General features: G+C 31.8%; 8 protein-coding genes, 1 long non-coding RNA gene and 2 pseudogenes across 15 annotated transcripts in view; 7 read left to right on the forward strand and 4 right to left on the reverse strand.

Moving 5' to 3' along the window:
- Positions 1–2187: 2187 nt before the first annotated feature.
- Positions 2188–2941, forward strand: LOC128286739 (uncharacterized). Its single transcript, XR_008277401.1, has 2 exons — positions 2188–2317; positions 2642–2941. It is a non-coding gene; the product is annotated as an uncharacterized LOC128286739 (long non-coding RNA).
- A 1762-nt stretch (positions 2942–4703) lies between these two features.
- On the forward strand, positions 4704–18240 carry LOC108462415 (probable inactive purple acid phosphatase 27; annotated as a pseudogene).
- Positions 18241–20785: 2545 nt separating this feature from the next.
- Positions 20786–27133, reverse strand: LOC108461810 (crossover junction endonuclease MUS81). 6 transcript variants are annotated; one of them, XM_053024350.1, is made up of 16 exons: positions 26657–27133; positions 26373–26461; positions 26192–26270; positions 25642–25728; positions 25427–25552; positions 25062–25293; positions 24689–24821; positions 24483–24583; positions 23901–24034; positions 23745–23802; positions 23341–23499; positions 22634–22713; positions 22383–22454; positions 22217–22274; positions 21466–21552; positions 20786–21044 (listed from the first exon to the last, which is right to left on the reverse strand). In XM_053024350.1, exons 1-16 carry the CDS (start codon positions 26848–26850, stop codon positions 20943–20945), a joined length of 1791 nt encoding a protein of 596 aa, XP_052880310.1. In that variant the 5' UTR covers positions 26851–27133; the 3' UTR covers positions 20786–20942. The 6 variants fall into 6 exon arrangements, with proteins under 6 accessions (XP_052880310.1, XP_052880311.1, XP_017617242.1 ...); XM_053024351.1 differs by lacking the exon at positions 22217–22274 and adding an exon at positions 22171–22216 and having other exon boundaries at positions 26367–26461; XM_017761753.2 differs by having other exon boundaries at positions 26367–26461.
- Positions 27134–27797: 664 nt separating this feature from the next.
- On the reverse strand, positions 27798–30389 carry LOC108461096 (xanthoxin dehydrogenase). Of its 2 annotated transcripts, none has more exons than XM_017760791.2 (2): positions 29964–30389; positions 27798–28747 (listed from the first exon to the last, which is right to left on the reverse strand). In XM_017760791.2, the coding sequence occupies exons 1-2, from the start codon at positions 30011–30013 to the stop codon at positions 27940–27942; spliced, it is 858 nt and encodes a 285-aa protein (XP_017616280.1). In that variant the 5' UTR covers positions 30014–30389; the 3' UTR covers positions 27798–27939. The 2 variants fall into 2 exon arrangements, with proteins under 2 accessions (XP_017616280.1, XP_017616281.1); XM_017760792.2 differs by having other exon boundaries at positions 27798–28738; positions 29964–30388.
- An 8385-nt stretch (positions 30390–38774) lies between these two features.
- Positions 38775–39552, forward strand: LOC108461625 (protein EARLY RESPONSIVE TO DEHYDRATION 15-like). The gene is made up of 2 exons (XM_017761523.2): positions 38775–39150; positions 39232–39552. The coding sequence occupies exons 1-2, from the start codon at positions 38877–38879 to the stop codon at positions 39378–39380; spliced, it is 423 nt and encodes a 140-aa protein (XP_017617012.1). The 5' UTR covers positions 38775–38876; the 3' UTR covers positions 39381–39552.
- Positions 39415–40161, reverse strand: LOC108461626 (copper transport protein CCH). The gene is made up of 3 exons (XM_017761524.2): positions 40021–40161; positions 39864–39939; positions 39415–39756 (listed from the first exon to the last, which is right to left on the reverse strand). The coding sequence occupies exons 1-3, from the start codon at positions 40027–40029 to the stop codon at positions 39629–39631; spliced, it is 213 nt and encodes a 70-aa protein (XP_017617013.1). The 5' UTR covers positions 40030–40161; the 3' UTR covers positions 39415–39628.
- Positions 40162–42692: 2531 nt separating this feature from the next.
- LOC108463046 (wound-induced protein 1-like) lies at positions 42693–43634 on the reverse strand. Its single transcript, XM_017762985.2, has one exon. It carries the CDS (start codon positions 43275–43277, stop codon positions 42882–42884), a length of 396 nt encoding a protein of 131 aa, XP_017618474.1. The 5' UTR covers positions 43278–43634; the 3' UTR covers positions 42693–42881.
- Positions 43635–48823: 5189 nt separating this feature from the next.
- On the forward strand, positions 48824–49111 carry LOC128286684 (protein AGENET DOMAIN (AGD)-CONTAINING P1-like). Its single transcript, XM_053024065.1, has one exon. The coding sequence runs from the start codon at positions 48824–48826 to the stop codon at positions 49109–49111; it is 288 nt and encodes a 95-aa protein (XP_052880025.1).
- A 3365-nt stretch (positions 49112–52476) lies between these two features.
- On the forward strand, positions 52477–58143 carry LOC128286685 (protein AGENET DOMAIN (AGD)-CONTAINING P1-like). The gene is made up of 2 exons (XM_053024066.1): positions 52477–52665; positions 58030–58143. The coding sequence occupies exons 1-2, from the start codon at positions 52477–52479 to the stop codon at positions 58141–58143; spliced, it is 303 nt and encodes a 100-aa protein (XP_052880026.1).
- An 8129-nt stretch (positions 58144–66272) lies between these two features.
- On the forward strand, positions 66273–66998 carry LOC108463510 (protein AGENET DOMAIN (AGD)-CONTAINING P1-like; annotated as a pseudogene).
- A 4326-nt stretch (positions 66999–71324) lies between these two features.
- LOC108463822 (protein ALP1-like) overlaps positions 71325–72089 on the forward strand; it is a 1651-nt gene continuing 886 nt past the window's right edge. The window contains exon 1 of the mRNA XM_017763753.2: positions 71325–72089. This exon is cut by the window's right edge and continues 886 nt beyond it. Within this exon, the coding sequence (XP_017619242.2) occupies positions 71325–72089 (765 nt within the window).

A 72089-nucleotide genomic window follows, 5' to 3' on the forward strand; every position in this document is an offset into this window, starting at 1 on the left:
TTGAAGCTCTAATTCCATGCCAAATCATCATATACTTCCAGCACATATTCATAGAAACTTTCGATTTCTTTCATAGAATCAAAAACTAATGAATTCAACAAGTGGACCTAGTTGTAAAAGTCATAAAAACACAAAAATTTCAAGAAATAATCAAGAATTGAACTTACTTGAAGTAAAAATATGAAAAACCAGCTTAAGGGAACTCTTCCATGGCATTTTTGCTGATGAGAATGCAGAAAAATAAAGATAAATCTAGATAATTCCACTTTAGTCCTAGCTTTATTAAGTAAATTTTGTAATTTTCCAATTTTGCCCTTAATTCTCCTTATTTTCTTGCTGATTTCATGCTCTTGCCGTCCAGCCCAAATAGACCTTGGGTCTATTTTCCTTTTAAACCCTCTTTCTTTTATCATTTAAGCTATTTAATCATTTCCCACAATTTTGCATTTGATACAATTTAGTCCTTTTTGTTCAATTAACTATCAGAACTTTAAAATTTCTTGACGAAACTTTAATACTAACTTATTAACACTCCATAAATATTTATAAAAATATTTATGGCTCGATTTAAAATTCCCGAGGTCTCGATACCTCGTTTTCGATTCTAATTATTTTAGTATTTATTTTTAGTACACTATTCACTATTTCAAAAATTTTCCTAACTTCACATTTAACTTATACTCACTAAATTAATAATATTTCCTACTCATTTGTCGGATTTAGTGATCTCGAATCACTGTTCCGACACCACTGAAAATTAGGCTGTTACATTTAAGGCGGTGAACAACGAGATGATACAAAAAATGGGAGGTAACAAAACATGACAGAGTTAGAAATACGTTGAAACAAATAATAACTACGATAATAATATTAAAACAATAACAACGTATGCGATATTAAACATGATGACAATATTATTAAACACGAAATAAGAATGAACATATATATAAACATATAAGAATAATAAGTAAGGTGATGTAAACTTAATATTAAAAAATACTAATAATGTTAGATATATATATGTTAAAATATATGTAATAATAGAAATGGAAAGTGTATACATAATAATAATATTAAAGCATATACATAATAGATGTATATAATATTTATAAAATGAACATATACAATACATTAGAAATAATAAAAAACATAAGAAAGAAAATATATATATTAATAATAAATATGTACATAAGATGATCATAATACGTACATGGAATAGTATAAGAAATATATACATGAAAACATTAAAATATGTACATAATATATATATAAAATATATACAATATATACCTATATTAGAAATGATAATAGTATATAAAAAACTATTCACATACTACATAAGTACGTATATATATATATAAATAATAATGGCGTTAGGAATATACGTACAATAGTATAAAAGATATATAACTAACAATATTAAAGTATATACATAACAATATATAAAAATATGATATTAAAACATATATACATAGTAATATAAAATATATATATAATATAGTATTAGAATATTTGCATAATATATACATAATATAAATACTAATAATGTTTAAAAAACTTATTAATAATATTATATAAATTTATTATAATATTAAAACTATTTACGTAATATATATATTAGAAATAATAATAGTAGCTATAGTAATAATATATTGATAATATAAAGGAATAAAAATAACAGTAATAATAAGAGTGATAATCATGAGAATAATATAAATAATATTTAAAATAAATAAAATAACAAAGATAATATGAAAATAAACTTAATTCTAAAAAAGGACTAAATTTGAAACAAAAACGAAATTTTGGGGCGATTTTTAAAAAAGAAATAAAGAAAAAGGATCAAAATGCAACACGCGCGTAACCTAAGAGGACCCAAACAACAATTACTCCTTCCCATCAAAACGCAGCGTATCAGTGGGGGCTAAATTGAAAACTGCGAAAAATTATGGGGCCAAATTGAAAATCCATAAAAACTTAATTGCGAAGTATCAGAAAAGCAGAAGGGCTAAAAGCGCAATTAGCCCTTCCGTTAAAAAACACACGGATCCTAAGCGGGTATGGGTCGGGTCGGTCCGACCCAGGGCAAAATGACGTCGTTTTATGCCCTGGGTCTTTAATGCAAAACAACGTCGTTTTATATTGTTATAAAAGCAAAAAAATTGTAAAAAAATTCATTTTTCTTTCGTTCTCTTCAAAAAAAGCTCTCTCTCTCTCTCTCCCAGCCCTCTCTCTGCCTGGGGATTTTCGGTGAGATTCCGGCGCCGTACCTCTGCCGTGTGCCACCGTCGTCGGCCACCGTACATTTTCGAAAAAGGTAAAATTTTTAGTTTTTTTTTGTTAATAATATATATATTTATGTAATAGATTCGAAAGAAAAAAAAAAGAAAAGGGAAGAAAAGAACATAATCGAAAAATAGAAAAAATAAGATAAAACCACCTCTTTTAATACTCCGATTTGGTCCTTTTGTATGGAATCCCTACGTTTTTTATGTTTGAATCCCTATTTTGAATATTTCGTGTTTGTATTTATCAAAAAATTCCCCCCCCCCTTTCACATTGATTTTTAATTTGGCTTTTATAGCCATGTACATGGTTTTTTGTTTATTATTTGTTGTCACTTCCTTTCTTTTTCTTGCAGGTGCAACTTGCTGATGGGACAAGGGTGGTGCTGCAAGCGGTGGAGCAGTTGGCCAACCTTGGCAAAGGCAGATGGTTCGGCGCCGAATGCTAGGGGGGCTAGGGTTAATCTTTTTTGATTTTGTTATCTCTTTTGTTGGTTTGGGCTAGGGTTAATCAATTGGGTTTTGGGTTGGGTTTTGGGTTTAATTTTGAGTGGGCTAGGGGTTTTGGGTATGTGGGCCAAAATTGGCCTGTAACAATTTTTATCATTTAATTGTAAAATCAATTTTATTTAATTTCAGAATCACTTTAAAATAAATTAGTTAAAAACACTTTTTTTGGTTGCACAATGAAAATTATAAATTTCTAAAACCGAGTGACTATATTATTTATAATAATAAACCCTAACCAAATTTGAACATATGTTTTGAGTTAGGCGGTCTAATTTGTTTCCTAACTTTTGACCAACACTATTTACTCTGCTATTCTCAAACTCCGATTTGCTTAGAGTGTAAACTCTAACTTCACAAACTAGTTGCACATAAAGAAAAGTTTATTAATTTTATAGTGGCAAAAATTAATTACCTTTTATAGGGACAAAAATCAATAATCTGATCTCTCAAGAAAATATAATTTGTCATAGAGTAAATTACTACCATTTTTCGGAAGAGTGGTGATGCTCAATATTCTATGTTTATGGCTTGAACTATGTCCCTTTATATAAAGAAAAATAAAAGAATTCTAGTTGAATAAGGGTTAAATAAATAATATTATTTTAATAGAAATATACATTTATTCCCTATTGGGAATACTTATGGGCGACGACACCCTCCATGGGAACTAGGGTTACTGTCCCTTGTATGGTAGATGGGCTTATTGGATCTATCTCTTGTATTGGGTACAAATATATGTATTATTTTGATTTTGAGACGAATATATTGACATTTTCACTAAAATCTTCCATCATGCCTTTAAAATACCAAATGCCCTCTCAATATAACTTCTTAAAGATGAATGGATTTGATTGAAAATTTCTCGCGACAATGTTGACTTCTGTAGATTCACAGTGGAGTTTTTTTTTTTTTTTTTGAGATTTACTTTAGACTTTATCAGTGAAAGTAAAAATGGGAAAATGGAGGCTATTGATATCTTAGCACCCTTATTAGGTTTGAGAGCATGTGGCAAATGGAGTAATTTTTGAGCAAATATGGTTAGATATGTCATTCCACATATCTCGTTCCCAATCAGCTGTTGAAAAAAGTTGTTCATCCCAACGTTTTTTGTTTTGGAGATTTTAGCTCGACAAGCTCTTACAAATCTCCATTCACCAAACATTACAATTAGAGGGTTTGACTACTCAATCCTCCAATTTTGCTCAAATCAACTAAAAAATACCCAAAAATCTGTTTACCAAACACTCCCAATATATTTTATAAGTATTAATATAATAACTATTATATTATTGATTATAATAAAATATATAACATCAATAGTTATGTGTAATTTAGTATATTAAAATACATATTTGTAATTATAACTAACAATATATAAAATATTATTAAAATTTTAATATCTTAATAAAATATATATTTTTAAATTAGATTTTGAATTGGGCTTTAACTTTTAGAAATTGTATTTGGTTATTGAGTCTAATTTCTTTTTTATTTTAGACATGAGATTTGGACTATAATTAGTTTATTTCGAGTTTGGGTAATAATGAGTATATTTTTTGGTTTTGAGCTTAGTATAATAAATTTGAGTTTTGGAATAAATATTTTAGAATATGAATATTAGGTTTATAAATTTAATAAGAAAGATAAAATTTATTCAATTGTCAACAAAATATACAATAAAAGATATTTTCGTTAATTTATATAATATCATAGAATAATAAATTTTACATACTTTAATTATTTTATATTAAATATCTTGATCAAATATATATAAAAAAAATTTATAAGACAAATTTGAATTGTAATGTCAACCTATAAAAATTTAATAAATTATAACATTTAAAATTAAAATATTTATAACTTAAAATATTCAAATTTATCTGAATTCGTCACAACACATCCAACTCGATCCGAGCTTGAATACAAAATAAGCACAATCCAATCCCACCCGTTTGAAAGCTCTCGTTAATTTTCACGATCTTTCATCTTTAAAAGAAACCCCTATAATTCGCCTATGCACCTGGTCAACCCTTTACTAGTCCTTTCATTTTAACCTTAAAATTCAATTCTCAGACTCATGCATTTTATACCCTCAAAAATCCATTGTTTCACTTCAATGGAAAAACCCTTTTCTCCTCTCATCATTTTCTTCATCATCTTCATCTCGGATTTCCCTCATTTATATTCTTTGTACCGATTACATCCATCGATCACCGCCTCAACCTTGGTACATCGAAACTACACCGCGGTGTCCGATTTTCATGTCATCAATAGGACATTGTTTCAATGCCCAGATCCAAACCCTTTTCTCCAAATCAATGTTGGTAAAAGTTCTACCCTTCTCTAAAATGAAGAGTTTGTGACAGTGATTGTTAGTGGAGTGTTGGTTCCTACGGCAACTGATTGGATTGCCATGATTTCACCTTCACATTCTAAGTAAGATATATACCCTTTTTAATTTCTAATGTTCATAATCTGAGAATAATATCAAACAATTAAATGTGATGCAGCATTGGAAGTTGTTTGGGAAGTAAATCATTTTATGTACAAACTGGTGATCTTAGTGATCTTCCTCTTCTTTGTCATTATCCGGTTAAGGTACGCAAATTATGGTATTATTGGCCAATTTTGGTTAATTTCTTTCATGGTATTAAGTTACCAACTATATATAGATATTGGTAATTTTTGTTTCAAAATGCAAGTTTGATTCTCCACATAAAATATATAACTATGATGATATTTTTGTCTTTTTATATTTTATATGAAATTATATAAAATCATTTTAAACTCAACATTACCCGAAAGAAAAATGAATTATATATGAATTGAACTCAAACTGATATCAATTAAAATTTAATATCAAATCAACTATTTCTCTACTTATAAAAGTCAAAAGGAGGGCAAAGTCCTAATAGCAATGCGATTAGTGCGACTTAAACCCAGATCATATTTAAGACAATGAACACCTTTACCATCAAGCTAACACACGAGATTAAATTATTTTTCTATTTTATGGGTGATTTAATTTGAATGTATTCCCAATTAATTTGTGAAAATTGAAGTGTTCCACTTAGTACTAGGCTTTATTTGGGGATAATTTTATGTGTGCTCTCACATCTATAATGTGACTTATCTGTAACCTTAAATGCTCATTATTAATTTGGTACCACTTCTTTGCTCATTGATACTAAATTTCATAACCATTTCCCATTAATATATTAGCACACTTTTTGCACTATAAACAAAATGACTTGATTGATATTGGTACAAATAAATAAAATTAATAATATTTTAAATGAAATTATATGTAAATATTGAGATAAATAGAAATAGGTCATCTTATGATTCATATGATAAAACTGCATTTTTAACTTTTTATAAATTTATTAATCCTAAGTAAGGTTTCCTAACGTAAAATTATGCTCTTTAACATCCAAAATTTATAATTTTATTTCAGCCCGAAACCCAAAATTCCTTTTTACAATTCAGGTGGTATCAATTCAGTTCGATCGGGTTTTTAAAATTTTTTAAACTGTCCATCGTAATTTGATTTGGTTCTCAATTTTTATATTAATTTGTATTTTAGATTTTTAAATTTATTTTGACAAAATGAACTTTTATGACGTTGAATATTATTTAACAATATTTTAAAACTTTTATATCAATTCATTGTTTTGTTATTTTCCATCATCATTACTTCATTAATTTACTTATCCCCTTTTATATTTTAAAAAAATAGATTATACGTGTTACCCTTGTATATGATGTTTCACTATTATTATTATTATTCTCACTATTATCCTTCGTTACGAAACTACTATGTATATTATTGTTATTTCTATTATTATCATAAGTTTTATATTTACCTATACTATTTTTTTTATTTTTCGTTTTAAACACTTAAATTTAACTTCACGTATATGTATTTCACCTATTTTCATATCACCATTTTCTTTCATCTTTATCATTATTATTACTATTTATCTTTATATATGCATTATTTTTTTTTGTGTTTATTATTATTATTACCTACGTAACATTATTATTAATGTGCTATTATTATTATCTCCTATTTTATCATTATGATTTGTTTGTTTTATTCAATATTTTCGCCATTTTCTTACTTAGTTTCTTTATTATTATCATTTCGAGTCTCCTTAGCTTTATTACATAATTTTGTTTATTCACTTATGGTTTTCATTAACCCTTTATTTATTTTATTAATTAGTATGCACTCATTATCGTCATTTATGTTATTGCATTTATTACGTTTTTTTGGTATGCATTCTAATATTACAATTTCATTTCGCACAACATAATCAAATCGTACCACAACTTTTACGATACATTAAAAAGGAAGATCTTTTTTTACATAAAGGCAATGTTCTGTTTTTTGGGATTCGAAAGATAGTGCCCTACTTGCTGGGTTTCGATTTTTCTCGTTTGACCCAAATAATCGAATAACCTTTTAAAGTTCTAAATAAAGGCAATATTCCGCTTTTTGGGATTCGAAAGATTCTGCCCTACGTGCTGGGTTGCGATTTGTTTCGTTTGACCCAAATAACCGAATAGCCTTTTAAAATTTCAATGTATAAGTTTTGAAAATCACGAGACGATTTTGGTATCGAAGGTTTGAAATGTCGTGTCCTACGTGTTGGATATGATATTTTATTTCTTCGAAACAAGAGAATCTTAATGTCCATTTCAAGTTATCCAAACATTCATAAAAAAGGATCGTATTTTAAAATTTATTTTAAAATCTTTTTAACTTTCGACATTAAGACGTTAATTAATCGATTAGGTACCAATTTTGGGCGTCACGAGGGTGCTAATTCTTCCTCGTGCATAACCGACTCCCGAAACCATTTTCTCAAATTTCGTAGACTAAAAACGTTGTTTTAGTAAATTGAAATGTTTTATTAAAATGACCAAATTTCTAGATGATCCGATCACATCTAAACAAAAAAGATTGGTGGCGACTCTCGATTTTCGTTTTCTTTTCAAAATAAAGTCGATCCCCATTTTTTAAAAAATGATTTCAACAATGTGACTTATCTGTAACCTTAAATGTTCATTATTGATTTGGTACCACGTCTTTGTACTAAATTTCATAACCATTTCCCATTAATATATTAGCACACTTTTTGCACTATAAACAAAATGACTTGATAGATATTGATACAAATAAATAAAATTAATAATATTTTAAATGAAAATATATGTAAATATTGAGATAGATAGAAATAGGTCATCTTATGATTCATATGATACTGCATTTTTATCTTTTTATAAATTTATTAATCCTAAGTAAGGTTTCCTAAGGTAAAATTATGCTCTTTAACATCCAAAATTTATAATTTTATTTCAGCTTGAAACCCAAAATTCTTTTTTACAATTCGGGTGATATCAATTCAGTTCGATCGGGTTTTTTAAATTTTTTAAACTGTCCATCATAATTTGATTTGGTTCTCAATTTTTATATTAATTTGTATTTTAGATTTTTAAATTTATTTTGACAAAATGAAATTTTATGACGTTGAATATTATTTAACAATATTTTAAAATTTTTCATAAATATTTCTAAAAATAATAATTTTTCAAGAACTTTTAAATTATTTTCACTATTTTAAATATACAATCTTTATTTTTATATCATAAAATTAAATTTAATTATAAATTAAATAAAAATAGAACCCAGTTTGATTTCAGGTAACTGCGATTTTAAATATGCATTCCATAAACCATCCAAACACCTCGGTTTTGGTTGATTTTCGATTATTCTTGCTCAACCCTACATTCACCCTGCATAAAAGTCTGCATTAATTTTTTTAAAAATTTGTGATAAAAAATGTACTTTAATGTATACAATGGAATTTTGATAACTTTTACCTATTTAGTATCTAAACTTTTTGTTATCTAATTGGTAGCTAAATTTTTGTTTGGACGTAATTAGTAGCTAATCTTAAAAACTCACTTTCTTTTAGGTACTTGAGTAGTCCTCTTACATTTTTCATCTCAACTAATTAAATTATGCGGCAGTATTAAAGAACCAATTATATTGCATCACTAATATATATCTCCATCAAGATTTTCAAAATGGTCAGTAAGATCACCACCAATCCAGTTAGTCTAGACAATTAAATTAAATAAATCATTAACAATTTATAATATATATATATATATATCAAAAACAACCAGTTCAACCAATTTTTTTAACTCGGTTCAATTAGTTTATATCAGCTCGCAACTCAACTTTTCTCCAAACTGATATCCCAATTCGATTCAGATAACTATGATCTAAATTGATTTTTTTTTTTTTTACTAAAAACTGACTCTCTTTTTTAACCTTTTGCGAACTAATGTACATCTCCATTGAATGAGGGATATTGCAGGCAAAATATGTTAGCAGTGATCCAACGTACCTAAGTTGTGAGAAGAAAGATTAAAGAAAATATAATAAGAATGGGAAATGCGAAATCAGAACATGCAGTGCCTCCGTAATATTCCATGTCATTAACATCAGAACTGACATCGAGTTTGTGTTCTCCGCCGGTGGCTTCCACACCCCTTGCGTTTTGAAGACCACCCTTCCCTTCAAATTTTCAAATCCCAATGCCCCCTTGTACGGTCATCTCTCCAGCATCGATTCATCTGCAACTTCGGTAATCTAATCACGTCGAATTAGCATTTAACGTCTAAGCCGACGGCTAAACAAACTGAATATAAACATATATTTAACACTTAGCTCGTGTCCAAGGTAACAAAGTAGGGCACAGCTGAGCATTTTGTTTTAGCGGTGCAGATGAGATTAACATGGATAAGTGGGGATAAGAAGCCTCAACAAGTGATTTATGGGAATGGGAAATCACAGATTTCACAAGTTACTACTTTTTCGCAGGATGATATGTGTGGTTAGTACTTTCAACATCATCATATACTTAATTAATCTTAAATTAATTTCTTAAATAATATTTTCTTCTTTATTTGATTGTAAAAATGGATAGGTTCTACTTTTATTCCAAGTCCTGCCAAGGATTTCGGGTGGCATGACCCTGGTTACGTACACACGGCTATCATCACCGGACTTCAACCTTCGACCATCTTCAACTACAAATATGGAAGGTATAATGTAAATATATAATCTCGAGATAGGGAAAAGGGGGTGCAGATACTGGGATTCGAATCTGGATGTCTCCTCTTAAAGGTGACTACACTAAGTTCTAGTTAAGGAACATACGTATACAGAGGAGGGAGGGGTAGGCAGTGGCATTGATCTCTTAAAAATAATAAGTTATTCATATAATTTAAAAAAATTTATTCATTTTTACTCTAAAATAATTTTCTAACTTCGTCCTGTGTGTATAAGGTAAATGTGAAGTAAACTGTACTAATGTTCTATGATTCAGTGATGCAGTTGGATGGAGTGATGAAATTGAATTCCGGACACCGCCGGCCGGAGGATCAGATGAACTCAAATTTCTTGTATTCGGTGATATGGGAAAAGCTCCACTTGATGCTACTATTGAACACTACATTCAGGTAGTGATCATTGCCACAATCGAATTTCACATAATATTCCGATTGTAGATGTAAAGATTCGAATCCCAAACATATTATTATGCACTAACGAGCTTATAAGATTTTGACACGTAGCCAGGATCTCTATCAGTGGTAAAAGCAATGGTAGAAGAAATGAGAAATGGAAGCGTAGACTCCATTTTTCACATTGGGGACATAACCTATGCAACAGGCTTCTTAGTTGAATGGGAGTATTTCCTTCACCTTATAACCCCTTTGGCTTCTAAGGTTTCTTACATGACAGCGATCGGAAATCACGAGAGGTATGTGACTGATTAATGGTTAAATTTTGTTATTAGTCCCTGTACTCTTTAAATTAGTCAATTTCAGGCCCCCAAAAAGTAGAAGTTAAATTTGTTCGGTTAAATTTTATTACTAGTCTCGTATGATGTGTATAGTTGTAAACTTAGCTCATATTCTACAATCAGATTATTCTAAGTCTATATACTTTTGAGAATTCAATATTGAAGCAAATTATAGTCATTAATCTATTAATTGAATTTTTAGTGAATAATATATGAAAATAATAAATGACATGATATTATATATGATAAATGAATTTAATTGTTATTGCTTGGTGGGTTATGAAACTTTAAAATTTGAAATTCCAAATTAATTTAATTGTGATATATTATTGTAGTAGCATCATATCGATGAAGTTAAACGTCGCGTATTTCAGGGATTATGCCGTTTCGGGGTCTCGTTATGTGACTCTGGACTCCGGCGGAGAATGTGGAGTTCCTTACGAGACTTATTTCCCGATGCCAACCGCAGCGAAGGATAAGCCATGGTATGCCATAGAACAAGGCAGTGTTCACTTCACTGTCATTTCAACAGAACATGATTGGACCCAAAATTCTGAACAGGTTGGTAATGATATTGCAATCATTTATATGTATATATATACATGTAATTGACATGGTTTCAAAATTTTTCATAGTACAAATGGATGAGGAAGGACATGGAATCAGTTGATCGATCGAAAACACCTTGGTTAATCTTTACAGGGTGAGTTACAGTCCGATCAAAAACACCTTCATCGATCAAATTCAATGATTTGCTAACGATATTTTCAAAATGCAGGCACAGGCCAATGTATAGCAGCTATAATAGTCTAATCACTGTCGATGCTACTTTCCGTAATGTCGTAGAACCGGTCCTGCTGGCTAACAAGGTAAGTTCTTGTGAATTTGGTTTATTATTAGGTTAGGCAGTGAATGATGAGGAAGAATGAACTAGGCGGATCTGGTTCTTTTCGGACATGTTCATAACTATGAGAGGACATGTTCGATTTTCAAGTCTGAATGTTGGGCAATGCCGAGGAAAGACGAAAATGGGACAGACACATATGATAATGTATTGGGACCCACCATTGTTTGAAAAGTCAAATGGGGTGGGCACCGAAAGTAGAAAGTAATATTGGTTGGCAAGTTGGGTTAAAAGTTGGCATGGGATAATTGCAATTTTGGTCCCTAATTGTATAGGGACATTGCAAGTTGATCCTTGAACCTCAACTATAAATAGGCCTAACCATTTCTTACTTTCTTCATCCCATAATTGCCATTCTCTACTTAAGGCATTATTCTCTCTCTATTTGTAAATTTCACTTGTAATTTTGGAGTGAAATATATTTGGTAGTGCTTGAGGGACGTAGGCAAAATTTCTTGAACCTCGTTAAAATTCGGTGTTCTTTATTATTTATTTTGCGTATTTTGTTAATGTGATTGTAGTGATTTATTGTGCTATTAAATTACGATAGAGGATATTCGCTAGGAAAGACTTGGTATTTAAGTGATCTTCGTGATCTACCTCTCTTCCGGAATTGAACTTAGTGTGATTTTTCAAGACAATAATTTTACTCTTTTACACGCTTGTGCAACAATTGGTACCAGAGCGATTCGTACTTGGGAATCGACCGTTTACGGTACTATTCACGATATCTGTACTATTTACGATACGGTACTATTCACGATATCGGCACTATTCACGATATCTGATCTGTTCACGATATCGATGAGTTGGGATTGAGGAGAAAATGGCGCAAAGATCGCCATCGCAAGGACTCATCGTGACAAATGCAAAATTTGAAGTAGAGAAATTTGACGGTACCAATAATTTTGGTATGTGGCAATGTGAGATCCTAGATGTCTTATGTCGCAAGAGCTAGATATAGCCCTTGAAGAAAAACCCGACAAGATGGATGACAAGGAGTGGGCCAAGATCAATAGACAAAGTGTGGTACAATCCGCCTATGTTTGGCCAAAGAATGTAAGTACTACTGTCATGAGGAGACATCGTGAAGAAGTTATGGGATACACTGGAAGAAAAGTTTCTAACGAAAAGTCTTGAAAATAGGCTTTATATGAAAAAGAAACTTTATCGATTCACGATGCACCGGTATGTCGATGAATGACCATGTAAACTCATTCAATAAAATTTTAGCAGACTTGCTAAATTTGGATGAGAAATTTGAAGATGAAGACAAGGCATTATTGTTGTTGAATTCCTTCCGATGAATATGATCATCTTACCACCACATTGCTTCATGGGAAGGACACGATCACATTTGATGCGATCAGAAAGTGCGTTGTATAGATCTGAGACTCGAAAGAAAGATAAAAGAGATCACAGAGATACAACTGCAGAAGTCTTAAAAGAAGAGGTCGTTCACATAGCAAAAATCGGTAGAAGGGAAAGTCCAAAGGAGACACGCTAAAGATGAATGTGCCTTTTGCCGTGAAAAGGGCATTGGAAAAGAATTGTCCTAAACTACAAAAGGGCAAGGCTACTTCTAATGCATGTGTAGCGAGCATGATGAGGAGTCGACTTTAGCTTGGTTGGCATGGCAATGGCATGTCAAACGGATGAGTGGATTTTGGATTCGGGATGTACTTACCATATGTGTCCTAATAAGGACTGGTTTTCTAGTCTTAAAGAGCTAGAAGGTGGAATTGTTCTTATGGGCAATGATAGTGCTTGTAAGACAATGGGAGTGGATGCAGTCCAATTGAAGAATCACGACGGCTCAATCCAAGTCTTGACAGATGTTCGCTACGCACCTAGCTCGAAGAAAATCTCATCTCATTAGGGGCCCTAGAATCTAAAGGGCTCACAATCACTTTGAGAGATGGATTACTAAAAGTAGTAGTGGGCAACCGACGGTGATGAAAGGCACAAGAAGAAATAACTTGTACTTTTTAAATGGAAGTACAGTTATTGGATCAACATTAACAGCTTTCTACAAAGATGTAGATTCGAGGCTACCGATTATGGCATATGCGATTGGGACATCTTGGTGAAAAAGCTTTGCAGACATTGGCGAAGCAAGGCTTGTTGAAAGGTGCAAATTCTTGCAAAATGGAATTGTGAACATTGTGTTCGGGCAAGCGAATAGGGTAAAATTTGGTCCAAACAATTCACAATCTGAAAGGAATTCGGACTACGTTCACAAGTGATGTGTGGGGACCTACCAAAGTAGCTTCTTTGGGAGGTATGCACTATTTTGTTACTTTTGTTGATGATTATTCAAGAAAAGTATGGGTGTATCTAATGAAAAGAAAAGTGAAGTTTTGGATGCATTTCGAAATGGAAGAAGATGGTGGAGACTCGGACCGGTCGAAAGGTCAAACGACTTCGATCGATAATGGTCTTGAGTACAAAATGATCCATTTCTACAAGTATGCCAAGATGAGGGCATTGTGCGACACTTCACTGTTCGGGATACACCATGCAGAATGGGGTGGCAGAACGCATGAATCGAACTATACCGAGAAAGTTCGATGTATGTTGTCCAATCTTTGGATTGGGCAAAGAATTTTGGTGAGGCGATTACATATGCGTGCCATCTAATTAACTGCTTGCCATCACCGCAATAAATGGAAAACTCCTATGGAGATGTGGACGGTAAATCATATCGATTATGATTCTTTACATGTATTTGGTTCCCTTGCATATTATCATGTAAAGAATCTAAGTTAGACCCAAGAGCAAAGAAAGCATTATTCTTGGGTATAACGATGGAGTAAAAGGATACCGTCTCGGTGTCCTGATACAAGGAAAATTGTTTTCGAGAGAGATGTGACTTTTGATGAATCAACCATGTTGAAGTACAAGGATTCACAAAGGATGACAAAACCAAGAGTACTTTGCAGCAGTGGAGCTTGAAAAGGTTAACGATGATCCGCTAATATTGAAGGGACAAATGATGAAGAGGTTCCTACCCAAGAACCTCTACAACAACAAGATTCAATTGCATATAGGAGGCCAAGAGAGAGATTCGTAAGCTGCTCGCTTTGATGATATAGTGGCCTATGCACTTCCAATTGCAGATGATGATATTCCTTCCACTTACACGAAGCAATAAGTAACCACGATGGTGTAAAGTGGAAGCAAGCAATGAATGAAGAAATGCAGTCTCTTCATAAAAATAGGACACTGGAGTTGGTGACACCGCCAAGGAAAGAAGGCAATTGGATGCAAATGGGTATATGCAAAGAAGGAAGGATTTCTGGTAAAAATGAAATACGATACAAGGCTAGATTGGTAGCAAAGGGTTACGCTTTCGAAAGAAGGAATAGACTACAATGAAGTGTTTTCTCCGGTTGTGAAGCATTCGTCTATTCAATTTTGCTAGCCTTGGTTGCGCAATATGATCTTGAACTAGTTCACTTGATGTGAAGACCGCGTTTTTACGGTGATTTGGAAGAGGAAATCTATATGACTCACCGGATGGATTCAAGGTTCTTGGAAAAGAAAATTGGGTTTGCAAACTGACAAAGTCGCTTTATGGATTGAAGCAATCTCCGAGGCAGTGGTACAAGCGATTTGATCAGTTCATGAAAGGGCAAAGGTACACAAGAAGTAAATTTGATCATTGCGTGTATTTTCAGAAGCTACAAGAAGGAACTTTCATATACTTGCTCTTATATGTTGATGATATGCTAATAGCATCTAAGAGCAAAGTTGAGATTGAAAGATTGAAGACTCAACTCAATCTCGAGTTTGAGATGAAAGATCTAGGAGAAGCTAAAAGATTCTCGGCATGGAAATATGGAGAGATAGAGCTCATGATAGAGTTAGCTTGTCTCGTAGCGAGATTTGAAAAAGGTACTACAGCAGTTTGGCATGAACGAAAGCAGACAAAACACTGTAAGTACCCGTTGGCTTCTCATTTCAAGCTTTCGCACAACTATCTCCTTCGACGAATACAGAACGAGAATACATGTTGCAAGTTCCGTATTCTAATGCAAAGGTAGCTTGATGTATGCAATGGTGTGTACAAGACCCGACATTTCACAGGCGGTTAGTATAGTGAGCGGTATATGCATAATCTCGAAAAGGACATTGGCAAGTCGTGAAATGGATTCTACGGTATATTCGTAAGACCGTGGATGTTGGATTACTGTTCAAGCAGGATAATACACTTGGTAAAGGTGTTATTGGGTACGTTGATTCTGACTATGCCGGTGATTTGGACAAGCGAAGATCAACCACCGGTTATGTGTTTACACTTGCTGGAGGACCAATAAGTTGGAAGTCTACACTACAGTCTACAGTTGCGTTGTCAACCACAGAAGCCGAGTACATGGCTATAACAGAGGCTGTAAAGGAGGCTATTTGGTTACAAGGTATGGCTAAAACCTTGGGGTTGGTTCAGGAGCATATTAACGTGTATTGTGATAGTCAAAGTGCTATTCATTTAGCAAAGAATCAAGTCTATCATGCACGTACAAAGCATATCGACGTACGATTCCATTTTGTGCGGGAAATTATTGAAGAGGGGAAAATTTGTCTTCAGAAGATCAAGACTGCAGATAATCCCGCAGATATGATGACCAAGGTGGTAATAAACAACCAAGTTCGAACATTGTTTGAACTTGATTAATATCTGCAAGTTTAACAGTTGAAGAAGGCACTATCAAGTATTGTTGTCAAAAGCAGAAAGAATTGTGTGAAGATAAGATTATCCTAATCAAATCTTCAAGGTGGAGATTATTGGGACCCACCATTGTTTGAAAAGTCAAATGGGGTGGGCACCGAAAGTAGAAAGTAATATTGGTTGGCAAGTTGGGTTAAAAGTTGGCATGGGATAATTGCAATTTTGGTCCCTAATTGTATAGGGACATTGCAAGTTGATCCTTGAACCTCAACTATAAATAGGCCTAACCATTTCTTACTTTCTTCATCCCATAATTGCCATTCTCTACTTAAGGCATTATTCTCTCTCTCTATTTGTAAATTTCACTTGTAATTTTTGGAGTGAAATATATTTGGTAGTGCCCGAGGACGTAGGCAAAATTTGCTGAACCTCGTTAAAATTCTGGTGTTCTTTATTATTTATTTTATGTATTTTGTTAATGTGATTGTAGTGATTTATTGTGCTATTAAATTACGATAGAGGATATTCGCTAGGAAAGACTTGGTATTTAAGTGATCTTCGTGATCTACCTCTCTTTCCTGGGAATTGAACTTAGTGTGATTTTTCAGTACAATAATTTTACTCTTTCACACGCTTCCGTGCAACATAATGGTAACTATAAAGCACCAGTACATGCTATTGTTGGAATGGCTGGATACAGTCTTGAAAAATTCCCAAGCTTTGTAGGTCTTTAATCAACCTTATCTGCACTAATAAAATTTAGAGTAAACTATCAAAATAGTCATTTTTATTTGCCTCAGTTTACATTCTAATCACTTACTTATCGTGTTGTAACAGAGCCGTTAATTGTCATTAATGGTATAATGGAAAGTTGATATGGTATGTTAAATCATCATTTCTGATGAAAATTTTAGGTTAAATTATAAAATTGGTCCTTATTTTTTTTCATTTTGAGCAATTTAATTTTTTTTCATTTTGAGCAATTTAATTTTTTTATTTTATGCTTTTTTAACTTTCCTTTTTTTTTCCATTCTCTTTTGCTTTTTCCTCTATTTTCCTCTCTTCTACATTTCTTTTAACGTAGTTTTTTTTTATATTTTCTATTTGTTAAAACTAGTCCACAAGCTCGGCTCACTCGAAAAAATTAAATTGTTCAAAAAAACCAAAAGTATAGGGATTAATTTTAACAAATGGAATAGAAAAGTACGTTAAAAAAATGGAGAAGGAAGGAGAAACAAAAGAGAATGGAAAATAAAGAAAAAAAAAAGGAAAGTTAAAATAACATAAAACAAAAAAAAAATTAAATGGCTCAAAACGAAAAAATATAAGACCGATTGTATAAATTAACCCAAATTTTTTGTTTGAAATAATGATTCAACGTGCCACATCAGCTTACCGTTAAACCGTTAATGGTAATTAACGGCTCAGTGACTAAAATGTTAACTAAAACGTAACATTTCAAACATAAGTGACTAAAATGTAGCCTAAGACAAACAAAAATGACTATTTTAGTAGTTTACCCTAGAATTTAATTCAAAATTTAGAGTTTAATCTTCTACTTTAATTTCATAAAATTGAATCCTCCCAAATTTGGAATTTAATCCCAATATTTTTGTTTTTAGGAATTTAGAAGGTCCAAGTTCATAATTTGACCATTGAGGATTTAGAAATCCAAAGAAAATAATGGTGTGCAATTGATATTTGATGAACAGGCAGCTGGATGGAATATGAAAAGGATTAGTGAATATGGTTATGTTAGAGCACATGCAACAAGGGATGATCTAATGCTACAGGTACATAAATATTACGGTTAAAATATCTGGAAGGTCCTTGTATTATAGGGACTAGATCAAATTAATATTTACAGAACCATAAAAATTTTAAAAATATTAATTCTATTAAACAATAAATGTTAACTCTATTTAAATTTGACCTTATTCGGTTTTTTCTACCAGTACATAGATTCACTTTATCCATTTAATAACAGAGCGACTAATTTAATCAGATCCCTATAATAGAGGAAACTTTCAAGTATATTCACCTAAATATTAGCACACATTTATTTATTTGTTTGTTGGTTGGTGCTAATTTATAAATTTCTTCACCTTTTGCAATTTGTGAATTCAACAAGAACAGTAATGGATAGCTTTCGCATCACCAAAAGCAAAATACTTTGAAATCAGATAGTATGAAATAGCTGAATTCTAGGACTAGAATGTGAAACTAAAGAAACCTTGAGGATTTCTAAAGGGAAAAAAAAAGAAGTTTGGTCTTCAAATGTCATAGTTGAATAGAAGAGAAAGAAAAAAGAATAGGTACAAAAACTCCCATTTTATACTACAGTTTTAAATAATATTTCAATCACTAAACTTTTAAAAATTTCAGATTCATATACATTATTTAATGTTTCAGATTTAGCACGATCAGATAGTTCTCCTAATTGTACATCATCCATGTTTAAGCCATTTAAATTAACTCTAACCCTATTTCATAGATTCATTCCAGCATTATTAAACACATAATCACTTATTGCACAATCAAATCCATCAAAATCACTTAGTTCTTCTTCTCTTTCACTCTCATTAAATTCATCATCAACTAAACTTGTCAAACAAATTTAAATTTAACATTAGAAGTCACAATAAAGGCAATGGGGTCTTTGGCTTTTTCATACACACTAATGGCAAATAATATCCAATCACTATCTATTATTTGGCAAGCATCCACAACCTAGGTTCACGTGCCAAACAATTTAATACAAATATAGTCAGTTCTGTCATGCACATGACAGACAATAACTAAATAACACATGTGCAAAATATACAATACAAACATACACAATGCACTATCTAAATTTTGCATGCATCCACAATCTGTTTCATCATACAAAACAAAGGATACCAAGACAACATGTTTCATTCCCATTAAATTCGAACAACTTACGGCCCTTAATAATTTTTTAAACAAATTCCAATTCTAGTAGCTTACACCAAAAAAACATAAACCCATGGCAGTTCCCAAGAATTTAAACAATTGATAGAATAAAAGCATAACCCCATGTTAGGCATGGGCGAATCCAACATATTTGAACTAACAAATCCAAAAAATCATAAACCCAAATCCCCCTAAAACCGAAAAACGATGAACCCAAATTAGAAACATTATTATTAAATCCTATACCAAACCTAAATTATGTCCTTAAACCCAAAAATAACTCAAATTCGAAAAACCCAAAAATAACTCAAATTCGAAATAAACTTACTCGTTACAATCGATGGAACACCTTCGATTGGTTCTCTTCTATTAACCATTCCGACAATGTTGAAAATTTGGACAATAATTCCCCAATTTCGAATATTTTCAATCTCTTCAACAATTCCCGAAAAATTTCAATCGTTTTCCTTCTCCTGAACAAATTTTTTTGGTACATTAAGTTAATTCTTTTTCGGATCACATATTGGAAATTAATTACCTATTAAATGGGCATCCGATCATGTCCAATGTGACACCTTAATGGGCCACATCAACTATTCCGTCAGCTCCAACAAAAAATGGGTTTGAGTGACTGATTTGTTACTTTCCAAAAATGTTAGTAATTGATTTGTTACTTTTTGAAAACGTTAGTAATTGATTTGTCACTTTTCATAAACGTTAATAACGATTTGTCACTTTTGAAAATTTAGTGATTGAAATGTTATTTTAATCAAGTTATTATTAATTTGTTTTTATGTATATATTAATACATTTGGGTAATTGTGTCATAATACATTTGGGTAATTATCTCTAATTTCCTTTCATATTGTCAATAATTTGTCTAATTAAATTAGAGAAAATTTTGTATTTTATATGACTCTCATGTAATCACTTAATTCATTAGATATTTTACATATTTATTAGAATAATTCAATTTAAATAAAAAAATTTGTGTAATATTACATACTCCTCGTGATGATAGTTCTAAAATTATAAGTTTATGGAATTTTACACATTAATTTATTTAATATTAATTTTGATATGTTCATATATTTATTTTGTTTTTATATTATTTTCATGTTTATCATATTTAAACTCTTCTCATGTCTAAAATTATAACTCGATTCCATATTTTGTATTATTTTATTTAATTCAATTTTAATCTTATATCCATTTATTTAAAATCTGTATTACATGTCCTCTGTTAATATAATTAATATAAATATTATTTTCAATTTCTTTTATAAGAGAAACGGGCAAAATTGTTTAAGACAACCAAAGTTTGCATGAGTGAATTGATAGCCGAACTGATCAAATTATCAATTTACTGATTCGAGTAGTTCAACTAAAACTCAAAAAAAAAAAAAATCAATTCATCCATCAGTTCATAAGTCAACCGACCCAGCCTCTTATTCCAGACCGATATATCCTAATCATTTCTCGGTCCAACCAACTAATCTGATCTTATTCCAAAAACCATGCCCGAAACACAGAAGGAATGTCATTTTCTAGTAACCCTTGGAACAAAACCCCAACCAAGAACCCAAACCGAAGCAATTAATTTCGGTTCAATCATTTCAGGATTAATGGAGACTTAACATAACACAGTTTAGCAATGGCAACAAAGTAATTAATGGAGGACTAACCTTATTTAGTACACTTTGAAATTCAAGAAAAGCCTAAACTTATTTAGATTTACAATATACAACATAATACATTCAGCACCAAATAAACCGAAAAATATTCTTACTAGCAACAGAGCTCACCTTGTTGTTACTTTGCTTCCTAAGCATTTCCTCTTGTGCACATACATCACCCTCCTTTCCATACCACAAATAATGGACCAATGTCAGTGAATCTCAAAAGATAACAAATACAAAAATCAGTTATAACCGATTTAACCATCTTAACCGATTTTATTGGTTTATTCAGTTAAAGTATAGGTTGGTTAAGTTTGAAAAACTGACCTATAACCAATCAAAAAAAACCAAATGCTGAAGTAGACCACTGTGTTACCCTTAGTGTTTTACAACACTAAATGATTGATTAACATTTATAACCCTACTAGCACCAAACAATCTCTCTTAATTCCACTTTTTAAACTACTAACTGAAGTCACTCTTATGCAGTTTTCTTAGCTCTAATAGTAGAGGTACAAAGTGATAATTTAGCTATAGTATAGAAGCCAAAAAAGGTATTAAGCCATTTTAATAAAAACAAAAACAAAAAAAGGGCACTCACAAGAAGAGAGTACGCATTGGCAAGTGATACTAGTGTTGGATACAAATCGACAACAGCTATGGCAACCTCCTCAGTCACCTGGGGTACCTGCAAATAAATTATTCAAAATGTTAACAAGGTCGTTCATCGATATTTTATATACTTAAAAGTGTATTCAAGTGGATAAAAGTATCATGGGGGCCCTTGTACGTTAGATCAAAAAGCAAATTAGTTCTTCTGATAGAAAATTCATCCTATTTTACTATTAAAAACTAGTCCTTATACATCAACTTGATGTATATGTGGCATGCAACATGTCACTATCTGAATATTCAATCAGCCACGCCAAGCTTTAGCAGTACAAATGGATGAAATTTTTAACAAAAAGGGCCAATTTGAATTTTGATTTAATGTACAGGGATCAATTTGCCTATTTTTTTTAGAGAAGGCAAAATGCAATCTGACTCCTAATACAAGAGCTTCCATGGTACTTTTACCTATTCAAGTGATACATCAGCATAATTATTTAAGCCCACAAATGAACTAGGTTCAGGGTTAGCATATAAATCCTACATATCCAAACTGAACAACGAAACCAGGTCTTTGATGTTAATACTACCCATAAGATCAACATCCTAAAGAGGATTATCAAAATCTATTGCTGAATAACATAACCATATTGGAGAAAATGATGCTAGTTCCTGAATGTTGTATGACCAGACTTACATTATTACTAAACAATGAACGTTCGTCAATGAAAGAACAGATATACCTGCATAAGTTGAATGGAAAATACATCACTGACTGTCATTTTATCCAGCTCTTGGCACCTTTTGATAAATTCATTAAAGGGAGGACAGACCCCAGACAATTTAGAATGGTCCTCAGGCAGATGCAGCTTATAATATTGAGCTATTGCTCGAGTAAGATATGCATACTTCCTCAGGGTATCAAGTAAACCGCTTGTTCTCTGAACATCAAACCCCTCCAGGATCTCTGTTGTGAAGCACCTGAATTAATAAGAAAAGTGTAAGGCAAGAAATATAAGCCTTTGGCACCCGAGCATTCGGCTTCTAGTTGGTGCATGATCTCTGTTGTCAAAGAGAATAACAAGATGGAAATAGTTCCTTTGTGATGCAAAAGAGAATAAAGTGATCCCTAAAAGCATACATCTAGAGAAAAATCTTACGCTGTTTTGATGCTTTCAGCAGCTTCTGAAGTATTCGGATCACCTTCCACAAGAAATATCAGCTTCTTTAGTCCAGATCTCTTAGAAAATGCAAAGGGAAAAAAATGTCATGATGGCATTTTTTTTAAGTTGAAACCGAAACTCACAGCAACTTCATATGTATGTCTATATATATATATATATATGTATTCGAAACTAGAAACACAAAGCTTAAACAAGAAAAGGAGAAACTGGATTATGTAAATTTGTAGCTATGAATTGTTGTGAATATCATAAGCACAAACAACCACAATATTAAAAATTCTCTATGTTGAAAACCAAAGGTGAAAAGAAAATTTGAGGAATCAATAATCACTTAATACTTTCTTATTTTTATCCACATTTTCTTATTTATTCAATTTAGCCCATAAAAGGCTAGTCTAACTAGTAACCCTTAAATAATTTAAAAGTTTCAATACTTGGATGAAAAAAGACCATGTGGTAGACATACACCATGTTGCTAGAACAACAATATGTCAAGAAATTTGCACAACATAAAGAAACATACTACCTGAGCCGATAAAGATGTAACCCGATGATAAATCCAAACCAAAACAAATCTACATGTATTTAACATGAACATTTCAAATTGGTGAAATTCAAGCAAGAAACATCACCATTAATTATAAGAACAGAAATCATGAAATATTGAATTTAAGTATGAATACCAGAAGCCTTAGTTTTTGGTCCTTGTAGCGGTTATCCCGTATTGAAGACCGTAAATCAGCAACTTTCTTCCTCTCAACAATAAAGTCTAGAACATATTCACTGGAAAGATGTTTATGGCGAGCTATCCAAATTCCATCTCCAATAGGCAACCTTCTAACCTGGAGAACAGCCACTGCGTAAATAACTGTATTTTAATATATCATGTAGTGAAACTGGCAAATAAACAAGAATTCATATCTCAACTGCAAGGAATAGTTTATCGAGAATTCTAGTAGAACTCGGGCTTTTTAATAACAAAAATACTCACATGCATAATTTTAAATATTAACATCGAATTGCTCACTTCAATTTATTACAAAATTAAGATGAAAGTAAGGGATATAAAAAGGAAATAAAAGCTCACATCTATTTTAATTTTGAATTCTGAGCAAATCTTCTCTAACATTTTCTTGGAGCGCGCACTGTTAACCACAAGAGACATTAACATCACTCACTTCCCCAAGAAGTTGAAACTTGTAAGTTCACATCCACTAAAAAGACAATGATATGGCGTACTAACCCTTGACTGGTAAATTGCTCTCGATCATCTAATATTAAGATTACTTCATATGTATCCTCGAATTTCTCCCCGAAGCTCAGAGGTGGAACACTTAAGACATTCATATCTGCTTTCAGACTATCTGAACTTGGTCTCTGCATAGATAATCAAGCAAGTTATAAAGAGAACTCACGATGACAGGGAACACAGTAACTGGAACTACAGAAGAACAAACTATATCGACATTAAGAAATTTCGAGAGCAAGCAATCATTTGCTACTAGTAGCACCTCATTTTTATCTTTCCTTTCCTTTAATATTACTTGCTAAGCATGCAAAAATTAAAAAGCACATGCATCTTAACACAGTCTGAACTCTTTGAATTTGAGTGGATCTTTTATGGGAAACTATCATCTTTCAGCTCTTGCACATTATAAGGAAGAACTACTTATTACAAGCAACCTATCTAATCAAAATAATTTTCTTTTTACTCTCCCATTTTTCAGTATTGTTCCTTCTAGGACAAATTTTGCTCAGTGTTTGAGACCTCATCATAACATATCTGAGAAACAGATGCAAGAGAAATGAATTGTAATTCACATACAGAGGAAGAACAGGCTCTCATCGTACACAAGTTCGGCATATCTCCACCATTTTTACTTGATTGCATCCAAGAACTTTGCACTCCATTATGAGCTTCTTGCCCTGAGCATTTAAAGAAGAATCATAACATGTTCCACAATTTACAAAGATGAAATTGATTATCACTATGTTATTTATCGAGTAATATTCAATTGGCCAACAGCTAACCGTAAACTTGATCTTCTCGAAGGCGACACAAGACCGCTGGCCAAAGTGAAGAAATCTCCTTGTTCTTGGAAGTTTCAGAGACCTCAGCAAAAGCAGACAAAACTTGTTCCTTTGAGTACCCCATGCGAGTACACTACAAAATGGAAATCAAAAGATCAGGGGGGACAAAAACTCTATGAGAACAGAATTCATGTACACGCTAGGAAGTTCAGGAGCACAAGGAGTGAACATAGATTTCCATTTGCATTAATTTCCACAGATAACTAATGATGCTTAATGGTCTAAGACACTGACACTTGAAATGATAACTGTAAGTCTTAGTAAATCAACTGAATTTCAATCAGAATCTACAAGCCTCTGAGTTGGCAGATACCCTTTCAAGACAATCAAGTGGAATATCAATGGATGTTTTCCTCTTAAAAGCAGCTCTTTCATTTATCTCTTCTATATCCGAATCAGAATGACATAAGTCCTGAACAAATGCATCCTGTGTGTCTGGTTGAGAAAGCCTTTCCACATCAACCAAATTTTCAAGGGGATCTTCCATTTTAGATTTCATGAGACATTCACGTGCTGCTTCCTTGCCTTCTGGCGTTAGCATATATCTGCAAAAAGGAAGTTTGCATTTAATACAAGAAGCAAAACAATCACATGTGGCCAACCAAACAGAGTTTAGAATATGTTAAAAGCAAAAAGGCTCATGCATCATTCAGAACGACAAAAAATAAAAATTCGTACTTTGCTGGACAACTTGATTTCACAACCAATCCCTTCTTTATCAGTATTGACATGCAGCTCCATCCACTATACCAGTCCCTAGGAGAACTTCCGAATTGGCTGGGCTTCCCTTTTCCTTTCTCTGGCCTAAGAACATATAAATCCAGTTTTTAAACCACCAATCAAGCTCCAAAATTGCTAAAAGTATTGAGAAGCAAAATTTCAAATAAACATACGCAATTGGCGCTCGTGAAAGCCCACTTGCTTCGGCAGCATCAATAAGATCTTGCTTATGCATAAATTCATTCCCATCTGCAGTCTCCCTAATGACAAGGCATATCCATCCCATAAGTCAAAATCTATATAGTAAAAAACATGAGGCAGAAGCATTTAACATAAAGGTAAACATAAATATGGTAAAAGTACCACAAAGGCCCATGTACTAGAAGTCAGATTGTATTTTGCCCCTTCTACTCAGAAAATGGGCAAATTAATCCTCATACACTAAATCAAGGACCAAACTGTTAAATTTCATTTCTACTGTTAAAAACTAGTCTCTATACATCAACAAAAGACACAAGGTACACGGGGCACGCCAAGTGTCACTTTTTTGTTATTCAGTCACTCACTCCAGGTTTTAAAAATATAAATGGATGAAATTTTTTAACAAAAAGGATCTATTTGCTCTTTGATTTAAAGCAGCAACTAATTTGCACATTTTTTTAGTAGAGAAAGTACAATACAATCTAACTAGGGGCCTCCCTAATACTTTTACCAAATAAATACCTGTATAATGTAATCAACAACGCATATGCCACTGAGTTCTTTTGGGGCAAATAACGTCTGTTTCCTTTAGTTTTTTTACCTAAACATGCATCAAATGAGAACCGAAAAAAGGAAGAAAATTGAACAATTCAAGAGGACCAAAACACTAAAAGAAGAAAAAAAAATGCAGAATTACATGTACCCTTTCTGGTTATCTCTTCTGGTTCTGAACTTCCTGAACCACTATCGAAATAGCCACGCATAAGCACTATAATCCATTTCCCAACACCTCTATCCACAAAAAAGAATAAGGGTTACCGTGAAGAAATAACCAAACCAACTATTTCAAGTACTGATTTTGAAAAACACCCAAAACCCACACCAGGAAAAAAGAAACAACCCAAAGAAATCAACTTTAATTCCTTTAAAAAACTGCAAATGATCATATGAAAAAAAGAAGACGAAGAAGAAAACGAGTATGCATACTTGATGTCATTGAGATCTTTGAGTGTTTTGATGGGATGCTGAGCATTGCAAATGTTGTTGTAAGCCTTTGAAAGAGTCAAGTCAGTGTTTTCTTTTATTCCTTTGGGTTTATCGGCCAGCTCTTGCCTCTTTTGCAGCAAGTAATTTGCTAATTCCTCATTCTCTGGACACAGTACTCGCCTATTTCTCTCCATCTCTTTTCTGGGTTTCTTTTCCTCAGTTGTGTATGAGTGTTTTTTCTGGGAAATTTGAGAATTTTATTAGGTTTTTCGAATTGGGGATTGCGTGGGATATGAGAGATTTGAAAGTGAGCAGAAAATCGCGCCACCTTATTTCTGGGCTATTCGATCGGCGTTGTAGTTGAAAAAATGAACATCAGCTTGGGCTTAAGAAAAATATTAAATTTGAGAATTGGGTTTAAGAAAAAATTATGCTTAAAATGAGGTTGAGATTTTTCCATACTCAAAAGCTCGATTTTGATCCAATTTATTTTAATTTATCTTTATTTTATATATAGTAATCTTTTATATACTATTAGAGCGAGTAATGGGTAATACAATTTAAACTCGTGTTAAAAAAGATTCGATAAAAAATTTATATAACACGAAATTTGGATAAAAGATAATATAAAGTAAATATTAAAAAATTATGTTAAGTTGCTTACAAGATTTTTAAAACTAAACCAATAGTCTAATCGGCCAATACTAATTTGGTTTAATTGAATAAATTATTATTTTTAAAAACATAATCCCTTATTTCGGACCAATATGCACAGTTTGGTTCGACTATAAAATTTGTGATTTTTATATTTAAAAATGGGATAAAACAACATTTAGCTCTTGAATTTTGTAATTTTTTCAAACTTGATCCCTAAACTTTTTTGCCCTTATCAGTCCTAAACTTGGTTTATGTCAAGATGTGATAATTGTGACACTCATATTGTGCCACACCATCACATAATAATTTAATATTTTGATATAAAATCCAAAAACAATAAATATAAGATATTTTTAAAAAAAATAAGAGATGATATTACGCAATTTTAGAATGTCACCTCATTGCAAGAATTGGAAAGTGTAATTTTAAAATCTTGGATATTTGTATTAAAGCATATGATATTTTATATATAGATATTAAAATATTTAATATAATTAAAATTATATTAGAAGTTTTTTGTTACAAATTACATACCACTGACAGGAGAAAATAGAAGGGAAATACAATCTGGTAATAGTTGAAGCAAAGCTAATGAGCCTCATTTTGGTTCATATTTTCATCAATCCTCATCTGAAGACACGCAATGAGTGATTGGAAGATGTAAACCCACCATCAACCATAAGATTGTCTCCACTTATATACCCTGCATCATCACTTGCTAAGAACAGCACAGCATTAGCCACATGCTCCACAGTCAAATCCACCCCATTCAGGTTCGCGTTTTTCCCGATGAAAGCACGAAAACCGGTTCGTACATCTTCAGTTCTTTCGTCCTCGTGCAAGTGAGCAAAGGCCAATTCGGTTGCGACGGCATACGGAGAAACACAATTCACTCGTATCCCGTATTTGCCTAACTCAGATGCAACATTCCTAGTAAGGCCTAAAACAGCATGTTTAGAGCCTGTATATGCATGAGGTCCTAGGCCACCGATGACACCTGAAACACTACAGGTTGAAATGATTGAACCCTTTTCATGTGGGATCATAATTCTAGCAGCATGTTTCATTCCAAGGAAAACACCTTTTACATTCACATTCATTACTTTCTCGAAATCAGATAAGTCATAGTTGCGGATATCGTTATACGGTGGACCTGATAACCCGGCATTGTTGACCATGATATCGAGTGTACCAAACTTTTCAACTGCGTAGTCGACCGCGGCCCGAACTTGTTCTTCTATCGTCACGTCGCAATGGAAAAAACAAACGTTGGGGCCGTTGCCAAGGGATTGACAAACTTGGAGGCCAAGGTTGTCTTGCACATCAACAATGCAGACTTTGGCACCATGCTTGTGAAATAGACGCACAATGCTCTCACCAATGCCGGTTGCTCCACCAGTGACCAATGCCACTTTCCCCACTAATCTGTCAAATCTCAAAGGGACCAAACATACAAAAATTGGGAAGTTTACTCTTTCAAATTTTCAGAATTTATTCTTTGTATTTTATGAAATATAAGAAATTAGTTCAATTGGGTATTACTATTAAACCTTCTCGCTAAATTATTAGTCTAGACGACCAGGGGTGAAGGAGAGGGGCAGACTGTCGGCCCCGAAAAATAGAAAATTATCTATTAATCCCTTTAATTTTTAGAAAATTACAAATTAGTTAATTGCAAAAATGCACTTTACTCCTCAAATCTTTTATTCATTTCTAGCCTCAAAAAGACAATTCGTCTCTATCTAGAAATTTGCAATTCAACCATTTATATGTAAAAGATTAGTAAAAATCAACCGTTCAAGTGTTTACCAATCACTAGACTAACTTCATAGTTTTTGTAAAATATGAGTAGCAAATTCTAATAAATTAAAAAAAAAGGATGAAAGAGATAAAATTTTTCAGTAAAAAGATCTCTCCGATCCCTCTCAATGTCTATATTGAGCAAGTTGGTCCCTCTAAAAAATTTGGAGCAATTTGACAATTTCAAAATTGAGCAACTAAGAACAATTAATGATAATATAAATGTTTTTCTGTCAATTTTACATAAATTCAATTGTTATAATAACAATTTTAGCTTCCATAATTTACACATCCTATCAATGTGGTCATGATATTAACAAACTTATTGCATAATATTTTTGTAAATGTGTAAATGTTGAGAGTAAAGTTGTTGAATTTTTTAAAATCAAGACTAAATTAACAACATATGTAAACATCGAGAGCTAAATTTATTATTATATCAATTAAAATAATCAACCATTGACAAAAATCGTATTAATTGTTGTTAATTGCTCACATTAATTTGCTGAATTTTGAAAGAGAGAGTGAAGAGGTCTGCTGCTACAAGAGCAGTTCAAAACTAAGAAATTGGGGGAACACAATTGTCAATTCACCAATAAATCACACTGAACATATGAACAGCAAGCAAGAGATAATCAAATATGTGGTGGATATTACGCCCCAAAATATGTATAATATTTCATACAAAACCAATAATTGAATGTCAAAATTATACCATCAGAGCAGCAAAACCCAGACAGTCAGTGAGACATGCATGTTAAAAAGAGAGTAAAAACAAAGGGTCAGCAAAGCATGGAGCTGGATCTGTAAAACCAGAAGCTTGAAAAAAGAGGGTGCAGCAAGGTTTTACCTTTGGCTGGACAGTGATGAATCTATGGGGTTGCTGCTGCTAGTAGCCATGGCAGGAGCTTCACTTCAACATTAAGTTCTCAGCTTCCTCTTGCCTTTCTTTTGCGGGCGTCACTGTTTGAGCAGGTGATTGCTAATTCAACAAAAAAATGGTGGATTTAATGCTTCTTTCCCCCATTTTTTGCTAAAAAAACTAACTACTGAAGCTTAGGTAGCTAATTAGCTTAAAGATGGTGAAAGGATATAAAAAAAGAGAGGATAGTTTGTTTTGATAGAAAATGATGAGAATGAGGCAATGAGAGATGGAGAAGGAATCCCACAAAAACTGGTTCACTTGCTTTATGGAAAATGACAGGAGCATTAACCCAAAATTGAGTGGAAAGTGCAGTGCACCTATAAAAACCAACCATTCGGGGATCATTCAGTCATCATCTCGATTTTTAACCATGGATAAAATTTTTAAAATTTTTAATATAAAAGATTAATTTTCTAATTTATCTAATTTAAGTAAAATGAACAAAATATAATTTAACTTTCAGTATAAAGATTTTAGGTATAACTATATAGATAAGTACCTCTTGTCTTGTTCCTAAAGATTTGAGGGTGTCGACATTGCTCCCTGATAAATTAAGCAATTTAACGCCAATGAAGAACCTTGTTGTGATGTGAACATAACTATGATGCACAAATAAGACGGAAATAGAGGCATAGATCCCTTCATGGAGAAACAACTTCAGCTTGAGGTAGCATAAGAATAAGCTAAATTGTAAACTATTGGTGATATTAAAGCTAAAGGGTTAAAGAATAAGCTTCATGGCAGTAAAGAGTAATTGAATAAAAGTATAATTATTAAGGTAGTAATTATAAAAAATGTAATTTGTTAGACGTGTTTGATCGATAAAGTGTAATTACATTATAATTCCTTATGTCATGTTTGATAATACATGATAATCCTTTTTTCTAAATAAGTAACAAAAATTTAAATCAAATCATTATATATATTATGTTAGTCCATAAAAGTGGTTGATGATATGATTATTAATAAAATAACAAGAAAAATAAACATTATATGCAATTTTATCTAATTGTTTTATCGTTCTATATTTCTTAGGTTATTCCTCTTTAATATTTAACATATGTTCCGTATCATCATTTGTTAATCCTTAATCGAGGTCATCATCATTTGAATCTATATCATTAAGTTTATCAAGATCTCCTTCTATGTACTCTTCAAAATATGGACCATCCTAATTTCATCTATAAATAAAGTTATAAAGTATGTAGCATATGCTATACTAAGATGATGTTAATATGAAAAAATTGTCCTCTCAACCACATTTCAAAACTTTAAATGTCTTAAATTAAAGAGTTTATAAACCGTCTTCGGTGCTTTTGTCTGGCTTCATTCTTCCAAATGGTATCATATCCCACGATATATATAGTACAAGAAAATATTTTATTTTGCATAATTAGCATCTACCGTATAATATTTGGGTTCACGGTGCAAATAGTCTATAGCTTTGATTATAAAACTTATATAAACTTAATTTAGAGAAAGAATTGTGCTAAATTATAACTCTTTTATAATACATAAATTAAGTAAAAATAATATAATTTTTTATAAAATGTCCAATAACTTTCATAATACTTCTTATAAATAATATAAATTTTCCATAATTTTAGAAAGTTAATTTTTATAAATAATTTTTCCATAATTGAATTTTAGGATTGATTTGACAAAATTTCATAATTAACATATAAAATTAATAATTAATTCTCATCAAATCAATCCTAAAACTCGAAAAAAATTCACAGTCATCAAATTGTATTTAACAAATTTAACAAATTCACAATTAACACTAAATTTATTCTATTAACAAAATTAAAAAATCAAACCTAAAAATTTTAGCAATTAGCTTTCATCAAAACAATCCTAAAACTTGAATTAAAAATTAAAAATTAAAAAATAACATCATTATATTTGAGTATCAAATGTAACTTTTTCCAAATACAAGAACTGCATTAAATTAAAAACACAAATTTCATATTAAAAAATATCCAATAAAAAATGTATTAATTTAAAAAAATTAGTAGCAATCAAATATACTACTTTGTTAGCTTTTAGAAGATACTCTATATACCTATATATAGGGAGGAAGGTCCAAAGAACCTTCCTTTCTTGACATGTGGGTCATTTATATATATATATAGAAAAAGGTTAAATTTTAATTTTGATCCCTATAATAATATATTTACATGTAAAACATTCGCTCAACTTATTTTTTCTTTTGCATTATATAAAAAATGGTAAAATTTTAATTTTGTTCTTTATGCTATACTTAAATTTATAATTATATAATAATAGTCAATTTTTATTTTGGTCTATATACTATACTCGAATTTAAAATTTAAGATTTATACTTTAACTTTTGATAAAAAATGGTATCTCGACTTTTATAATATCATTGATTAACTCAAATACTTTATTTTGATTAAGACGTTGATGTAACTTTTAAGAGTTGTATTTTGACATAATTTGGTAATTTAATTTTACAATGTCATCGATTAGCTCAAATACTTTATTTTGATTAAACGTTGATGTAACTTTTAAGAGTAGTATTTTGACAAAATTTGGTACCACGATTTTTATAATATCATTGATTGGCCCAAATACTTTATTTTGATTAAAATATTGATTTAATTTTTACGAGTTGTAAACATTATTAATATTTTTTGTTAAATTCAAATCTATTACAATACCATTTGTTTTATTACGTGAATCTTGGCGAGTTTTTTTTAATTTTAAAATGTTACTGATTTAATTTAACAAAAGAATTTAATGATGTGCATAATTGTATCATAATTTTAAATTCAAAAATAAGACTAACTTCTTAAAATAAATGTACGAAAATTAAATTTTAAATATCTGAAGAGTATAAAATTTAAAGTTTATTTTATAATTTAGATTAAAAATAAAAAGGCGTTTTTTTTTTTTTTTGGCTCAAAGAACTTTCTTCTCACCGAACTTCACGCGTCAACATTCAAGCTTCACTTTTTCTTTTCTTTTCTTTTCTTAGAGATGTTGCAATATTTGGTTAATTCCATTACTGCCCTCCTCATTTGCCACATATTACAGAGTCTTTAACATTGGGTTTAGAAAAGTAGTACATCTCTTTCACAAAAGAAATTTCCTAGTTCCACACATTATTTCAATGTCAACTTTACAAGTTAAGCATTTTACCTAACTTCATTTTCTACACTAGTGATCCACATTAGCTTAAGTAATAGAAGATAATTAGGTTGCTATTCATTGCCTCTAATTAGGTAAGCTTTGTTGTAAGAAGAAGTATTACGGATAATATTTTTATTACAAAAGAGGTAATACATTCTATGAGGACCTGTAGAGAGAAATAAAAAAGCGTGGATAATAATTAAGGTAAATCTTGAAAAAGCATATGATAAAATTATGTGGGATTTTATCGCTGATACACTTGTTGAAGTGGGCATCCCTCAAACTATTAGGCAGGTTATTTTGCAATGTATCACCACGATTTCAATATAGATAGTATGGAATGGTGCACTAATTGAGGAATTCACCCCATTACCATACCTATTCGATACTTGGCATGAAGCAAGTTGGGCATAGTATCCATAAAGCGATTGTGGAGGGGATCTTAGAATCTATTCCAATGTCTATAGAGTGCCAAATTATATCACACCTTTTTGTTTTACAAATAATTTAGGTTTTTTTTTTTTTTTAAGGATGACTTGACACAAGCTAGAATGCTTAAAGGTATCCTGGATCATTTTGCATATTTTTTAGGGCATAAAACAAATGAAAACAAAATGTAGCTATTCTTTTTGCTCAATAATGGTGCAAGTAAGATTAGTAAAAATCAAAGAGCATTTCAGATTTCAACAAGTATATGATCTGAGCAAACACTTAGGAAGTCCTATTTTTCATTAAAAAAAAGCCACTAGTAGTATTTTTTTTATGATACATGCATGGAGAGGGTAAATTTTATTCTCTTAAATTCATCAAAGTTGTTGTTTTTTGAGTCTAGAAGATCAGTCAACTTATGATGAGTTTTTAGTTGGGATCCTGAACGTGAACATAAATGGAAGGTGTTTGTAACACCCCTCCTCCAACCCGATCCTAGGGTCCGAGTTACAAAATGCTATATTCAATGCAAAACATAAATCATACAAACATAACCATTTTAGTTCATATTCACATTACACAACTTTTCTCGAGTCTTATACGAGCCTATGTATGCTCTAAGTTAACTCAACATTGAACTAGGACCAAATTGCAACATTTCCAAAATTTCAACTTGACGTCGCGACGTGAGGGGGTTCCTCGTTGTGACATAACACACTAACTTGCCTCATTGTGACGATGGGGTTCCTCGTCACATCGTGGCCAGAAATCCAAATCTCGTCGCGACAACCATTGCTTAAAGTTAAGCAATGTTAATAAGTTTGCAATAGCCTAAGTTGTGAAGAGGACAATCCCAATTGAAGATCAAGCCCATTTTGAAGTTCATTCAGATCACTTAAAGACTTAATTGTTTTATTTTTTGCCTAATTTGTCAATGACTCAATTAGAAAATATATTTTTAAGCCAAGTTAATTTGTTTTCTTGTAAAATTATTCCATACACAACTATTATAAAGCTGACCAAATTCACTTATCTTTTAATTATTCCTTTAAGTTTCTTAGGAAGTAAGAGTCACCTTCCTTGGCTGCCTACATTTTTAGGCTAGTTTTCAGAGATTTGTTTTTCTTAGCCATCCAAATTTTTAGGCTACATTTGAGGGATTTGTTTTTTCTTTTTTCAACTCCTCCTTGTATAAAAAGGGGTAACTACCCACCATAAAAGAACCCAACTTTAATTTTAATAAAAGTACCCTTTGAGTTCTTATTTTTTGTAAGAAATCTTTTCTTGTATTTTTAGAAGAGTTTTCTGTTAAGCTAAGCCTTATTAGACAATATGTTTTGATATAACAAATTAAAATGTTCTTTAATAAAATTAAAGTTGAACAATTTCATAAAAATCAAGTTGAAATGGTTTCAATTGAGTCAAACATTTTTAAATATGTTTTAACCATTTTCAAACAAGTTAGAATTGCTCCAGGACAAAAAGTATGATACTTTTTGTCTAAGTATCGATATTTTACAAGATATTGATACCCTTTTGATAATCAATACCAAATTGACGTTCTGCCATTTTTAAACCTTGGTAAGTATCGATCTAGTATCGATACTTTTCTCAAAGTATCGATATATTTCCTAAGATATCAATATTTCTGCTCCAACAGTTACTGAAATCAGCATTAATTACAAAAAAATATCGATACACTTTTAATATGTGTCAATACTGGTTGCTGCAGGTGAAGTTAATGACCTAGTATTTCATCCCCAATTGCTACACTCACTTCTACAACAACCACAATGGTTGGAAATCAATAGAGGGTATAAATACCATCTTCCAAAAGTTTAGCAACAACAAGAAATATGTGCAAAAATTAAAGATCAATCAAAACAACCTAGAGCTTAATTTTTTCATGCATTTTCTTGTAAACACTTGTAAGCTTTCATTGTATTCATTTAGCTTAAGTATTCTTCTTTGTATTTGTGCTTAATTGGCAAACATCCTAATCTTGTAAGGATTGTTTCTTTGTTTGCTTATTTGTTTCTCTTTGAGAGAGAGTTTATTCTTAAGGTTTGGGTAAAAACTTTAAGCGTGTAGTATCTTAAGATTTTGGGGCATAAATCTTAGAAGAGATTGTAAGGTTAAACCTTGTCCTCAAAGGTTGCCAAATTAGTGAATTTGGGAAACTCCTTATTTGTGGTAAGCTAAGATAGTAGAGTAGGCAATTGGAGTCAAACCACTATAAATTATTGTGTTCTTTGTTGCATATTTTTTATTGCTTCCACCACAACATCTCAAAGGCTTATTCAACTTCCCTATCGGTGTTCTCAAGTTGATTCTTCTAAGCTAACATTTTCAACTTAATCTTCTTCGATATTGTTGGTGGGAGTTCTTCACCCTTTGGTTTTCCAAGTTATCTAACTTGAAGGATCGATTAAAGCCAATAGTGGAGTTTATTAAAGCTTGTTCTTCAAGGGGTTCCATTGGATATTTTTCTTCCTCATCTTGCCATCATCATATTTATCATCCTTCCATCTTTCATCTCTATTTATTTATTCTTTTTGTTTTGATTCTTGAATTGTTCCTAACTTATTTATCTTTTAATTTCATATTTGGCTTCATCTTTTTGGAAAACAATATTTGACTTTTCTCCTTCAAAAATCCATCAAACATTGGCTAAATCTATCTCCTCTTATTTTAGTCTCCTTCTTTTCAAATCTATTTTATTTTCAATCTTCCTAATTGTTTGTTTAATTTTCATATTCATATTCTAAACATTTTCAGTAACTTGAAATCTATCTATTCATTACCACCTATCAATTTAGTTGTTTATGATTGATAAAGTTAAGAGTAAACTAAACCGGTGAGACATAAGACTATTATCTATGGCAAGACGAGTCACACTTGCTAAATCGATACTTATGACAATTCCCAACTATTTCATGTAGTCAGCGATAATATTTGTAGGGGTTTGTGATGAAATTAAAAAAATAGCTTAGAATTTCATATGAGTCTTCATCAAATAGGAGAAAGCTTGCGCTTGTTCGGTGGGAGACATGTTGTCAACCACATAACAAAGTTTTTGTGATGAAATTGGGAGTCCATTTGAAGGTTATAGGAAAGTTATTTTAGAAAGTGATAACATGATTATTGTTCGATTGATAAACAACAAAGAGAAAGAAGTTAATTATTTGGCACTTGTGAGAAGTATCAAGAAGTTATGCCAATGACAATGGGAGGTGCACGTAAATCATATATATATGGAAGCAAATTTTGTTGTTGATTACTTCACCAATGTTAAAGATATGTGACCTAAATTCTTGTTAAATAAAAATACAAGTGGCAAGAAAGGAGGGATCTACGGTACAAGCTGCAGAAGTGAAATCCATATAGAAGTATGCTTCCTCTATTTGATGTTGATTAGAATAAGGTATTTTAACCTTACTGCATTACTTCTATTTGACTTTTATTATAATATGATTTTGCAAACTTATAAATAGACGTAGTCGTCTCTCCTCTTGAATCATTCGAATTCGACATAGTGAATTTTCTTCTCCTCTACCTGTGGTTTTTTTTCAAAAGGGTTTCCATGTAAAATCTATATTTTTTACTTTTCTCTTTTTTTTTTTGCCATTATCGACATTCTATTTTTTACAACCAATTGAAAGACTAAAACATGCTATGGCTTATGTTTCTTTGGAGAGGTAACAACAAGGGTGGGAAGTATTTTGTTCATTGATAATATGCGAGAATTCTCTCGTGCATTTGAAGCGCAAACACAAGTATTTAACTTTTTACCAAAAATTCTTAATGTTTTTGTTCGAATTTTGATATTGATATAAGTTAGATATTTTGGTATAAATTAAAAATGTTGATAAAAGGTAAAATTTTTTGTGCACTTCTTGAGCATACAACAGAATCCCCCAATACTAGGGATTACCATGAATGAAATTATATTGAACTTTTATAATAATGTACAAGGCTTAGCCTCCTTTTGTTTTAAAAATAATGAAAAAAAATAGTAACATTAGATATGACAATGGGGTAGGGTGAGGTTTTTGCCTATCTTGAATCTAACCCAATTTTTATATTTTTCATTCCAGTCCTATCTTGGCTTTGAATTTATTTGAAATTGTAATATCCACTTTGACTCGACTCAATCTGCTCTATCCAAAGACATTACACAATTTTTATATTATATTAAATTTGATAAAATTAAATAAAATGTACATTATAAAATCTTATAAAAATCTAACTAAAATACAAAAATAATTAAAATGATAAAGCCTTATAGAAATTTTAAAAATTCTAATTAAAGTATATAAAGTATTTATAAAATTAAAAATTAGTAGTTTAGTAATTTTCTCATAGTGTAGGTTTGATCTAAGTCCAACCTAGATTCCACCTCCAAAATTCTTAATTAAAACCTCTCACATTATTTCAAACATAAATCATGTCTAATCTCATTTGAATAGAAACTTGTTGAATTCAGATTATTTTGTTATCCTGTCTAAAATATAAAAAAATAATAGTAAATTATTAAATTATTAGTAAATTTACGTTTTAGTCACTCAACTTCAAAAAGTTATAAAATTAGTTTTGAAATTATAAGAAAGTTTCATTTAAGTTACTGAACTATTTGAAAAATTTTATTTAACTCACCAAATTATTAAGTTTTTGTTTTAAAAAAAAGGCCTATTAGCAAGTTCTAAACGATGGTTTGACAATTAGTATGGTGGATTAGTACTCATTGATGAGTAGAAGAACATATCTTAGATCCAAGTCGATCTAACGTTCAGTATCAGAGATCAGAGAAGAAAGTTGTTTAGATTTTGATTCACAAATTCGTGACGTTCAAAACTATTTAATGAAAAAAGAAACTAAATTGTAGAAGAGAAGGAAAAATAGAGCTTTTGATCGATGTGAGAAGTGCGAACAAAAAAGACAATACGACAAGATTTTAACAGTCCGGTGACTTAAATGAAAACTTTCAAATAGTTTAGTGACCATTTTATAACTTTTTAAACTTGAGTGGCAAAAATATAAATTTTTTAATAGTTTAGTGACCTTAGATATAATTTACCAAAAAAATTAAAAAAAATAATGTCAAGAATGTAATAATAAACTAATCCGTGTCTAATTAGCGAACTCTCCGTTATATATTGAGTGAATGTATGTGGGATCTTATCCTCATCTTTTGCAAAGCACTTTCCCGGCTTTCTTTTCTCTTAATTTACTGAAAGCTTTTTTTTAGTGGAAATGGAGATTCTTCAACAGCGATCATCATTATCCTCAACTTTGAATCCCAACGCTCCATTGTTCATTCCATTAGCATATCGGATGGTCAAGGATTTCTCTGATCAATGGTGGGCTCTCGTCCAATCATCCCCTTGCTTCCGCGACTACTGGCTTCAAGAACGCTTCCATGATCCCGAAAACGACGACGTTTCCGACGACGACGATGATCCTCTCTTCCCCGATGACCTCGATGACATATTTGAGCAATACGACGACGTTTTACTCGACCCAAGACGTAAGTGACTGAATTCAACTCACACCCGACGACTCTCACGAGTCAATTAAGTATAAACTCGGAACTTTTTTATTTTTGCAGCAGAGGAAAAGGAAAAGAAATTGGTACCGTTTGGGACATCGAAGTGGCGGAAGGACCGAGTTGTGACTGAGTCACGGAGGTTTATCGAAAAAGCACCCAAGATTGTGACTGTTAAAGTGAGTCCAAGGACTATTCACCAGCCAAGGTGAATCAACTCGTACTGAGTGGACATGGGAGGTCTCATTTTAAGCTTTTTAACTTCTTTTCTCTTATTAATTTGTAATATATTAGGTACAGAGATCTCTCTTCCTTTAGATCCTAGTCTGTGAACTTTTTAAATTTCGCAATAAATGAAAATTAACTTCACCCCAAAAAAAATAATGATTTTGTTTTATTCTAGCTATTACAGTAGATTTTGAACCCAAAATCAATCAAAAGAAAAGCCAAAATTGTGAAATTAATCAGATTCCCAAGTGGTTGCTTGTTTGCCGATTTTCTGAAGAACACGGATGACTTCATCGTTGGTAACATTGCCTGTCACTATAACCTTGTTCAGCTTAGTATCAACGTTGTAAGTTTCAATATCTGCAATCAAAATTTCCCCAATCAAAAGGTAAATTATAGTATGTTTTTGTTTATAGTGTAATTTACCCTAATCAAAACAGGTAATTCCTGAAGAAGATGATTATTACCCTCTATTTTCTTGATAGCTTTGAGGATTTTCTTGATACATTCGTCACAATGTAAGCCCACTTTCAATTCCACTACCTATAATACAAAGATTGGAACCTTAATTTAGCTGTCTATGATAAGATAATATAAAAAGGAAGAAGAAAAAGGGTTACTTACATTGGCCATTGATGCAAATGAAAGAAGGAAACTTGAAGACAGAAAGGTGAGATTTTTATTGTTTGGTAAAGGGGTAGCCTTGAAGCATATAAATATATACACTGTTAAGTGAAGGTATTGGATTCTTTACGTGATTAATGGGGAACTTTATTTTTTATTTTTTATTTTTTTTACTTTTTGCTTTTGTTAAAAGGTGCTTTCATATGTGAAGATTTGCATTTATTCCAATAACTTGTTGACTTTTGTAAGAGAGGAGCCACCCCACATCTGGTTGCCAATATATTGTATAGCTAGAGAGCACTAGATGTTTCTAGGATTCTTTTCTCGTCTTGAATTCATGTATGGTATTAATAAAATACGAGATAAATTATATGGATGTTAGTAAAGAATTGGCATGTGAAGGTAATGTTTATTCCCCGCACAGTGAATATGGCTGTAGATATTATGGCAGTTTTAGGAAGAAATGTTCCTCTTGATTTGAGAATTTATGATATTTATTCTAGATGATCGAGATGGATATTCTACAAAACAATGTTGTTGTCAGATATAATTCCTGTTGTGGCTATATGTATTTAGATTCTTTATCTACCAAAAAAATTAATGAATTTATGTTTTGGTTATTCAATTTTAAGAAGTTATAATTTTGTCATTAAATTATTTAAAAGTTATCATTTAAGTTATTGAACTATTTAAGTCATTGAGTTGTTAAATTATTTCTTTTTAAAATATGATGGAGTATCTACCGACGAGTAGTGGAACATACTTTAGATCGAAGATAATTTGTTGATTAATTTCGGAGATCGGTGAAAAAAATTATTTGAATTTTGATTCGTAGATTTGAGATGTTCAAAGTTGTGTCATTAAAAAAAATTAAACTATAGAAGAAAAGGAAAATGAAATCTTTTGATTGGTGCGGGTGGTGCTAACAGAAAAACAATGATTTTAACAGCCTAGTAATTTAAATGACCAAAACGTAAAATTACTAATAGTTTAATGACTTTTTGTGTAATTTATCCTAACATATATAGCTGATTATGTTCGGACCGATTTGAAATATAAACTTTGAATTTATTAAAATTCATTCATATTTGTAAATGAATAATCTAAATCCATTAAGCTTAAAAATATAATTATTTTTATGTAATATTTAATAATTATATATTTGACTATCATTAATATTTTTATTAAAATTTTAAACATAATTAACTTAATATATTGTTATATATTTACAATAATATACTAGTATATTTAGTACTTAATATATAAAAGAAAAGAAAAGTTAATATATTATAAATTTGAAAAGAACAAGTCAAGTGAAACTCGAACTTTAAATATTGGAGGTTGAGTTAGGCTTATATATTAAAAATGCATAGAATAAAGCAAATTAATAGTAGTATTTAAAAAGAGTAAAGCAAAGAAATAAATAAATTGGATAACAATCGTATTCTGCGGAGTTTTTTTTAGTGAATGATTTTATTCAATAATGAATTCGAAATTTTATTGGCTAAAGTCCAATCTATTCTTATAATAATTGCAGCCCAACAAAAAATCTCAATGTTAAAACCAGTCACCCGAATAGTCTTACTTATAATGAACACAAGAATGTAACACTTCACAACAAATAAATTTGGAAATTACAAACAAGCTCTTAGACAAGCACCCAAAAGGGTTGCACCAAAGAGCATCGAAATGGTCTATTTATAGGTTGGAGGCGATCAACATTGCACTAGATAAAACACGATTTTAATCCTTCATTCATACTTTAAAATTCGAATATTAGCTTTTAGCCTCGAACAAATTTAAAATCAACTTTGGGTCCAAGTAAGACCAACTCAAATGTTTTAAGATAAGGTTAAAATTTGTGTCGATAAACTACTACTCTTCATTTTCCAATTGAAAATAGATCTTCTATCAAAATAAACACAATTTAAGCTTACTAATGGTAAACCAACCAAGATAAAAAAAAAAAAAAAGTCATAGATGTCAACAAAACTCACCTACTTTAACTATCCTAACTTGTTATTTCAAGGGATGTTCCAACATGTCATGCTACAATTGAATCAAAAGTAATTAAAATTCCAATATGTGGTTTAATATTTCATTTAGATATGACTTATTTGAGTTTTATATCTAATTTGGTACCTTTCCCTTTCCAATGAACTTTATTTATTACACTTATAAAGGGTGTTGGGTTGTACCTTGTAGGTGCAAAAATATTATTCATGAACTGTTAGACTAACGATTTTTCGATTCGATTGATTTATTTGATCAAATTAAATAAATTATTAAAAAATTATAAAATCTAAGTTAATTGCATTCGTCGATTGTTGAAATTAATCAATTTCAGAATTACACTAGAATTGGATCAATTTACTTTGATTAGGGTTTTAATTTAAAAAATGTTGGGCCTTTGAATCATTTTGAGGTTTTGGGTTTGGAGACTCATTAATTTTAATGATCCCATTATTTATCAATCTAGATAAAGTAAATAGTACACCGTTGGTGCCGTCTGAGCGATCGGCGGCACCTCTTCCCTTGTCATTGATGATTGCTTCAATCATTAATTTAAAAAAATAATAATTTATGTATGCAATATATAAATATAAAATGATGTTATATCAATAATTAGGTTAATAATTACGTTTTCACATCCTCTTTTCAAAATTAAACTGTTTTGATAAATATACCAGAAATCGATTTATTCACTCAAATATTTTTTAAAAACCACATTTTTAGCTAATTTAACCTCAAATATTATCATTTATACTATTATCATAACTGATCATAACAAGTTCTTTTTATTTATTTTATATTGTCCTACATTCGGCTGCACCTGATCATAGAAAGGGATAAGGAAATGACTAAATTGCCAGGACAAGGCCCGGCACGGACTTCCCAACTCTATTGGAAAAGCTGCTCTCCCAAACGGAAAAGCAATGCACAGGAGTAATCTCAGCCGTTGATGAAGAACCAGAGGATGGCGACGGTGATGATGATGACGATGATGAGCTGTAGTTGGATGGTGGTGTTTGGCTAGAGCTCACAAGACGAGTAACAGTGAGAGAAGTATTGAAATACTCTCTCACTTGTGTTATTATCCCATCAGTACTGACAGTCCAAGCATGAACCCAAGAGATTGAACGTTTATGATCACAGCCTTCAACGATGACGGTGGACCCAAAAGTGGTGACCGAAAGAGGGTCAAAGTCGAAAAGGAAAGTTTGGTCCGATGAAGCTCCGGTGAGGAGGCGCATCATAAACTGGTGGGCTGGAGGACCATGGAACCACCATTCTAGGTCAGGAGCAAGGATTTGATGAACGGTTTGGACGTCTCGAGTGTTTATGGCCTCATAGAGGACGAGAACCACTTGTTGGTTCTTGTTGGTTTCCTCCAGAATGTTATCCTTTGTGTTAGCCAGTTCTTGATTATAAAAAAATGGCTTAGAAAACAATAACACTAAAAAGAAGTTTTAGAGAAAGTGAAAAAAAACCCAGAACATAACAAGTTGTTGTGAGAGGGTGAAGCAAGTAGGGTTTATATAAAGAATCTCTTTGGGTTGGTTTTTGTATCCATTTCTTCTTTCTACTAACAATCTCATAACATGTCAACATGAAATATGTATGATTTATCAACATTGATATGGTTAAAATAAATTATTAATTTAACTAATATTTCTATTAAAAATAATTTAATTCTTTTTAAAAATTAATAATTAAATTTAACTCAAAAAATATAAATACTAAATTAATAGAAAATATAACTTCATGTAAAAAAGCAAGATTAATTAACCACCTTTTACTTATTATTATTTTTCACCCTCTTTTGTGGTGTAACTTGATTTTGTTGCGCATGTGTAAACAATGGCTAGTTGAAGCCATATAATTTCAACCAAAAAATGCCAAAAATGATTCCATTATCACTCACTCAAGAAAAGCATAGCATTAATTTTTTTATAAAAAATAAATATGATTTTTTTTCTTACATCTCAAGAATGAGTTAAATTCAATCTCATTATAGATTGTGATCATATCTATTTTTTTTGGTACAATATTTAAAATTACTCATAACTCCTTTCCAACCCATAAAATAGGAAGATAATGCGCTTCACCACACTTGATTTCATACCCTTCTGCATTGACAATAATTTTATGCCAATCGAATTAACACTTCATCGACGATAAATTATCAAGTTTTGAAATGGTGCGTCCCAAAGAAGACCACATTCCGAGAAACAGGATTAAGCAAGTTTCTAAATATGGTCATTGGTTTGTCTCTAATCTAATCACATCATTACCATAAACATGATGGTTGAAAACTTGGAAAGACAGTAGGCTATGCTCCAAAGTCCAAAAAACAGCTTGATACATGGAAAGATGGTAATGTTTTGGAAGCTGGAAATTAAATTGACAAGCACCCAAATTAAGCAAATGGGAGCTTAGCTGGATACTCTTAAAATTTCAATGATTTATATACCTCATATGGAAATCAAATCAGTGATATCTTCCCTGTGATGAATCATGCTTATATAATATGGAATCAATTGTGTTCTTGAGCTGGCAAATGGCTTTTTTTGGCTAAGAAATTAAAGTTTCTAAAACTAGTCACCCAGATTGCATCCCATCTATTGTATGAGTAGCCAATTGATGAAAAATTGTCATAGATATAAAGAGTTGAACCACTCAATGGACATCACCATCTCTTCATAAATTAAGAAAAGTGTTGGCAGAAAAATATTAAACCATCTTTCCACAAAGAGGAGTCAATTTGAATCATTTTGTTTTTATTTTCTATTTTATTTTGCAAATAATTCTGAGAATAAGAGAAACATTACAAATTTTAGTAACTCAAATTTAATATCAAATGAAGGAAATCCATATTTTTCAGGTATTTAGACCAAGCTTAAATATTGGAATCGACATTTTTAAGAAGACTTTATCTGAATACCACTTCCGGCCTAAATAGAATTAAACTCAAACCTTAAAATAGGTAAGGGCACCTATGGTTAAATAAAAAAAAGGTTTATGTAAAAATCAAATGAAACTTTTTTTGTACAACTGAACAATTACATTACATTGGAGGAAGGGAGAAAAAGTTTAAAAACAGAAATTTAATCTTGGACCTCATTCTAATAAACTTGAAACTTACACAAGTTTGTCACTGAGTCATTGGCATGATTAGCAAAACCATATGAAACTTTGGTAACAATGATAAAATTGAAAGTTTAAAATTTATAATGTTTAAGTCTTCATCACCTGTTAGTTTTTATTGATTTTATACAAAAAAATAAAAAATCCTTATAAAAAAATGATTTTGTAAAAAGCGTGAAATTTAATTAGAGATTCTAAGTATAATATCTATACTTGCATTAAGCCCATGGCTGAGTTGGCTTCACGAGTCAATCAGGTATTAATTCAGTTGAAATTTACTAAAATATCTCATTATGTATAAAGTAAATTATATTATTACGAAGTTGTTTTTATCGTTTTACAATTTATAAATCAATAAAAATCAATCATTATAAAATTTGAAGCCATGGCCCAATGAAATTTAAACATTTACCTTTACCATTTGAATGAAAACATCATTTGTTTTTTCCACAATCTTGAATTTTATAATGTAGATAAGTCTCCTCTTACGTGAGTTTTTATTAATTCTTTATAAAAAATATAAAGAAAACAAAAAAAAATTCTCATAATAATATAATTTTTTGCATATAGTTGCCATCGTTCATGTTGCAACAACTAGAAAGGCGTAAGTTCAAACGTGTTGGTGTATGTTTTATCTTCTAATTTAAGAGTTTGAGAAAATAATATAACTATGTAAAAATCACAAATTTTAATTAGAGATTTTTAGCATTGTTTTTTGAATCAGACCAAAATGGCTAGTTAGACTAGTTGGATCGAGGATCGATCAAGATATTGGTTTGAAATAAAGGTTAGACTGATTAACTTACGAACCGGTTAGATTGACGATTGAACCAATTTTCTAATTTTTTTAATAATTTATTCAATTGAACTGGATAAATTAATCGAATTAAAAATTAATGATATGACTCATTTGATCATTAATCTGATTCTAAAAACCGTACTTTTTTAGATATTTTATTATTGATATATTATAAACAAGCCCGTGATAAAATTTCCTCCTTTTGACAATGACCCACTTGTCTCCATTTTAACTATCTATATTTTTTTTTAACCACTCAACACCAAAATAGGAAAAGAAATGAACAAATTATTGAATCAACTTAAGCTTCTTAAAGACATCGGCCGGAGGCCATATTTTCCCCCCTTAAAGGGCAAAACAAACTAGGGTTAATGGCTTTTCGAGTTGGCTTTGAGCCCTGTGAGTCTTTCACTGGTTTCATTTGGTATTTAAAAACTAGGGTTTCCATGGCCATTTTCATGCACCCGCACCAACTTAACTTTGATGATATAATATTTCATCAATCTGTACTGTCAAATCGTGCCACCTATATCGAACCACTTCATTTCCACCGTCCTGTTTGACGCAAGCCCTTTCTAAAATGTCGCCTTCGATACTTGGGAAAGACAAAGCAAAGCAAAAAAAAAAAAGAACCGAAAGGCAAATGGCAAATGACTCAAAACTCAAACCTAAATTTTCTGTCGTCTTCTAAAGGAGTAATTTTTTAATATAGTTAATATATTATTTGGTATTTATATTTGGTTTGAATGTTTAATTTACTACCTGATGAATGTTCAATTGATATATTTGAATTTTTCTTTTTTATACAAGTACTTAAATTTGACTTCAGTTATCTTAGGGGCGAAGCTAAAATATTTTTCTTGAAGAGGCGGAATTAAGTTGTATATTTTTATAAAAGCTAAAATCTAATTTCAAATTTTCAATAGTTTATTTTTTTATGATTCTTAAAGGACTAAATAAAATTTTTTTCATTTTTTTAAAAGCCAAAGTGTGATTTTACCATTTACTAATTTAAAATCTTATAAATTTTAAAGGCAAAAAATGAAAACTTTCGACGCCGCCCCAACAACTTGGTACCTAAGTTTTTCTTTTGTCCCAATTAAATACCTATTTTTTTTTATTACTAGAGTGCCCATGTCAAATATTTATTGACCACACGATGTTGTTTAGATTGGGTACCAAATTGAACATTGAAACCAAACTTAAGTACCAAATTTAGATAAAAAAATTCAGTACCAAATTGAGACAAAAATTCTGGTGCCAAATTGAATACTGAAACTAAATATAGGTACAGAATGATATATTAACCTATATAAATGTATTATTGCAGGTAATCATAAAATTATTTTGCTTAGGTCATTGAAGAATAGAGATGTTCATAGGTCGGACCGGACCTAACCAAGACTCGGTTTCAAAAGAATTTTTAAGCTCAAGCTTGTTTTTAGGTCAATCCATCAAAAAAAACTAATTTTACTATTCAAAAATATTATAAAATATTAAAATTTTTAATTTTAGTTGATATCTTATTTATTTTATAATTAAATTTAAAATTAAAATACATTTTATTAGTTAATTTAAATTCGAACTGAATCCAACACAAAATAATGCAAAAATTCTTATCAAGTGCGAGCTACCCGACGGAGAGTTTCTATTGAGGAAGCAAAAGATGATTATACATCACAATTAATGGGACCTCGTGACATGCTGTGTTGATTTCTGATGTGAAACTGTTTGACTTGGGCCAGAACTACGTTATTTGGACTTTTCCTTTTCTTTTTCGACTATATGTGTTTAGGCATGAAGAATAAAGTACCATGGTGAAATGTATGAACAAAAACTTTAAAAATATATTCATTCAAACTCACGTTTTCCTATACAGATAACAATATCGATAGTAATTAAACTAAGATTCAATTAATTTAAGTATCTTTCTAATTAACGCATTTAATTACTTATATATATAGTATTGGCCTTCAGTAATCACAGGATTTTATAAGACAAACTTTGACTAGACTTTTTAAGGTATTCTAACCATCCTTATGTGTTATTCTCGTACCAAAATCCATCTTCAACTTGTGTTCATAAAACTATTTAAATCACCTACTTTTGAGTTCCACAACATAAGATGCAATCATTTTTGTAAAGTGGTGCAATTCTCTACGAGTAGTTTGAGAGTAGTTGCAAATTAGATTCTACAACTTCTAAAATCGAATCAAACACATCTAGATATTAGATTTTTAATGATTTATTGTTCTTAACTAATTAAGTTGATTATTGATTGTATAATAAAAATTACAATTCTATTGCACATCTTTATTGTGTTTTCTAATATTTTTATCAGTCTTTACATATTCTATTTATGTTGAGTCTAAATTGATATTTAAAGGCAGAAAAAAGCAACGTTCGAAGTAGTATTTCCATAAGTACCAATTGCTTCATGCACCAGTACTGAAAAGTACAAACAAATAAAGAACAATAGAAATGTTTACATAATTCGATTTCCTTACATCTACAGAACCTTTGCCAGAAAGAATATTTATTATCTTAGAATCTTTTACAACAAGTGTTTCCAAACTTTAACCCTCACCAGTTTTGGCTTCTCACTTTTATACTAAGATCTAAACATTCACCCCTTTTAAGTTTTCTCCTGAAATCTTAGGACTCTAACCAAATTATACACTTTATTATTACACTTCAATGCACTAACAAATACGTAACTTGCTGAACAAAATAAAGATACAAAACCTATTTAAGTCTCTACAATATGTAGCAAAAATGGTTCGTCCAATCGATAATTCACGGTTCATCCGAATCCAGGTTCAAAGCAGACAATAATTCTCTGGTGTTTAAATCACAATGGTGGTGTTTTTCGAAGGAGATGAAGTCAAAGTATGCAGCAAGGAAGAAGGGTTCTTACTCTTAGGTTCTTACTACGAAGCAAAGATCTTACCCCCATACAAGAACATAGTTGAAGAAGAAGACCAGACTTCGCCTCTGGTTGAGATAGTTTCAACCGACGAGGTCCGACCAATGCCACCTCCGGCAACAATCACAAGAGCTACTCAGGTTTTCCATTATTTGGACAGGGTGGATGCTTTTGACAACGATGGTTGGTGGGTAGGGATATTGTTTTTATTATTGTAGAAAAAACTCTTGAATAATCATAAACCTAGAGTCAAGGATAAATAAACAGATTAAAAGATACATAAAAACACACTAACAAAAATGTTATTTCATTTAAAATTGAGAATACATCATCCCATTTTTATTTTCATATAATTAAAATCAACAAGCACAATGGCACACATTATTATTTTTGCAAAGAGCATCCCTACAAAACTGTTGTGTTGTACAGAATTTAAAGCAGCTGCCATCAGGAGCTCCATCGTCTTTGCCATGCTCACATGGACCCCGATGATAATCCGTGCAACATCCATCACCAACTACACCCATATTCTCTGTAATTTCAAATGCAATAAAATTAAAAATGCACTAAAACAAGTATAATTAAATATTTTTATACATAAGATAACATTACATACCTATAGATAGGACGAGGATAACAATAAGAATAAACGATAAAACTTTCATTTTTGCCATTTCTTTTTTCTTTTCAAGATGATCAAATTTTCTTTGATTGAAAAACCCATCTCGAATATGTAATTTATAGTGTTTAATTGTAATACGTTTCCTTAAATAAAATGCAAATCATAGCCATAACTACATGTAAATAAATTTCTTAAACGGAAATTTGGCATTTACTTTCCAACTTTTATGATCCTCTCGCATGGAAAATATATATTAATTGATATTTTGTTAATTTCTATATTTAAGGATGAATTTTCAATTTTATATTCTAAAAAGTTACTATTAAATATGTTTAAATAAATAAAAATTATAGTATTTAAATATTATATAATTGCATTTATTAAATTGATTTAAATCTTTAAATTAAAAATTTTAATTAATTAATAATTACACATCACAAATTTTTATACCGAGACATGCTTCATTTTTGACTTTTGTGATTTTTTATTTAATGAGTTATGAAAAACATTTTTATTTATTTTGGATAATTGAACCATATGATATTATTATATTAGATGACATGCCATCTAATTACATGTACTCAAGGGTCGGGTTTATCCGTATTTAGGTTTGAATTGGTATGTTCTAATTTATTTTTGTTAAATTGTATAAATTTATTTACATTCGTTAGTCATTTGCTGATTTATGATTATTGATTGTAAATTTTTGTATCGTTGTAACGTGTAATTTCAAAAATATAAATGCGGTGACGTTACGATGAGGAGGATCACGATCAACTTAAAATAGTTTGTACTAGATTATGATAATACATCCAAGATGTAAGTGAAAAAAAAATATTTATTAAAAGTTCATTTGTGTTCATCTCAGAAACGTTTTTGCTACATAAGGTGAAGAAAGAAATTCGGCTGGTATTTTGACTGTGAATTGTTTTTTGGTATTGGCTTATGGTGGCTTTCTCCTTTGCATTTTTGGTTTTATTTTTTCCTATGTGTGGTTTCATTGTTTGGCCGTTTGATCTGCTGTTGTTTCTGTCTTTCCAATTTACTTGTCGTGACTTTTGTTTTTCTCCGCCTTGAGCTGTGTGCTTCAATAAATATCAATTTTCTCCACCTTGAGCCGTGTGCTTCAATAAATATCAATCTTTTATACTAAAAAAAAATCAAATTTAACTTTGATAAGAATGGTAAATTTGAAGGTTTAAAAATTATTATGAGTTAAGTCTCCTCATATGTAAGTGTTTTTTTTTTAATTCTACATAAAATAAGAAAACAAAAAAAAAATTCACATAATAATATAATTTTGTGCAAATTGAATATTAGCATAGTTGGTATCGTTCATGTTGCAACAACTAGAAGGACGTAAGTTCAAACACGTTGATTTGTGCTTTATCTTCTGATTTGTAAAAAGTATAAAATTTAGTTAGAGATTTTTAGTATTGTTTTCTGAATCAGACCAAACTGGTTGTTCAGACTAGTTGCATCAGGAACCAGTTAAGGTATTGGTTCGAAATTTATTTTCCTACATTTACGGGGTTGGACCAAGCTCTAACACTCATTAGTTTAAACTTCTCACATTTGTACTTAAGATTTAAACATCTACCCTCTCTAAGTTTTCCCTTCAAATCGTAGGATTCTAATTAAGTTACACACTTAATTATTACGCTTCAAAGCACTAAAAAATACGTTCCTCGCTGAACAAAATAAAGTTCTCTCTAGTAGAAAACCTATATAAGTCTCCACAATATATAAAAACTAGTTTAACCTTTTTTTAAACTTCTCATCCAATTGACAATTCATGGTTCAAAGGCAGTTTAATTGGATTCCCAATATAGACGATTTCTTTCTCTTATTTTGGATCAGTGTATCGATAGTTCTTGATTCAAACGATCTGACCATTTAATATGGTTCCAAAAACATTGTTCGAAAGTAATGTAATAAAATATTTAATTGGGTTATTAAATATATTAAATCAATTCATAAATTGTGTAACAATCTCTTTTAAAAAATCATTTAAAAAATATTAAAGAAATTACTTTCTAAATTTATTAAATGAATCATATATAGATTTAAACCAGTTTTTACAAGCGAGAAGCACAAATAATTTCGAGTTTGGACAAAATATAGGTCTAAAATTGGTTTGGATAAAATTAGGTCCATTTTTTAAATAGGTTGGGCTTTGGGTAAAGTTTTTTGCCAGTGCTTTGCCCGACTCAAATTTTTCTAATTTTTTTCGTTGTTGTTTGATGTCATTTTGCTATTATATTATTACTTATTATTATTATTATTATTATTATTATTATTATTATTATTATTATTTATATAGTGTCTTGTCTTATTGTCACTTTTGTTACTATTTTTGAGGCATTTGATGTATTATATTTTTTAATTTGTTTTATATTAAAAATTAATACGACGGGCCGGATTGAGTTCGAGTTTAGCATTTTTTATTTGAGTTAGGTTTGGACAAAATTTTAGATCTATTTTTTGAGTTTAGCTAGACTTGAACCTAGAAAAAGAGTATAAAATTCTGCATTGACCCGATCCAAACCTGACCTGACTCATGATCAGGTCTAATGCATATTAACAATTTAATTATAACATATAAAAATCTATAATTAATTATTTATAAAGAGAATATACAATTATAAACATACATGTATCTAAATATTTAATAAAAAAAAACAAAAGGTAGATTATTATTAAAAAATTAATAAGTCGTTTTAAAATATAAGAGAAAATACTATTAAAATATAAAACAAAATTTTAAAATTAATACTATATTAAATTTTAATAATATTATATTATTTTAGATTACTTAATTAAAATTAATTTTGTTTAATACAAAATCTCATGTAATTCGAAGAAATAACTTAAGGCAGCATAAACCCTCTATAAAACAACACTCGATTACTTGTTTTTTCTGCACGAACTTCTCCATTCAACACTATTTCTCTCTCTCGTATGGCGATGTTTTTCCAAGGAGATAAAGTCGAAGTATGCAGCAAGGAAGAAGGGTTCTTGGGTTCTTACTACCAAGCTAAAATATTATCCCCGTTGAACGACAATACTCTTTATAGAGTGCAGTACAAGAACCTGGTTGAAGAAGAAGATCAGACTCGGCCTCTGGTTGAGATAGTTTCAGCCGACGAGGTCCGACTGTTAACATTATGATTAATGGTAGACAATTTTAATGGCAAACAATCCAAAGTGGTGCAAGTTTAGCACCCTAAAGTTGACTTTGAAAAAGTGGCATGGGATAATTTTTTTTGGTCCTTGAGATAATGGGCTATTTATTGTTTGGTCCTTGAACCTTAACTATAAATAGGCCTTCTCATTTCTCATTTCAATTCATCCCAACCAATCTTTCTCTCTTTGTTTTCTCTCTTCTCTCATTTGAGAATTCTTAAGGAATTCTATTTGTTTGTAATATTTTGGAGATAGTAAAGTTATCATCTGGTGTTAGTGCCCGAGGACGTAGGTATAATTTACCGAACCTCGTTAAAACTCTTGTGTTATTTCTTGTCTTATTTTTCTTTCAATATTTGAGGGTATAATAGTAGTATTTATTGTGCTATTAAATTACTATAAAAGGGATATTCTGACTAAGGAAAGACTTGGTATTTAAGAGATCCTTGTGATCCACCTCTTCCCCGGAATTGAACTTTGTGTGATTTTTAGTACAATAATTTACACGCTCCGACTCTATTGGAACAACAAGTGGTATCAAGAGTCAAGGTTAATCATAGTATGCTCTGTGGTTGCGCTTTAAACCGATCTTCCACATCGTAAAAGATTTCCTTAGGTATATTGAAAGATTATAGAGAAAACGGTCGGTGTAGGAGCTTCAACATCGTCCATGTGGACAAGACCGACAATTGCAAATGCAAGATTGGCCGTGGAGATCTTTGATGGCACGGGCCATTTTGGTATGTGGCAAAGTGAGGTTCTAGATGCCCTTTTTCAGAGGTCTAGACATTGCCATTGATGAAGAGAAACCAGATGATGTACAGGAGAAAGATTGGAAGGCGATCAATCGGTTGGCATGTGGCACAATTTGATCATGCCTTTCTCGAGAGCAGAGGTATGCTTTTCAAAGGAGACTTCTGCAAATAAGTTGTGGGTGGCACTTGAAGAAAATTTTTTGAAGAAAAACAGTCAAAATAAGCTCCACTTGAAGAAAAGACTGTTTCGCTTCACTTACGTCCCAAGTACCACAATGAATGATCACATCACCAAATTTAATCGTTAGTCACCGACGGTGAATATGGATGAGACATTCAAATATGAAGATTTGGCTTTGATCTTTGTTGGGGTCATCGCTCGAGGAGTTTGAGTTCTAGAAACTACTCTACTTCATGGCAGAGTGATATATCTCTCGAGCGAAGTCATGCGGCCTTATACGATTATGAAGAGAAAGAAGGACAAACAGAAAAACTCAATCAGAGATACAGAAGCTTTAGTAGTCCGAGGTCGTTCATACACTCGGAAGAAAACTCAAAAGGGAGATCAAAGTCAAAGTCCAGACTCGGGAAAGATGAATGTGCCTTTTGTCATGAGAAAGGCCACTGGAAGAAAAATTGTCCAAAGCTAAAGAATAAGGGAAAAGCTGCTGTAGATGCTTGTGTTGCAAAACATGATACTAGTGACTCTGAATTATCACTGGTTGCATCATCATCGTCGTTCCATTCAGATGAGTGGATATTGGATTCGGGTTGTACCTATCATATGTCCCCTAACCGGGAGTGGTTCTCTGATTTAGTAGAACTAAATGGAGGAGTTGTTTATATAGGCAATGACAATGCCTGTAAAAACTGTTGGGATAGGTTCAATCCAATTAAAGAATCAAGATGGATCAACCAGAGTTCTAACTGATGTTGGTTACGTGCCCGGTTTGAAGAAAAATCTCATCTCATTGGGAGCCTTGGAATCCAATGGTTCAGTTGTTAATATCGAGATGGGGTTTTGAAAGTGACATCTGGCGACTTGTGATATTGAAGGGCATCAGGAAAAATAACTTGTATTACTACCAAGGTAGTACAGTTATTGGAGCAGTCGCTGCAGCTTCCAGCAACAAAGAATTGGACTCAATGCAGTTGTGGCATATGAAGTTGGGACATGCCAGCGAAAAATCCTTGCAAATTCTGGCAAAGCAAGGATTGTTGAAAGGTGCAAAGGCTTGCAAATTAAAATTTTGCGAGCATTGTGTTCTGGGAAAGCAAAGAGAGTGAAATTGATCGCTATCCATAATACAAAAGGTATTTTGGAATATGTTCACTCGGATGTGTGGGGCCTTCCAAAACACTTTCGTTGGGAGGAAAACACTACTTTGTTACTTTTGTTGATGACTTTTCCAGAAGAGTTTGGGTGTATACCATGAGAACTAAGGATGAAGTGCTTAGAGTTTTTCTTAAATGGAAAACTATGATCGAAAACCAGACTGGCAAGAAAATCAAGCGGCTTAGAACGGACAATGGAGGCGAATATAGAAGTGATCCGTTCTTCGATGTGTGCCAAGAGTATGGTATTGTTCGACACTTCACAGTTAGGGATACACCGCAGCAGAATGGAGTGGCAGAGCGTATGAATCGAACATTGCTGGAGAAAGTTCGATGTATGTTGTCCAATCTTTGGGTTGGGCAAGCAATTTTGAAATTTGAGGTTGTGACATACGCCGCCATCTTGTTAATCGCTTGCCATCATCTGCATTAGAAAGAAAAACTCCTATGGAGGTATGGTGCGGAAAATCGACTCTGATTATGATTCCTTACATGTGTTTGGATCCACTGCATATTACCATGTGAAGGAGTCAAAGTTAGATCCGAGGGCAAAGAAAGCTCTCTTTATGGGAATCACTTCTGGAGTGAAGGGATTTCGTCTTTGGTGCTTAGACACAAAGAAAATGATCATAGCGTAGATGTTACCTTTGATGAATCTACCACATTGAAAAAGGTAGCAGATAAAGATATTCAGACGAGCGATACTCCACAGCAGGTGGAGTGTACTCCAAAACAGGTGGAGTTTGAGCAGATGGGGATTTCCCCAGTTAATAAGTCTAATTCTTCAGCCACAATGGAGGAATTAGAGGTTGAAGAGGTTCTGACCCAAGAACCATTAAGTACACTGTAACGATTGCGCTTGCAAGGCCAAGGAGAGAAATTCGTAAACACGCTCGATTATCGATATGGTGGCCTCACGCCTTCCCGTTGTTGATGATGATATTCCTATCACTTATCAAGAAGCAATGCAAAGCTTAGAAAGTGATAAATGGAAAAGCGCCATGGATGAAGAAATGCAATCTCTCGAAGAACAATACTTGGGAGTTGGCGCAATTACCGAAAGGTAAAAGGGCAATCGGATGCAAGTGGGTATTCGCAAAGAAAGATGGATCTCCTAGCAAGAAAGATGTTCGCTACAAGGCAAGGTTGGTAGCTAAAGGCTACGCTCAGAAGGAGGGAATTGACTACAATGATGTATTTTCCCCTGTTGTAAAGCATTCCTCCATTAGAATTTTGTTGGCCTTGGTAGCACAGTTGAATTTGGAGCTAGCTCAACTTGATGTTAAAACGGCTTTCTTGCATGGTGAGTTAGAAGAGAGATCTATATGACTCGGCCCAAGGGTACAAAGATCTTGGTGGTAGAAATTGGGTTTGTAAGTTGAACAAATCGCTATATGGATTGAAGCAATCCCGAGGCAAATGGTACAAGCGATTTGATAGCTTTATGAAAAGCGAAGTACACAAGAAGCAAATATGACAATTGTGTGTATTTGCAAAAGCTACATGACGGATCTTTCATTTATCTACTCTTGTATGTTGATGATATGTTAATCGCTTCGAAGAGCCAAAAAGAGATAGATAAGCTAAAGGCTCAGTTGAATCAAGAGTTCGAGATGAAAGATCTAGGTGAGGCCAAGAAGATTCTCGGCATGGAGATAAGTAGAGATAGACAGAGAGGCAAGCTTTGCTTGAATCAGAAGCAATATCTGAAAAAGGTATTACAATGTTTTGGTGTAAATGAAAACACAAAACATGTAAGTACCCCACTTGCTTCTCATTTGAAACTTAGTGCTTAATTATCTCCGAAAACTGAAGAAGAAAGAGAATATATGGCAAAAGTCCCATATGCAAATGTAGTTGGGAGTTTGATGTATGCGATGGTGTGTACGCGGCCTGACATTTCACAAGCTGTTGGAGTTGTGAGCAGGTATATGTATGATCCTGGAAAAGGACATTGGCAAGCTGTGAAATGGATTCTACGGTATCTTCGAAAAACCGTAGATGTTGGTTTAATTTTTGAACAGGATGAAGCACTTGGTCAGTTTGTAGTTGGATATGTTGATTCCGACTTTGCTGGTGATTTAGATAAACGTCGTTCAACTACGGGGTATCTGTTTACTCTTGAAAGCTCCAGTGAGTTGAAGTCTACCTTACGATCTCATGAGTCGTATCTACTACTGAGGCGTAATATATGGCGATTCTGAGAAGTCGTTAAGGAGGCTATTTGGCTTAATGGATTGTTAAAAGACTTGGGAGTTGTTCAAAGTCACATTAGTCTATATTGTGACGATCGAGCGCTATTCATTTAGCGAAAAATCAAGTCTATCATTCAAGAACCAAGCATATCGACGTAAGATATCACTTTGTGCGGGAAGTCTTTGAAAAAGGAAAAATTCTACTTCAGAAGATTCCGACAGCAGATAATCCCGCAGATATGATGACCAAGGTGGTAACAACAATCAAGTTTAATCATTGTTTGAACTTGATTAACATCCTGAGAATTTGAGCACCTTCAGGTGTATGGCGCTCGAGAGCGCATTTGGAGGCACTACAAAAGATAGCTTTATCGAATTTGGGGAGTTGAAGGAAGTGTGTGAAGATGTGATTATCCTAATCAAATCTTCAAGGTGGAGATTGTTAACATTATGATTAATGGTAGACAATTTTAATGGCAAACAATCCAAAGTGGTGCAAGTTTAGCACCCTAAAGTTGACTTTGAAAAGTGGTATGGGATAATTTTTTTGGTCCTTGAGATAATGGGCTATTTATTGTTTGGTCCTTGAACCTCAACTATAAATAGGCCTTCTCATTTCTCATTTCAATTCATCCCAACCAATCTTTCTCTCTTAGTTTTCTCTTCTCCCATTTGAGAATTCTTAAGGAATTCCATTTGTTTGTAATATTTTGGAGATAGTAAAGTTATCATCCGGTGTTAGTGCCCGAGGACGTAGGTATAATTTATCGAACCTCGTTAAAACTCTTGTGTTCTTTCTTGTCCTATTTTTCTTTCAATATTTGGGGGTATAATAGTAGTATTTATTGTGCTATTAAATTACTATAAAAGGGATATTCTGACTAAGGAAAGACTTGGTATTTAAGAGATCCTTGTGATCCACCTCTCTTCCCTGGGAATTGAACTTTGTGTGATTTTTTAGTACAATAATTTACACGCTTCCGACCCTATTAGAACAACACCGACCAGTGCCACCTCCAGTAACCTTCACAAAAGCTACTCAGGTTTTCCATTATCTGGACTCGGTGGATGCTTTTGACAACGATGGTTGGTGGGTGGGGAAGATCACTGGGAGACAGGATCTAAATATTGGGTTTATTTTGAAACTACCGAGATGAGATTGCTTACCCGTTTCTCGATTGAGACATCATCTTGAATGGCGCGATGGCCACCGGATTCTTGCCAATGACACCTTCTTCGATATTCATCGCTGTTTCTTCATGGATTCTGTTTTTCTTTTAGTGTCTATTTGATGTAAAGACATTCTCAATTTCATCTATGAATTAACTCTTGCTTCGCACCAAGCAATCAACAACTTAATTAAGGAAAAACGCTGATGTCTTGTTTGAACTTAATTTTCATTAATACCAATTTTATTTTACTTATAATTAAAATCAACAAGCACAATGGCACACATTATTATTTTTGCAAAGAGCATCCCCACTAAACCGTGGTGTTGTACGAAATATTTAAAGCAATTGCCATCGAGCTTCATCGTATTTCCATGCTCACATGCACCACGGATGAGGACGATTGTTTAATTTTCCTCCATAATTGTAATGAAGCGTTCTCCGCACCTATAAAATCATTCCAAAAAAAAAAGAAAAAGAATCATAAAGCGTTTTCTATGTAAAATTAAAGCCAATGAATGCGATATTAAAGGCATGAACCGACCGGCATTTAACATGATGGCAACCAAATGATTTTCCAACCAACATCTTGCAATTAGGGCATTGCCTCCACTTCTTCCTCGTAGCCAAATCAACAAACGTATTATCCGAGCCAAGGGTTTTAAGTTTCAAACTTGTTGCAATCCACACCGAATGCCAAGCTACATTGCACCTTTGCACGCTAAACACCCTCTTGCACAATGGACATCGGGATCTCTGAATGCTCTTTTCCCCATCATTCACCAACAATGCCGAGCAATCTTGATAAGGACTTTGTAGAATTTTTCAGAGGCAAGCAAAGCAGATTCACAAAGGGCTTTCCCCACCTATTAAACAAATCCCTTAGCAAGATCTCACTACAAAAATCGTGGTCCAACACCCTTCAAAATCATTCATGGACATTGGATTCACTCACGTTATCATCAAGCTTGGATTGAATGTACTTCATCGCGCATTCAATGCAGTAAAAATGGGAACAACCTAATGTTGAAAGAGATACCCAATGGCTTTGCCTCAACATAGATTTCACACACCTAAGTTGGGATACTACCATTGTTGCTATGTTGATGAGTTTCGTAATCAAAACTCAAGAAATGACTATCTTCTTTTCCATTCATGACCTGAGTTTCCTTCAACCTCCACTTACTTTCTGCATATAACATTGTTGAGAAACTTGCTCAATTTGTAGCGAATCTTGCTCAATTTCTTATTACACGAAATCGGATGAGAGATACCCATTGAGACCGGTTTTCTCAATTTGAATCAAGGAGAGAACGCAGACACAACCCTAATCAATTTCGATTTATACAAGAGATTCAAGGAGTGTGTATATATATATATATGTGTGTGTATTGTGAAGAGAGATTTTAATAAATCAAAGATTTGCGTGATTTTAATTATTGTCTCCTCGTATATAGTGAAAAGTGGCTTTAATCATATTGATGAAAGATACGGCTAATATTGTTGAATAGGATTAATACTAATTAAAATTAATTTTCCTTAATACAAAATCTCATGTAATTCGAAGAAATTACTTTAGGCGGCATAAACCCTCTATAAAACAACACTTGGTTACTTGTTTTTTCTGCACAAACTTATCTGTTCAAAACTATTTCTCTCTAGTATGGCGATGTTTTTCCAAGGAGATGAAGTCGAAGTATGTAGCAAGGAAGAAGGGTTCTTGGGTTCTTACTACCAAGCTAAAATCTTATCCCCCTTGAACAACAATACTCTTTATAGAGTGCAGTACAAGAACCTGGTTGAAGAAGAAGATCAGACTCGGCCTCTGGTTGAGATAGTTTCAACCATTGTGGAAATAAGATTCAAAGAATTGAAGATGTCGAAGTTAAAGAGTAAAGAGAAAGTTCATGATGGTCATCGTTCGTGGTTGGAGTTGTTGAATGGTGTCGAAAAATCTACTTCCAGTGAAAACGAGAAGCTACACAAGTTAACTCAGATAGTACCGTCCAAGTTTTTAGCTCTCTAGTCACGAAGATGGAGAACAAGATGATGAATGAGAAAGAGGGTCTCAAATCCTGTCATGAAGCTAGAGTTGAAGAAGGAAAATGAGATTACTTGACCAGCAAGCAAAAGAAACAAAAGATGAGGGGCAACAGAAAGAAGAAACAGAAGATTAATGATCAGAGACAGAGACAAGATTCGAAAAAGTTTATGGAAATGGGTTTGGAACCACCTCCGGATATGCCACAAGTATTCAAGGATTGCATTCAAGACTTGGGTGGGAATGAAATAAAGTTGGTTATTCAAAAGTTTCTTCAAGCTTGAAGATAAATCGTTTGTCAATGTCTTTGAAACAAATTAGGAGTCCATTCCTAAATAAAGATGAAGAGAGAATGCTTAATGCCAAAAGACAAATGGCAATGACTCTTGTAGAACCATGTCTTAGCGTATCGACGGTGAATTTGGTCAAGTGGAGCATCAGATTGAACCTGTCATATATTATAAATGGAGATTACAGTAAGGTGTTGAAGAACAACAGGGATAGTCTGAAGCCAAATGTCGTGGTTCAGATTTGGTTGTTTCGTATCCAACCAAATTCACAGCTCGGTTTTGCCTTGATCAAAGTTATATACGGAGAAGATGATTACATCATTGATTAAGGATACACCAAACTTGCCAGGTGCTTTTGTTTTTAAATTATGACGGCGCCATGGTTGTAATTCCCTTAACCCATATCTGTCGCTAGAACAGGGTTACGGAGCATTACCGAAATTTATAGATCAAATATAAACATTTCATATCATTTCACATTCATATCATAAACCAATCATATTGTCTCTTATATGAGCCCTCGAGGCCCAAAATGCACATTAGAAATAGGTCGGGACTAAATCGAGTACTCAGAAATTTTTTTGAAAAGTATCAAAATTTTTCCAAGGTGCAAGGGACACACGCCCGTGTGGCCAAGCCATGCGTCTCACACGGTCAAGAGACACGCCCATGTCTTAGGCCGTGTGGGCATTCGAAATAGGGACACACAGCCATGTCCCAACCAATGTCCAAATTAGGGTGCTCTCTGACTTGGGTCACAGGGCCAAGCCACACACTCGTGTGCTGGGCCGTATGAGCATACTGACTTGCATTAATAAGGTGCAGAGGCCACACGGTCAAGCCACACGCCCACCGTGTGCTAGGCCGTGTGAATATTTTGAGCATTCTATTTTACAATTTTAAAGATGCAAGGGCCACACAGCCAAGCCACACACCCATGTGCTAGGCTGTGTGTCACACATGACTGAAACACACGCCCGTATCTCTGCCCGTGTAGACGAAAATAGACCATTTTCAAGCCACATTTCTCACCTAATTTGTCTTACACCTAAATTAACACTTTAACATGTCATCAAGCCATACCAAAGCATTCAAATCAAGCCAAAATCTAGTTTTATACATATTATAACTCCACATATAATCAAGTAATTATACTTACCTATTTGCCCAATCGCACATATAGGCCTATTTGTATCTATTATACCAATTCAAAGCAACCATCAATATGCTTATGAGTTATTCATCTTTCCACCATACCAATCTCACATCAAGCATGATAAGGCCGTATATAATTACATCAAAATATGTCCAAGACAAGCTATTCCAACGGCTAATTTTAACATAACATTTAAAAGCCAGCATTGGCTATTTAGCCTATACATGTTATTATAACCAAAATTGAAATTCTATATATACCGAATGAGCCGATGGATAGTGTGATATAGCTCCGATCAACTTCCAACCTTTACGAGATTCCGAGTACTATAAGACAGGGGAAAATAAAACAGAGTAAGCTTTAAAGCTTAATAACTTCGTATAACAAAAAAATTAACTTACCATTAGTTCATACATAAGGTAAGCATACAAGAAATATCCAATCAACTTGGCCATAGCCTAAACACATATCTATATCACATTAGCCAAGTAATCACATATATAAACCATAATCATGGATGAACAAAGTTATCAAGTAAATTCCACATTTGTGTAACATCCAGTTCATGCTTTAATAAATCAAGTAATATAATTTCCATATATTTCAGATATATACCGGTATAGTTCATTTTAAATTCACGTTGTCTCATGTCAGAACTTTGCCCATTGAACAATTTAAAATATCGATGGATACACGGGTAGTACACACAAAGTGTACAAAACTGTAATCCGTCAATTCATATTCATATATGCTCATATGAGCATGTAAACAGGAAGCTCTTTCGAGCCATATAACGGGAAGCTCATGTGAGCCATGTAACGTGAAGCTAATAAGAGTCATAATCGGGAAACTCATGCGAGCCAATATCGGGTAGCTCCAGAGAGCTATTAATCAGGAAGCTCATGAGAGAGCCTTTTATCGGAAAGCTCCAGAGAGCCAATCATCGGGAAGCTCATATGAGCCTTAAACGGAAAGCTTAAAAGAGCCATTAATCGGGAAGCTCAAAAGAGCCCTTAATCTGGAAGCTCGTGTGAGCTAAACATAGGGATGCTCGTAAGAGCTGTGGTGTGTCCGCAACACATGCATGATCACAATCAATCGGGAACCCTTAATGACAATGTCATTTGTATCTATCGAATTTCTTAAGTTCAAACGGGACTTTGTACTTTTCAGATATTTTTCAAATATGTGATCAATATTCATATATGACAATCATATATTTCACAATCATAACACTCAATTTAAAAATATAACTATACAATTTAATTAGACGAACTTACTTCAACAAGTGTTCGTAGATTTGTAGATTACTAATCTGATATTTTTTCTTTCCTCGATCTAATTTCGTATTTGATCTATCCGAATCTATTCGAATAAATTTAACATCAATTTAATAAAATTCATACTCAATTCAATCCACTACACATATTTGGAAAAATTACTATTTTGCCCCTATATTTTTGTTTAATTACGATTTTGTCCCTAGGCTCGGAAAATGAAATTCATACAATTTAATCCTTATTCCAAGCCAAGCCAATTTTTACATGTAACAATAGCAGCCCATGTATTTCATAAAATTTAGAATTTTTCCATGAATTTTTCATCTTTTCAATTTAGTCCCTAAATCACAATTTTATCAAAATTCCCTTTACAAAAGTTGTTTATCTATCAACAACCTTTCATTTTCTACCATAAAATTTCATAATTCAACTATACTCATCCATGGAAAAACCCTAACACTTTAATAGTTTTACAAATCAATCCCCGAGATAGCTAGATTAAGTTATTATGATCTCGGAAATATAAAAATCATTAAAAATGGGACAAGAATTCATACCTAATTAAGCCAAAATAGCTTGCTTGAACTCAACACCCATAACTAGGGTTTCCATGTCTTTAATTTAGGAAAGATGATGAAAATGATGATATTTTGTTATTTAATTAATTTATCATCTTTATTTTATCATCTTTCCAATTTAATCCTTTTCTTTTCTTAAATTTCCAATGATGAATAATCATCTTTATCTACTAACTCCTCTAAATGGTCTATTTGCCATATAAGGACCTCCAATTTTGAATTCCATAGCTATTTTCTTTAGCTACTAGAATTCAACTTTATCATGTTATGCAATTTGGTCCTTTTATCAAATTAAACATGTAATCGGTAAAATTTTCTTAACAAAATTTTTATCATAATTCAGACCATGAAATAATATAAAAATAATTTTTCCTCCGGACTCGGATTTGTGGTCCCGAAACCACTGTTCCGATTTCACTAAAAACAGATTATTACAACAATGGTGCTTACAAGAGAGAGGCCCATGGAAAGCTACCCCTGCTGCTCTCTTTGTTGTTTTACATAAATGGTAAAATTATAATTTTAGGACCCTCTCTCATATTTTATTTATTTATGTAGTTTACTTAAATTCTACAATTAGTTCAATATTAAACACTATTAACAATTTTTTTCTTAGAAACCGACACAAAAAAATCTGTCAAATTTTATCCATTTACATTTAACTATTAACTATTAATTTTTTGGTAATATAAGTTTATCTGTTAGTATTTTTGTAAAAAAAATAGTCCACAAGTATATTCGTTAGCAATTAATTAATTTTTAAAATTAATAAATTTAAAAAATGTATCTTTTATCTTTTTTATTTTTAAATTTAAAAAGAATATTTAATTGTTGACACATTATCCACATGGCAATTCACATGTATACTATATTAGTAAAATTAATTTTTCATCCATTTTGGAGTAATTTGATAAAGAATAAATTTAAGAGTTAGAGACTGAAATTTTAAATAAAGAGCTAAAATGATATTTTTACAAAGTTGGAGAACCAAATAAATTATTATGCCAAAATAAAGTTTAATTAGTAATTTTAACATAATAAATAGCAAGTTTAAAATTTATAGCAAAATCCAATTCATAAATTTATGCGAAGATTAAAATTTTAAAGTTAACTCGTAAAAATAAATTAAAATTAAAATTAGAGGCGATTTTTCAATTAATGAATTAATTTATAAAAATCACAGAATAATAAAAATAATTTATATATAAATCAAACTTTTAATATTAAATATTATTATTACAAATCAAAATCAACAATATAAAAGTTTTCACACTAAGTTACTAACTATATATTATATTAATTTTCCATTGTAAAATTTGGATTTATTAACACCTAAGGTTGTAATTCCTTGTTCAATGGAATTATTATTTAAAGAAGTTTCTTCTGCAATAAAATCTTAATAAATGGATATTAATCCTTTTGAGAACAAAATCAAATAGTTTCAATAAGATAAAAGTTTTTACACTTCAATACAATATAGGAATCAAAATTAGACATGTATTAGAACTTGAATATATATATAAATAGGTACTAGTTTATTCATACTAAAGTTTTTCATTAACAAATTTGCCATTGTTGAAATAAGTTTTGAAGAATCGAAGATGTCAAAATTAACGTGTAAAGAGAAAATTGATGATTGTAATCGTTCATGGCTAGAGTTGTTGAATTATGTTGAAGCATCTACTTCTAGTGAAAGCGAGAAACTAGACAAATTAACTCAGATGGTATTGCCTAAGTTTGTAGCTCGTCTAGTTAAGGAGAAAGAGGACAAGATGATGATTGAGAAAGAGGGTCTCAAATCTTGTCATGAAGTTGGAGTTGAAGGAAAACAAGATTACTTGACCGGCAAGCAAAAGAAACAAACTACGAAGGGCAACAAAAAGAAGCAAAAGATTAATAATCAGAGAAAGGGACAAGATTCGGAAAAGTTGATGGAAATAGGTTTGGAACCACCTCCGGATATGCCACAAATATTCCAAGATTACATTAGAGACTTGGGCGGGAGTGAAATAAAGCTGGTTATTCAAAAGTTTCTACAAGTTACTAATTTGAGATCTCAACAAAATCGTTTGTCAATGTCTTTGAAACAAATTAGGAGTGCGTTCCTAAGTGAAGATGAAGAGAGAACGCTTAATGCCAAAAGACAAATGGCAGTACCTCTGGTAGAACCATGTCTTAGTGTCTCTACAGTGAACTTGGCCAAGTGGAGCATCGGATCGAGCCTGTCATATATTATAAATGGAGATTACAGTAAGGTGTTGAAGAACAATAGGAATAGTCTGAAGCCAAACGCGGTGGTTCAAATTTGGTCGTTTCGTATCCAACCAAATTCGCAACTCGATTTTGCCTTAATCAAAGTCATAGACGGAGAAGATGGTCACGTCATTAATTAAGGATACACCCAACTTATCGGGTGCTTCTGTTTTTTATTATGACGGCACCACGGCGGCCCTTATGAGAGAGAGGCATGTGGAAAACTGCGTTTGATACCTATGATTTTAGTCCCTCACTCATATTTTATTTAGCGTTCAATATTAAACACAATTAACAATTTTTTTTCTTAGTAAACCGACACAAAAAAAAAATCTGTAAAATTTTATCACTTTACATTTAACTATTATTTATGAAAAGTGGCTTTAATCATATTTACGAAAGATACGGAAAATATTCTTGAAATAGGATTTCAACATTATATTATTTTAATTTTTATTAAGGAAAAAGCTGATATTTTAATACAAATTAAAATTAATTTTGTTTAATACAAAATCTCATGTAATTCGGAGAAATAACTTGAGGCGGCATAATCCGTCTATAAAACAACAATTGATTACTTGATTTTTCTGTACAAACTTCTCCATTCAACACTATTTCTCTCTCTCGTATGGCGATGTTTTTCAAAGGAGATAAAGTCGAAGTATGCAGCAAGGAAGAAGGGTTCTTGGGTTCTTACTACCAAGCTAAAATCTTATCCCCGTTGAACAACAATACTCTTTATAGAGTGCAGTACAAGAACCTGGTTGAAGAAGAAGATCAGACTCGGCCTCTGGTTGAGATAGTTTCAGCCGACGAGGTCCGACCAGTGCCACCTCCAGTAACCTTCACAAAAGCTACTCAGATTTTTCATTATCTGGACTCGGCGGATGCTTTCGACAACGATGGTTGGTGAGTTGGGAAGATCACCGGGAGACAGGGATCTAAATATTGGGTTTATTTTGAAACTACCAGAGATGAGATTGCTTACCCCGTTTCTCGATTGAGACATCATCTTGAATGGCGCGATGGCCACTGGGTTACTTCCAACAACACCTTCTGATATTCATCGCTGTTTCTTCATGGATCCTTTGTTTTATTTTAGTGTCTATTTGATGTAAGGACCTGTTCTCAATTTCCTCTATCAATTAACTCTTGCTTCGTTACCAAGCAATCAATAACTAAATTAAAAAACTGATGTACTTTTTGAACTTAATTTTCATTAATACCAATTTTATTTTCATATAATTAGAATCAACAAGCACAATGGCACACATTTTTGTTTTTGCAAAGAGCATTCCTACAAAACTGTTGTGTTGTACAGAATTTAAAGCAGCCGCCATCAGGAGCTTCATCGTCTTTCCCATGCTCACATGGACCCCGATGATAATCCGTGCAACATCCATCACCAACTACACCCATACTCTCCATAATTTCAAATGCAATAAAATAAAAAAAGTAATTTATACATTATATCTATAAAATAATATTACATACATATAGATAAGACGAGGACAAAAAAAGAAGAAGAATGAAGGATAAAACTTTTGTGTCCGCTATTTCTTTTTATGCAATGATTAATGCACAATTATTTTCTATAAATATATTTTGGTATGCACAAAAATAAATTAATGATATTTAAATATTATATAATCACATTTATTAAATTGATTTAAATCTTTAAATTTATTTTTAAAATTAATTAATAATTACACATCACAATTTTTATACCGACATGACAATTTCTTCCCAAAGTAGTATTTTGTAAATTTTTAAAGTGAAATTTATGTTTAAGGCAAGTCATTTGAGTGATAAAATTAGTTGATTCTTTGCATTTTTAGATTAAAAAAAAATTCATAGTTTGATTTTTGACGTTTATGATTCTTATTTAATGAGTTACGAAAAATTCATAGTTTATCCATTTAGATCTGAATTGGTATATTATAATTTATTTTGGTTAATGAAGGGAAAATTCAATGGATGGGAGCCCTACCCCTACATCTACGTAACTTGATATATTAAGTACGCATTATACCTGATTATGAGTTGGATCATTTGATCAAGTCCAAAAGATCACTCGAAAAATTAAAGGGTTTGGACAAAAATATAAACTCTAAAAATGGGCTTAGACAAAAAAAATAAAGCTTTTTTTTAAATGGGTTGGGCCTTAGGTAAGATATGTTAGGCTTGAATCCGACCCGATTTTACCTAAATTTTTTTCATTGTTGTTTTATTGTTGGTTGTTGCCATTTTGCTATTATATTGCTATCATTTTGTTGTTATTGGTTATCATATAACTCTTATTTTATTATTAATTTTGCTACTATTTTAGAGGAATATTTGTTTGCTAAGTTACAATTATCTTAGTGTTATTTAAGTATAAAGATTTTTTTTATAATGTACTGTTTATTTGTTGAGAAACATTTATTTTAATATTTTTAGCATATTTGATGTATTATATTTTTAAAATTTATTTTTTATATAAAAATAATATAAAAAATTATAATATAGGCAAGTCGAGCGAGGCTCGAGTTTAGCATTTTCTTATCTAGATCGGGCTTAGACAAAATTTTAGGGCCATTTTTTAGCCCAATCTGAACCTAAAATATAGGTCTAAAATTTTGCATTAACCCAACCAATGATTATACTTAGTTGGCATCTGTCGCCCAAGATTGTTGAGCTTTCCAAAAGCACATCTTTAAAATTTTTAATAGCCCATTACTGAAGCAGAATCATGGAGAAAGCCAATTCAAGGAAAGATATATTGGAAACTTTCAATATAATCAAGTTCTCGTATATGAAGAGGTTTATTTTCTTTAAGAGACTACATCAAAATCTCTATTTATTTTATTCCATATTGAAAATGTTATCAAGTTAAATCTAAGGGAATTAGAAATTCACATAGATTACCATTGTGCATGCCATTATATTTTTATTTTAGAAAGGGTTTATTATTAATTTAAATGTGAGATTGAGATAGCACTTATTTTGTTCATGTTAAGAATTTTTTTATTTTAATGTAAATTTATTGTAAGTAAATTGTTCTTATTAATCAGTGTACATCTAAGTCTTCAAGGGAAAAGTCTCAGTGGAAAAAGTGGTCTAGATTGCATTAGAAGTGAGGCTACAACTTGATGAGTAAATTGACTTAAATCACGTATTGTACAAATTAATTTATAACGGATTACTCTCTAAATAAACTTTTGCAAATGCAAAAAAAAATAAAATTGAACTATGTAACCAAACTTTAATATTCATCTCTTATTGTACAACTTTTCGTAAATTAGTCCAGTTGTAACTGAATATGCATCTAAAAGGTAAAATCAACTAATTCTCACTATATTTATATATATATATATCTAAAGATATTAAAAAGAAGCAAAAAACTTGTTGATATCATATATTTTGAATATTTAGATTCAAGTAATTTTATTAAAATTATATTAAATTTGAAGTTTATGATGATTAATTAATATGGAATGTAGTAAAATTTTAAGGATCTTTTTGAATGGGTATTTATTTTAATACGGTATATTTAATTTTTTATTTTATACTATAATAATATTATAATATTTAATTTACCATTATTATTATTTTTATATTATTTTTATACTAATCATAAGAAAATACACTGCACATAAAAAGAACTTTAAATATGATGACTATAGTCAACGTGAGAGGATTTATGATGTAAGGGGTGAGGTGGAGGAGTTATATGATAATTAGAGACGAAAAAGATGGCGTGAGTGATGGTGTTTGATGTTACACATATTTGCACCTCTAATTCTATCCTATCGAGTCATAACCTAACCTAACCTATCACTTCCAATCACATCATCCTCCTTTCATTTTCACTATTTCTTGCTTTGCTATCATTTCTAAAGCTAGCCCTCCAACAATTCCCCTTCACTTCATGTTTCAATATATATATATATATCTGCATGATATCCATACTGATAATAAATATTTATTAAATTAATATTATGAATTAATTAAATATGATGGCGTCGGAAAAGGAATTATTTATCTTTTATACAATAATTTAAGTGCAAGAAATTCCTTTTTCCTCATTGATTAATTTTGTTCTTCCTAATTAGTTTTAGGAACTAAAATTTGGGTTTGTCATGTTTAATGGATTGAAAGCATGATAAAAGAGAGATGGGTTTATCTTGAAGAAGTCAAGAGGAGAGACTTTAGAGTTGAAATGAATAAATATAATGTGTTAGTGTCACATTCTGCATGAAACTTTTTTATTAGATTAAAATATCTATATGCTTAATCTTTTATGTATGAAGATATGACCAAATAATTCAAGTCATGTGTTTATTAGATTGACCCAATCCCAAAGAAGCAACTAGAAAGCATAATATTCTATTTCACCCAAAAGAAAAAAAATTATTCACTTTTTGAACCTTCATATAATTTTTGATTTCACTTTTAATCTTAAAAATAATAAAATTACGAGGAATAACTATAAATTTTGAAAGAACGAGTCTCTATAAATAATAAAAAATGAATATTAAAAGTAATTTAAATCATAAAACATTTATTGAAGATGTTTGGTTAGTTAAATATCATGATTTAGAAAGAAGCATTTGATGATGGTAGCATAATAGCATGTTCTGTTTTGGACATAGTTAGGATGTCAAGAGGAACCTATGTAGGTTTTTTTCTTCTTTAACCAACGACCAAAGTTTGTTAGCTTTCACGATTCTTCATTTGGCAATTCCTATTCATATATGGCAACTCCACACTTTAGGACAAGTATCCTTTATGCCATTATTTGACAAGACATAAAAATATTTTAATTAAAATATAGCACAAAGCAATTGTAATATAAATATAAAATACATGACAAATTAATATTAGGGATTGCAATGTATAGTATAAATTCAAATATTTGTAAATTTAACTTATTTTTTATAGATTTGGATATTGTATATTTAAAAAGTATTCGTAGTTAGATACTTTGATTACTATCTATAATTGATGCAAATATTAACCCTTGTATAGTAATTATTCAAGGGACGTATGTGAATTTAGATAATAAATATTCAGGTTCACTTAACTTTTATATGTAACAAATTCAATAATTTAATTAATTCCAATAATATTATTTAAATTTAAAATAAATTTATGAATTTAAATTTGACAAAAATCTTAAATATTCAATCAATTTAATGTTTAAACTATTGTTTTCAAAACCACATACATTGAACCTATTGAACGAACCGATTGGATCGAGATATCAATATAAAATAAGAGACTAGATAATTTGCGAACCAATAGTTAAATATATACTTTTTACCCTTTTTCAGCTACTTCCCTCTAACCTTCCTATATCTATAAATCAACCATCCTAAGCCTAATGAAACTTCTATCCAACTTTCCCTTTTTCACTTTAAAAATTCTTTAAATAGAAAACAATATTCTTCTCAATCTCACACAGCCTTCAACCGCGTTAAACTCCCATCAAAACTAAATCCCACGAAAGTCAAGTCACCGTCAAAACCACCGTGTTCACACACCCCACCCCCACGCGCTTCCTTTACCCGCTGACCTTCCTCCTTTTATATGTCTTTTTTGGTTCCATGTATATATATATATATGCGTAACTCCAATACCCTTTGTTCCCATCCTCCAAATATGGACATTTCTTCTTTCTCATTTCTTAGTCCCGAAGATTTTTGTAGTATTAGTACTAACCCCTGGTTCCAAGACCTGGATAACGGGTTCAACAAAAGGCGTAAGAAGGAAGATGATTCCAAGGGTGGCTTTGGCAATGGGTGTTTCAATGATGAAGGATTGAAGAAGAGTGGGTTTGGTGATATACTAGCTTCGTTGTTGTTATTAGAAGAAGAAGCTAAGCAAGAAGAGGCAGAGTGGATGAGTGAATCCCAACAAGAGAAAGCTTTGTTTGAATCCAATCACAAAAGAAAAGTTCAAGCGATGAATGAGTTTTACGATCAGCTTCAACAACATTACTCTGAAACTGTGAAACCATCTTGGAAATCTGTGTCTGCTTTGGCTGCCACTGTTGCAACGACTTCAGGGAATGACACGACAACGAAGGCGGAGGTGGCAGTGGCGGGGGGTCAACAAAGGAGGTTATGGGTGAAAGATCGATCAAAGGATTGGTGGGATCGTTGTAACCATCAAGATTTCCCGGAGGAAGAGTTCCGAAAGGCGTTTCGGATGAGTAAATCGACGTTCGGGTTAATATGCAGGGAATTAGAGCCGGTGGTGATGAAGAAGAATACTATGCTGAGAGATGCAATACCTGTTCGACAACGAGTAGCTGTTTGTATATGGAGGTTGGCAACAGGGGAGCCACTTAGA

This window comes from Gossypium arboreum, chromosome 13, assembly GCF_025698485.1.
Source record: "Gossypium arboreum isolate Shixiya-1 chromosome 13, ASM2569848v2, whole genome shotgun sequence".
Classification (NCBI taxonomy): domain Eukaryota; kingdom Viridiplantae; phylum Streptophyta; class Magnoliopsida; order Malvales; family Malvaceae; genus Gossypium; species Gossypium arboreum.

Coding starts and splice junctions, on each gene's coding strand:
- LOC108461810 (XM_017761751.2), bottom strand. CDS start 26,850: ATGGAGAGAAATAGGCGAGTACTGTGTCCAGAGAATGAGGAATTAGCA. Junction 23,500..23,744: donor AATTCAAAATTAAAATAGAT/GTGAGCTTTTAT, acceptor GCTGTTCTCCAG/GTTAGAAGGTTGCCTATTGG. Junction 22,455..22,633: donor GCTGAAAGCATCAAAACAGC/GTAAGATTTTTC, acceptor TTATTAATTCAG/GTGCTTCACAACAGAGATCC.
- LOC108461096 (XM_017760791.2), bottom strand. CDS start 30,013: ATGGCTACTAGCAGCAGCAACCCCATAGATTCATCACTGTCCAGCCAA. Junction 28,748..29,963: donor TCATCACTGTCCAGCCAAAG/GTAAAACCTTGC, acceptor GGTCCCTTTGAG/ATTTGACAGATTAGTGGGGA.
- LOC108461625 (XM_017761523.2), top strand. CDS start 38,877: ATGGAGATTCTTCAACAGCGATCATCATTATCCTCAACTTTGAATCCC. Junction 39,151..39,231: donor CGTTTTACTCGACCCAAGAC/GTAAGTGACTGA, acceptor TTATTTTTGCAG/CAGAGGAAAAGGAAAAGAAA.
- LOC108461626 (XM_017761524.2), bottom strand. Junction 39,757..39,863: donor AGCTATCAAGAAAATAGAGG/GTAATAATCATC, acceptor TTTTGATTGCAG/ATATTGAAACTTACAACGTT.
- LOC108463046 (XM_017762985.2), bottom strand. CDS start 43,277: ATGATGCGCCTCCTCACCGGAGCTTCATCGGACCAAACTTTCCTTTTC.
- LOC128286684 (XM_053024065.1), top strand. CDS start 48,824: ATGGTGGTGTTTTTCGAAGGAGATGAAGTCAAAGTATGCAGCAAGGAA.
- LOC128286685 (XM_053024066.1), top strand. CDS start 52,477: ATGGCGATGTTTTTCCAAGGAGATAAAGTCGAAGTATGCAGCAAGGAA. Junction 52,666..58,029: donor AGATAGTTTCAGCCGACGAG/GTCCGACTGTTA, acceptor AAAGCTACTCAG/GTTTTCCATTATCTGGACTC.